This window comes from Taudactylus pleione, unplaced genomic scaffold (genome assembly GCF_031769625.1).
Source record: "Taudactylus pleione unplaced genomic scaffold, aTauple2 ptg000722l, whole genome shotgun sequence".
Lineage (NCBI taxonomy): Eukaryota > Metazoa > Chordata > Amphibia > Anura > Myobatrachidae > Taudactylus > Taudactylus pleione.
The window spans coordinates 712,814-784,902 of record NW_028285124.1 but is presented as its reverse complement, the minus strand read 5'-3'; the positions used below and the strand labels follow the sequence as shown (position 1 = coordinate 784,902).

At 40.9% G+C, this 72,089-nt stretch overlaps 1 protein-coding gene and 1 pseudogene across 1 annotated transcript; both read left to right on the top strand.

The window, feature by feature from the left end:
• Nucleotides 1-10,903: 10,903 nt before the first annotated feature.
• On the top strand, nt 10,904-12,822 carry LOC148477360 (serine/threonine-protein kinase SBK1-like; annotated as a pseudogene).
• A 19,431-nt stretch (nt 12,823-32,253) lies between these two features.
• LOC148477359 (serine/threonine-protein kinase SBK1-like) lies at nt 32,254-34,251 on the top strand. The gene is made up of 3 exons (XM_088456841.1): nt 32,254-32,416; nt 33,107-33,309; nt 33,418-34,251. Exons 1-3 carry the CDS (start codon nt 32,254-32,256, stop codon nt 34,249-34,251), a joined length of 1,200 nt encoding a protein of 399 aa, XP_088312967.1.
• Nucleotides 34,252-72,089: the final 37,838 nt, after the last annotated feature.

Sequence of the window (72,089 nt, the reverse complement as noted above, 5' to 3'; positions counted from 1 at the left end):
CAGTCAGACTAGCACCCTTATTACATTGGTTAGAGCATGGAGTCTGGCATAGTAATATACACACCAGTCAGACTAGCACCCTGATTACATTGGTTAGAGCGTGGAGTCTGGCATAGTAATATACACACCAGTCAGAGGCACAATATAAGTACAGTAAGTCCTGCTAATATATACATTGTGTAGTGCAGCTTTGGTACATTTTGGGGTGTGGGTCCCCCTGGATTGCTGTGGTTGATCTGCTTCAGGGCACCGCAGTATAACACAGTTTTCCTTCAACACATTTTATCGCTTCACTGTCTGTTTTTTATATATGTATTTCACTTTTTATTTTTATTCTTTATATGTAGCTGCAGCTGCTCTTAACAATTTCTTTTAAACTTCATTTTTCTTATTAGAGCTGTGCCATGGGGTGGCTTAGCTAGGCTAGTTTGGGGGTGTCCTGCGCTCTGGATTTGATCCCTAGTATGTTAGGGTCCTACCCTACAGAGGTTACCCGGATATGGTGGGTAGGCCCATAACCTTGGCCAAGATTATGCCAAAAACCTCTTTTTACTGCAAAAATTTATTTCTTTATTTATATATAACCAGTTAATTTGGAGTTGTGCACTTGTATTCCTTTTTGTGCATATATCAGTTGTATCCACAGGTAGCACCTCCAATTATATATATATATTATATGTGTTCAGGGTAGGCAGTTTGGGGCCCATTTTCTATAGCCTCTATTATTCTGTTAGTGTATACATTTGCAGGGGCTTATTTATGAACGAACCTGTAACTGCGTTCAAATGCAAAGGCACACTTGCATTCCGCCGACCACCCCTAAACAGTCACATCATGTCAATGGCTATGCTGTTGGTCTGCATGCTCACTGCGATCGCTTTCAGATCGTAGCGGCCGGTTTGCGATCCATATGCATTTGCAGAGCATAAATATTGGCCGGCTGCGTTACCCTATTTGGAATGCTTGATAATGAGGTTTTGCATCGTTTCCGCCTCCCACCTCATGTCATCCTATATACTCTCAATATAGTGGAGAGTTATCTAGAAGGACAAATTTACAATCCAACAGAAATTCCACCACTCACACAGGTGCTGTCAGTGTTACACTTTTGTGCTTCAGGATCCTTTTAATCAATGGTTGGTGTAGTGGCTGGTACCTCCCAGCTGTCTTTTAGCAGGACCTTGAGGCGCATAGCCTCAGCATTCATGTTTGCGGCTAAAACAATTTATAAACATGCCTTTGAATAAAGAGCCCTTAGTTGTGGCAAAGCAACAGTTTATGGCAATCGCTGGCTTTTCACATGTTATAGGGGTCATGGATGGCACCCATATAGCCCTTGTTCCTCTCAGAAGTTTAGAGCACATCTTCCAGAATAGGAAACATTACCATTCACTGAATGTGATGACTGTATGTGGTGTCTCCCTCCAGATTCTTTCCCTGATAGCAACTTCCCAGGAAGGTCACATGACTCATTAGTGATCTGGCAGAAAATAGCACAGAGGGAAGGTGGAGATGCGTAGTTGCTTGGTAAGTAGATACGTGGCTGCTGGGTAAGTATTCTGACCCTCATTACACGTAAGTAGTGCGTAACTATTCAGATAGCTAAACCAAATTCACAGACAATGAGATTTCTGGAACTGTCAACTTTTATGAATACAGACTGGAATGATTGTCTATATAATACAGCTGTGGTTCTGCTGAATAGATCACTGTCCTTGTGGTAGAAATAAACTAAGAGAATAAACAATGCGAGAGGTAAGAAGATATAATCATTGTAGGGTACTGGGACTCGCACAGCTGGTGTCAGCATCTCATACACAGACTTCTGCAGTAAGATAAAATTAAGAATTCAACCCTTTCACCTGTCACATGGTAAAGATTAGCTACTCTAGGCACAGGCAAAGTAATGCACAGCTGCACAGAGAAGACTTAACTAGCAGAGTGTAAAACATAAGCTTGTCACATAAATCACTGGCAAGACTATATGATACAGTAATAGAAATACTGCGGATACAGTACAGTAAGTATAGTATTAAAAATGTACACATCAATATCTTGATTGTGCTGACAAATGGCTGACCTGCTGTTTTTGATGTTTGTAGGAGGTAGTACCTACCCTTGTCGGCCATGGCTCCTCACTTCATTTACTTCCCCAAACTCTGGAGCACAAACCAATTATAATGCTGAACGTGCAGTGACCAGGCAGGTGGTGGAGAAATGCTTTGGCTTGATGAAAGCACGGTTTTGGTGTTTGGATCAGTCTGGTGGTGCACTTATGTATGTGCTGGAAATGGTGGCTGAGATTATTGCAATGTGCTGCATTTTCCACAACATAACTATATGGAGCCATGTGCCCTGTGACACAGCACATTTGGTTCCATAGGATGAAGAAGTGGATGGGGGGCACCAGTGTGACTATCCGGGAAAATGTTTGCCAGCAATATCTCAGGTGAGTTTGTCTGGAGTGTTAAAACATCAAAACATTCAGGGCTGCAGATTTTGCCCACTGTAATGGACATACACTATTACAGTGCACCATAAGCTTTATTATGTCCACACCGGTCACAAGCCAAAGTATACAAAAATATATATAAAATATGACCCTAATGTTATATTGTTATTGCATATATGATTTATATATTTTTAAAACTAGTATAAAAATAACTTTTTGTGGTCACAGGAAACCAACAACCTGAGGTCAGACACAGGACCACCTACATTGTTTAGTATAATATAAACATATTATACTTTACCTGCAAATAATATCGACCAACAATGCACATATAAAGATCTCTTTCATCGTCCATGCATGCAGGCCAATTTGGACGATATCGTCAACTTTGCCTGTTCAAAAATGTGGCAGGAGGACTCAATGAAAGATATCTTTGAATAATCTTTGAAAGATCTTTGGGCCTGTTTCAGACCCTTCGCTAGGGAGCGATCACTCGCAGCCGGGTGATTGTTGCAAGCTGTGTATGCGTATAAGTCGCAGTGCACATGCGCGAACCAGTCACTGCGATTGGGAATCATGTGCTCGTAGGACAAACACTGAGTGCTACTTTGAGTGACAGTGCCTTTTGTGGGTGGTAACTAGGGATGGTCCAGAAAAATATGGGAGTGGATGAACGACGCAGGCGTGTCTGACCATCAAAACGGCGTTCTTTGGGCGTGCAAAATTAGCATGGAAGTGTCATTGTACACGTCTCCTGGTTGTATATCAAACTGCAGTGAACGCAGTGCTTGCAGAGGGTTGTAAGGTCTACCTCAAGGGCTGCGCACAGCTCCGATGGCTCTCGATGTTACTGATTAACCAAACACTTCCTGGATATTACTTGTGCTAAGAAAGAAAAGTGTCATTACACCGGCGTGCGGTCACTCTGCCGTCTCTCTCTAAGACATATAGGGCATCCTTAAGCCTGGCCGTGCGATCCCAGAAATTTGCATACCCGGCCCCTGTCGCTGCGAAAGTGCGCTGCATTGCGAATGGGTCTGAATAAGCTCCTTTGAATGATATCTTTGAAGTCATTGGTGGTACAGATCGTACCGTGTGTATTCAGCTTAAGTGTGATTCACAATTATAAAACATTTTTAAAAAAAAATGTAAGTCAATGTCTCCAAATCACACTATTCAAGGAACAAGCTCAGGCCAGGCTTTCTGGATAGACCTAATTTAACAGAGTTTCCTTTAATATCTAATAAAGTGTAGTGTTGCTAAGCATGCATTTATGTGAGACCTAGGCTGTAAGTGTTGGCCCTGGACGGTGGTAGTATATGTGTAGTTTACCACTGTCTTCTTCTTCTTAGTAGGACCAATTCCAAGCTAAGTTGATGGCAATTGACACTTCAATTATTTCCTTTTCTAAAGATTACTTTTTATTATATGATAAATTTCACAAACCATACAAATTGCATTCAATATACATCTAATAATACATTTTAATTCAAGTTAGGACACACTTTAACAATAATTTGATTTTTTTTTTTTCGGGAACACAACGATCTCCAATGCAGGAACCTGTAAACTTTTGAAAAGGTAAGTAATTGCTAGCTACTAGTAATCACAATTAGAAATAACATGCAATTCCTTATAATTCCTAGCAAACTAATTAATAAAGTATTATTTTCTATGAATTTGGTTCAACTCCCTCTATATGTTGTTATAACTTTGCTAATACATTTATACTTTCACTGCTTTAGAAAAATTTCTATGTTTTTACTATTTAAATGTCTCAGAGACTCAAAGTTCAGCACTATAGGTTTTATTATAGTGCACTAATTGTTGCCCAGGATTTAAAGAGAAGCTTGGTGGATTTGTTGAAGGGTACACTATTTATGCAAGATCCTGCACTGCTCTTTTTAACAGTTCCAGTTACTTGTCTCCTGTACTATAGATCACACTGTACTCACTTGCTGAGATTGACAGTTTGCCTGGACACAATGTATTATTCAACACTAACAACTTTGATAACACCTTCACTGTAGCTTATAATTAACATAAAGAAACAGTCATTTGTAGCAATAAAGTTTGAAATTTCTCCTTGTTACTCTCCCTGAGTCTGGTGTGCACATACTGCTGCTGTCCTACAGGCACACGATCTTCTATGAAACCGACAGTCGCCAGTTTCAATCCCAACAGTGTAATCCCAGCAAGGGATTTAACATAGGCATCGAAATACAGATGCCTATGTTAATCCCGGTACCAGAACGCCGACAGGATGCCTGCCCAATTGTCATCTGCCGGGGGGGTAAGTATGCACTTAGCTGGGGGGGTAAGGTTTAGGGATCCCTGGGGGGCCTTATGGTGAGACCCTGGTGAAGGTTAGGGTTAGGCTAGAGGAATGGGGGGTGAGGTTTAGGCACTGGGAGGTTAGGGCTAGGCACCACCCCTGGAGGGTTAGGTCTGGGGTGCGGGGAGGGGGGTTAGGTTTAGGCACTAGTGGGGGGAGGTTAGGGTTAGGCACCCCTAAGGGGGAGGGTTAGTGTTAGGGGGGGAGAGGGTTAGGGATAGTTTACTCACCTCCGCTGTTAGGATCTCAACCATTGCACTGCTGTAATAATGTGAAATGACACAGGGAAAAAGTATTGAACACAAGAAAAAAGAAAGGTGCAAAAAGGCATGGAGAGCCAAGACACCAGCTGAAATCTATCAGTAAATAGAAAGAAATCCTGCCCATTGTCAGTGCAAATTAATATAAGCTGGTTCAGTCCCAACTGATGGCCAATTAAAAAGTGTCTAATTACCAAGGTGTCACACAAGAAACATCTCATGATGTGTAAAAGCAAAGAGTTCTCTCAAGACCTTTGCAACCTTACTGTTGGCATTGGTTATAGAAGGATTTATAAACTTCTGAATGTTCCAGTGAGCACTGTTGGGGTCATAATCTGGAAGTGGAAAGAACATCTTATAACCATAAACCGACCACGACCAGGTACTCCTCGCAAGATTTCTGACAGAGGAGTTAAAACAATAATCAGAAGAGTTGTCCAAGAGCCAAGGAACACTTGTGGAGAGCTTCAGAAAGACCTGGAATTAGCAGGTACAATTATTTCAAAGAAAACAATAAGTAATGCACTCAACCGCCATGGCCTGTATGCACGCTCACCACGCAAGACTCCATTGCTGAAGAAAAAGCATGTTGAAGCTCGTTTAAAGTTTGCTGCACAACATTTGGACAAGCTTGTGAAATGCTGGTAGAATATAGCCTGGTCAGATGAGACCAAAATTCAACTCTTTGGATGCCGTAATAGACACCATATTTGGAGGAGAAATGGCACTGCTCATTACCCCAAAAACACCATACCAACAGTGAAGTTTGGAGGTGGGAACATCATGGTATGGGGCTTTTTTTCAGCATATGGTACTGGCATACTTCATATGATTGAAGGAAGGATGAATGGAAAAATGTACTAAGACATTCTTGATAAAAAATCTGTTTCCATCTACCAGGATGCTGAAGCAAGTCAATGATCCAAAACACAAAGCCAAGGACACCCTCAACTGGTTTTAGAGAAATAAAATAAAGCTGCTAGAAAGGCCAAGCCAATCACCTGACTTGTATCCAATTGAAAATCTATGGAAAGAACTATAATTCAGAGTTTATAGAAGAGACTACGGAACCTTCAAGATTTGAAGACTGTTTTGTGTGGAAGAATGGGCCAAAATCACACTTGAGCAATGCATGCGACTAGTTTCTCCATACAGGAGGTGTCCTGTAGCTGTCATTACCAACAAAGGCTTTGTACAAATTATTAAATAAATGTCAGTAACCGTATTCAATACTTTATCCATGTGTCATTTCACATTATTACACGTAACTTAATTTATGGACATTTATGGTTTGATGTCTTTGCATGTGTGGATTATATGGGTTGTTGCTGAAATTCGGTGAAAATGTAATTACAATATCCCCATTACACATATATATATTTTACCCGCTGTAGATATTATTAATCAAAATGACTTTCAACATTGGGTAACGTGCATGCTATGAGGGTACACAATGTGGGGTACTCCTACGCAGCTTTCAGGTCCGTGGTATAGGTTGGCCCTGTTTAGAGTGTGGATTTGTAATTGCAGGTGTATTTACATTGCCGGCAATAACAACCATCGCTGAATCATGTCCTTAAACCATACCTAACATTAATAATACCACATAAAGTAATTTTCACTCATCAGGTTCCTCAGCTTCCTAAGACATAAACCAAAAGACAAGTAACCTGCAACCATAATAAGGCCAAAACCAAGCAATGAGCAACCATAAAAAGAAACCAGACCAATTCCATATGATATAAGCAGAATTGGCACCTATGTCAGGTTCACGTCCATAATGGTCTAATCTGTAGGGAGACTGAATTCTATTGCCCTATAATTAATATGTTAATTAGGAGATACAGCAGCTGGTTGGGAGTAACAGGAATTTCTATTCACCCACTTGGGTATAAATAAACACTATATACAATAGGTATAAATACTGTAATGGAAGGTGATTGACCAGGCTGTTATATCACACCCGGCATTGCAGAGTCAGCCCTGGGAATGTGAGGGCCCATTGTCCTGTTATTCATGTGCTAATGAGGAGATATTACAGCTGGGAGGGGTGTAACAGACGTTTCTATTCACCTGATCTGCTGTCCAAAAATACAAGCTCATTGTCTGGTCACTCACCTGTACATGGGAGAGGCTGAATATAATCAGACTGACTCCGGAGTGAGAGCCAGACTAGAGACCAGGTTATTATTTAATGAGAAGGGAAAAAACAATAATTCAGTTCATATACATGGTTTATAAAGGAGTTGATGAAGTAGCAACCCAGAGTAATTTGTCCCTAACATATAGTTAAACTAAATAAATATTTTAATTTCAAGGTGAAATATAACTGATCTCCAATTGACAAACCAGAAGCCGAGCACAATGGTGCTGATACAATTTGTTTTATCTTCTCTCAAACTTCTCATTAAAAAGACAACTTTACTAAATAAAACCAGTAAATGACCAGCAATATAATAACACACTAAGCTGGTCCTAACTATAGAAGTTCCTTATGTAAATGTTGCCTTTACTGATGTATGAGCACCGTTATTATGCCTATTATTGTATTATCTATTATTGTTCCTGTCGTGGCCATTAGGAGTTCAGTTGTTTTGAAGAGTATTTGGAGGCAATGTTCCCTTTAAAGCCACAAGTTCCAATGTTCTGGGAGTTTTTACCATTTATTTAAATTCTCTAGTCTGTGTTTAGTTACTGCGAGATCAAAGTCTCCCTGTTTTCCTTTTCTTTGTGTATGTTTAGTTCTTTTCCTCTTATACTACTGTAGATGCTGGTTGATATTTTACTCTCCTGATAGTGTTTTAGTTAAGTAATTCTGTCGGCCTTGGGTCGGGCCTCCAGCTGATCTCTACGCTATATTTAAGTCTAGGGTCATCGGATCCCTGTTGCATATGTTGTACTTATAGTAGTCCATGGTTAGTCTTTAACTTTCTTCTTGGAGTGTAGGTGACATTAATTTGTGGATAAAGTGGAAGAAATTTCTCACAAAAAGTACTCTTTGATGTTTCCCTATTACCTAATTCTGCCACATTCCAAAGTTATAGACCCTGATAGACTCTCTCCTATAGTAGATGCCCCAGTTTGCAACTTGTATGTTCCATATATATATAGAAACCCTTTTTTCAGCATCTGCTTTCTGAGCTATATGTACAGACTGATTCAAATCATTTAGCTCACATTCATACATTTTATAGATTAGACAATAAATCTGGTAGATTGCTATTTGCTCTCCTGAGAGGTGATAGGGGACCATTGAGTATAGGGCTTCTCAAGAAAACTGATGGCACCTGAGTTTCTGGAGGGAAGAAAAACAATTTTAGGTCTTTACTCCGAAGATATTTTCAATACTGGGGGTTCTAGGTCTCCAGACATTTACCATAATAGTTCTATATAGATATATATTGGATTGGTTGTTGGACAGGGAGATTTATACAAACAAACTGATTTAGCTAACTCTTCCACCCATAGTCCCCGTTGGCTTTTCTACATCTACCAAAATACAATAATGCTTCAGGGGTTTTATCTAATATGCTGATTATGGACATTTGCCACTCTTGGCTGGTGATCAATAAATGTTTCAGCTGAAATTATTTATCTACTCCTTTGACCACTTTCTGGAGCAACCCATTATTTGTCCCTGGCCTTCAAAACTATTTATTTTTGGAATGGCGACATAAAGGCATTCAGGTTTTTCTAATTGTCTTTGACCCAGGGAGGTCTTGATGTCTATTTCGGCACTGCGGAAAAAATATAATCTTCCACACACCCAATCTAACATGTACTTACAAGCCAGGCAGTACATTCAGTCTCTTCCAGCTGCTGCAGCTCCCCCTCTGTTACAGATAAATTAATGGCCCTACTTCAGTTTCTTAACATTCAGCTCTATAAAACTTGATATTTATCATTAGATTTGATACATCATTCAGCCAACAAACCGCCGATAAAACCAGCTTCTAAATGTCAACTTAATTTGGGTATTACATTATCTCATCAGCAACTAACGTCACATTTTGAAAAAATAATGAAAATTCTGCATTTGACAAAGCTCCAGGAATTGCACTTCAAAATTATACATTAGGGCTATCTTGTCTCAGGGGCAGAGGAGGCACATGGTGGGGTATGAGACGGGGTTTTACAAAATATGTCATTGTCCACAGGCTATATTTTTCATACATTTTGGGAATGTAGAAAAGTTGGTAAATTCTGTGACAAAAAACTTTCATTCCCGTTTTCATCACCCACCTCCACTCATGATCCCCTAGCAATGCTTTGTTCCAATTGTGAAAATTAAGTCTTGGGTCCTATGGGTAAAATGCTTGTTCCTTTGCTTATGCTTATATTGTCAATTGCCAAAAAGATCAATCCTGGACAGAGGCTGCTCCTCCTTTCCTTGGTACACTAAAATCTATCCTACTCCAGATTTCGTATTTTAACTGCAGAGCTCCCCGGCCTAATATAGAGACAGGAATCAATTTTCTTTTAATAAAAAGTGGTGTATTTACATTGAGACACTGGTTACCTCTACTCACATTAACATTATGAGTTATTTGAGACAACCACATTGTAGCTCTAAGGACAAATTTTTTTAAATTTGCATTTTTTTTTAAAATTCAGTATGTTTAAGGACATTTGATTTGTTAAAAGGTTGTTCAGGGGTCTGTCGGGGAGCAAACAACGTGTTTTGGAGAGCATCAAATTGTTTTGTATTTTATCTTTTTTCTTTATTTCTTTTACTTTTTCATTTAAATTCCTTTTTCTTACTGTATATGTTAAAATTGTACCTGTCTGTCAATGCTTTTTACATTATCCCTCATACTGTAAACCATGTATGTTATTCTTTATTTGTATGAGTTAGATTTGTTTGCTTAGTTGGTCAATTTTCTTAAGTATAACCATACATTTACTTGTGTGTACTGTTTGATTTTAAACTGCATTTTGAGCTGGTTCATGATTGTTCAAATGTTTCTAATTGTCAATAAATAAAAAAAAAAATTTCTAATTGTCATAAATAAAAAAAAAAATTCTGAATGACAATGTTACTGTTTTATGCTTTATAGCAGATATAATAATAATGTCCCTAGAACACACCTGAGTGACAGTGAGTTGGGGAGATACAGTGTTTGGGTTACTATCACCCTTTGTGATGCACCTGGGCTGTAGCACAGCTGGGAGTCTCTCACACATTCTAATAGCTATCTGTGCAAATGCAAATCCTAAAGAACAATCCAGAGTTATTTACACAACATATGCAAATTAACATCCAGCCAATCAGGAGGCTTTAGCACCTACCTGCCCCACCCCACCTCCCTCAAGTTAACTAGATGTCTCCTCTATGCTCCCAGAGACTCAAACTGACTCTTATTGCAGAATAGATTGGACATTACCAGCATCATTTTGTGAGAACCTTCCAGCAGATCCCAATGTGAGCTGAGATCCCACCAACCACACTCAGGACTGAAGTGCACACCCCCCCCCCCCCCGAGGTGAGATCCTATAGACAGTGTAGAACTGATTACATTTCTGTGAGTTGTCTGTTCAAATGTTGATTATATCACTCAGATCTGTAATCTGTATACTATATACTAATTTACTAGTGATACTACTCATTGTATTGGTGATATCATAGCTGTATATTGTAAAATGATAAATACTATGTATCTGCCAATAAATACTTAGAATTAGACAATCTATGGGTAATACTGAGCTATACAGCAACTGAGACACTAGAAGTATAAGTGTGTGAGGAGCATGAGATCATTTTACACCTTGTCACCAGGTATCTGGGCCAATAGATTGGGGCCATAACTAAATGACTAATGATAATAGATCAGTGTCTCTAACTTTACCCAGGATACAATGGCCACCAGTACACGTGACGTGAAGCTTGTCCTGGAGGAAATGGTCTCCTTTGCTTCCAAGGGCCTCCAAGAGATCAAACTACAGGACATCTATCAAGTCATGAAGGAGCTGGGAGGAGGAGGTTATGCCTCAGTTTTCATGGTAAAGGACAGAAAAACAGGTCAGTGTGGTCAGTAATTCAGTATCTTCCCCTATGTGATCATTTCCCAGGATGGTCTATCAATTATTATACAACATTATAAGCTATGCACAATTAGAGTCTTCTACAGCCATCAAACCTTTAAACATTCTCTGAAACCCTACTCCCACCTATACTACTCACACTATTGCCCCCTCACACCTACCTTACACCCACCTATACTACTCACACTATTGCCCCCTCACACATACCCTACCCCAACCTATACTATCCACATTCTTGGTCCTTCACATTTACCCTAATTTCAGCTATAGTACTCATACTAATGCCTCCTCACACTAATGCCATCTCAAACCTACACACTCCCATCTATACTACTCACACTAATGTCCACTTACATATACTCCTCTCACTCTCACCTAACCTACCCACATGTGTACTACCCACACAAATGCCCCATCATACTTACCAACTCCCATGTATGCCCCTCACTACTATCCCAATCTCCACTCTATGCCACACTCATTTATCTTGCTTTAGCTGTGCCTTCTTCCAATCAGACAAATCTTTGTGCCCTGACATCTACTTGGCCTAATTTGTATACAAAGTTAATTATGATTCTTTATCATCACAGATATCAGGATGGCACTAAAGGTCATGGACAAAAAAAGACAACTGAGAGAAGATTCCTCATGGAGTTTAGTATGTCCTTTCTCCTCTCGTCTCATCCCAATATCATTGGCATCAATGGGATTGCATTCAAGACTCGTGACCACTTTGTGTTTGCCCAGGAACTGGCACCAGTGGGTGATCTGTTCTCTCTCATTCTGCCCCATGTAAGTAGAGGACCTTGTACTGATTTTACATTAACTTGGTGCTTTAGAAACAATCATGAATTAATATACATTTATATGATGCTAAACAGTGTATTTACTACTTTCAGACTGGGCTTCCAGAAGATGCGGTGAAGAGATGTGCAGTACAGATCTCCAGTGCACTAGAATTTATAGAAAGCAAAGGACTGGTGCATCTGGACATCAAACCAGAGAATATTTTGGTGTTTGATCAGGAATGCCATTGTGTTAAGATAACTGATTTTGGTCTTGCACGTGTCAAGGGAAGAGTCATTCATACCAGGTCTGGTAGTGTCTCCTACATGGCCCCGGAGATGTGCCAACTTGCTGACAAGGATAGTTTGCTTGTAGACTCCACCCTTGATGTGTGGGCTTTTGGTGTAGTCCCTTACTGCTTGCTCACGGGAGAGTTTCCCTGGCAGGTGGCACTACCCAGAGACAGAGAGTACAGTAGATTTACTGAATGGCAAACCCACACTCCATCCGATGACCCTCCCTCACCATGGAACAAGATGCCTGCTGGAATATGGAGGATGTTTAGTCATCTTTTAGACATAGACTGTAATCAGAGAAGCAAAGCCACTGAAGTCTTGATGTTCATGGAGGAGAGCTGGAAATCAGAAAGAAGCTACAATAATATAGATGATGCTAAAGACACTTCTCCTATGGAATCAGAGCTCTCATGTGTTCAAGAGATGTCCAGTTCCAGCAAAGACGTGTATAACATAGCAACAGACACATCACACAGCAGTAAGTCAATCCTTTCTGTTATCAGCCCCATGTCATCCCATTTGTCTACTGGTAGTGCTGGGTTACAGTGTAAGGAGGCACCAGACCCCCGGCAGGAACATGCACCAACTCCAGTAATACTTATGGAGGACGACATATTCCTTCATGTTGGGGCAGAGGTGGAAATTGGCTGAAAACACTCATCTGTATTTTTCTGTCATGGCTCTAAGAGGACATCATACTCACTCTCTTCCCATTTACCAGGTAACTCATTGTTTTAGGGAATAATGGGTCTTTTGGGCTCAGGGGGTTGGGTCACTGGGTATTTGCAGAGTCCTCATTTCTGGAGATATGATATATAAGGGCTGTCCAACTTGTTTGTCTTAGTATAATCTATGTTTTATCTAATAGGAAAGAATGGCTCTAAGTAAATACCATTATACCACCAGTGAGATACATCACTAATTCTGCAAGTGAACTTTATATTGTGGAATAATAAAATCTGTTGCTACATTATGCTTTATGTAATAGCCCATGAGATACAAACACAGGTGTGATTCTGGGAAGTTAGCCTGTACTTTAAAACTTTAGTGTATTGATTTTCCAAAATACATAATCTATTCACAGTATATTTCCACACTTTTTTATTCATATACTACACTAACACATTTTTTTCTGTTTCCCGAGGTGACAAGTTTGGGGTGTTACAAAGAAGATGAACAGAGCCCCATCTGGTGCATATAGGTGTACCGAGTATAAATATCTGCAGATACCCCTCCCATGCACTGGGTGGTGCTCTTTGTAATTGTCCTTTGATGATGAGATTTCCCAGAAGTTCTATTATAAACCAGCAAAAGATCATCATGATACATGGGGGAGATTTATCAAAGCTTGGGGAGAGATAAAGTAAATAGTTTTTTTCAGAAAAGTGGTATCCACACAGACCCTTATTTAAATATTGTCTTTCCCCAATTTTAGTATTCCACTACAATAGATAGTTGCTATAGGGGAGGAGCACCCAGAAATAAAGATGATGAAAATTAAAGCAAAAAGACAAAGTATTCCTGTACAGGGGCCCTCACAGACTAAACACATTCCATATTGTATCCAATAGTGACCCTAAGAAATTATAAAACATGACTTTTATTGAATCATAAGAAATAAAACAGCTAAATATTTATTGGTTTTTATATTATAATAAAATTCATGAATGTACTCCTGGCTGATAATTATTATTTACAGTCCTTGTTGATATATAAAATCCAATATGTTCTATAACTCCAAATGCTATTCACAATGTAATTATGCTGTAAATCCACTATTATTTGGTGAGTGGTTTCATATATTACTCCCCGATTAGGAGCCTGTTCATTTTCCATATGAGACATAATAATCATAGTATATCTTATTCTCATATACGCACAAATAGCATTTAAGATAAATAATGTTGCAGTTAGGAGTTGTTTGGTTGGTACTTTATCTCTCTCTCAGGCTTGATAATTGACCCCTTGGTGTACTGTTACCAGTGTATTATTACTGTATTGTTTGTTTCTATGAGGCCACATGGGGTCACATACAGAGATAATTAGCAAATTGTACATGTATTGCAGGCTGCATACACATTTAATGTACATACACGTGATTCTAACTCATTCACATCTCATTCTTTTCTCTGTGACTGCTGAGTGGGCATTACTGGGTGTCACCTGCACAGAAACAGGGCGTTCATACATAAGAGAGATAGACGGTGTGTAATGGGCATTACAGGGTGTCACCTCCACAGACTCAGGGCATATATACATAAGAGAGATAGACGGTGTGTAATGGGTGTTACTGGGTGTCACCTGCACAGAAACAGGGTGTTCATACATAAGAGAGAGAGTCGGTGTGTAATGGGCATTACTCGGTGTCACCTGCACAGAAACAGGGCATTTATACATAAGAGAGATAGACGGTGTGTAATGGGCATTACTGGGTGTCAACTGCACAGAAACAGGGTGTTCATACATAAGAAAGAGAGACGGTGTGTAATGGGCATTACTTGGTGTCACCTGCACAGAAACAGGGCGTTCATACATGAGAGAGATAGATGGTGTGTAATGGGTGTTACTGGGTGTCACCTGCACAGAAACCAGGCGTTCATAGATAAGAGATAGACGGTGTGTAATTGGCATTACTGGGTGTCACCTGCACAGAAACAGGGTGTTCTTACATAAGAGAGATAGACGGTGTATAATGGGCGTTACTGGGTGTCACCTCTACAGAAACAGGGTGTTTATACATAAGAGAGATAGATGGCGTGTAATGGGCATTACTGGGTGTCACCTGCACAGAAATAGAGCGTACAAACATAAGAGAGATAGACGGTGTGTAATGGGTATTATTGGGTGTCACCTGCACAGAAACAGAGCATTCATACATAAGAGAGATAGACGGTGTGTAATGGGCATTACTGGGTGTCACCTGCACAGAAACAGGACGTTCATACATAATAGAGATATACAGTGTGTAATGGGCGTTACTGGGTGTCTCCTGCACAGAAACAGGGCGTCCATACATAAGAGAGATAGATGGTGTGTAATGGGCATTACTGGGTGTCACCGGCACAGAAATAGAGCGTACACACATAAGAGAGATAGACGGTGTGTAATGGGTGTTATTGGGTGTCACCTGCACAGAAACAGGGCATTCATACATAAGAGAGATAGACGGTGTGTAATGGGCATTACTGGGTGTCACCTGCACAGAAACAGGGTGTTCATACATAAGAGAGATAGACGGTGTGTAATGGGCATTACTGGGTGTCACCTGCACAGAAACAGGGCATCCATACAAAAGAGTGATAGACGGTGTGTAATGGGCATTACTGGGTGTCACCTGCACAGAAACAGGATGTTCATACATAAGAGAGATAGACGGTGTGTAATGGGCATTACTGGGTGTTACCTGCACAGAAACAGGGCGTTCATACATAATAGAGATATACAGTGTGTAATGGGCATTACTGGGTGTCACCTGCACAGAAACAGGGCTTTCATACATAAGAGAGAGAGACAGTGATTAGTGGGCGTTACTGGGTGTCACCTGTACAGAAACAGGGTGTTCATACATAAGAGAGATAGACGGTGTATAATGGGCGTTACTGGGTGTCACCTGCACAGAAACAGGGTGTTCATATATTACACAGAGAGACGGTGTGTAATGGGCGTTACTGGGTGTCACCTGCACAGAAACAGGGTGTTCATACATAAGAGAGATAGATGGTGTGTAATGGTGGTTACTGGGTGTCTCCTGCACAGAAACAGGGCGTCCATACATGAGAGAGATAAACGGTGTGTAATGGGCATTACTGGGTGTCACCTGCACAGAAACAGGGCATTCATACATAAGAGAGATAGACGGTGTGTAATGGGCGTTACTGGGTGTAACCTGCACATCAAAAGGATGTTCATACATAAGAGAGATAAACAGTGTGTAATTGGCAATACTGGGTGTCACCTGCACAGAAATAGGGTGTTCATGCATAAGAGAGAGAGACGGTGTATAGTGGGCGTTACTGGGTGTCACCTGCACAGAAACAGGGCGTTCATACATAAGAGAGATAGATGGTGTGTAATGGGCGTTACTGGGTGTTACCTGCACAGAAACAGGGCGTTCATACATAATAGAGATAGACGGTGTGTAATGGGCACTACTGGGTGTCACCTACACAGAAACAGGGTGTTCTTACATAAGAGAGATAGACGGTGTGCAATGGGTGTTACTGGGTGTCACCTGCACAGAAACAGGGTGTTCATACATAAGAGAGAGAGATGGTGTGTAATGGGCATTACTGGGTGTCACCTGCACAGAAACAGGGCGTTCATACATAAGAGAGATAGATGGTATGTAAAGGGCATTACTGGGTGTCACCTGCACAGAAACAGGACGTTCATACATAAGAGAGATAGACGGTGTGTAATGGGCATTACCGGGTGTCACCTGCACAGAAACAGGACGTTCATACATAAGAGAGAGAGATGGTGTGTAATGGGCATTACTGGGTGTCACCTGCACAGAAACAGGGCGTTCATAGATAAGATGAATAGACTTTGTGTAATGGGCGTTACTGGGTGTCACCTGCATAGAAACAGGGTGTTGATACATAAGAGAGAAAGATGGTGTGTAATGGGCATTACTGGGTGTCACCGGCACAGAAACAGGGCGTTCATACATAAGAGAGATAGACTGTGTGTAATGGGCATGTATCCAGATCTGTCAGATTCGGTCCCATCTGGGGGCGTGGCTTGGAGCAGCATGGTGTAGGGAGTCACCTGCCTGCTCTCCTGCTGACATACTTAATTGACATGTGGCAAGTAGCTAATATTTATTTATTTTATTAATTTTTTATTATATTGTTACAAAATTACTGTCTAGTACTTACTGCAAAAATGTTACATTATCTCTGAAATATTTCTTAACCAAAATATCCAGATTCGCTATTATAAGTTTATGTTGTCAGCCATAGGAAATGAAAGAGTCGCACAATAAGAACTTCCCATTGCTGCACTTCAGTAACTGTGATGATGTTAATAGTGAGGCAGGGCCATAACTAGGGTTGTGTGACCAGTGCCATGGCACAGGGCACCGTAGGGCAGTGGGCACTGTTTGGGTCTGTCAATTTTCCTGTTTTTTATCATTCTTACTTGTAGTTTCCTCTTCTTTCATCTCCAGCATCTCCTGACATCTCCTATCTCTTCCCTGGCCCTTCCCCAAGTGGTGTAGGCCTGTTTTCAGGTGCATTATCTTATGTCCCTATTTAAAAAATGCAGGGGGGGGCGCCACTGCTCTCTCTGGCACAGGGCACCAAAAAGTCTAGTTACGGCTCTGTAGTCAGGCACCTATTATTTTATTACACACCTGTGGATTAGTGGGTTGGCTGTGGTCTTTGGGCTCTCCTCAACCACAGTCCTGTCCTGGGGAGGGTCAGTGCTGGCACCTGGTTCTGGTCCTGCATTGCTTTGTCTTGTTTGTGCTGAGGCTCTTATTTCACTTGTAGTGGAGAGTTATCTAGAAGCACAAATTTAAAATCCAACAGCAATTCCACCACTCACACAGTTGCTGTCAGTGTTACACTTTTGTGCTTCAGGATCCTTTCAAACAGTGGTTGGTGTAGTGGCTGGTATCTCCCAGCTGTCTTTTAGCAGGACCCTGAGGTGTGTAGCCTCAGCATTCATGTTTGCTGCTAAAACAATTTATAAACATGCCTTTGAATGAAGAGTCCCTAGTTGTGGCAAAGCAATAGTTTATGGCAATCGCTGGCTTTCCACATGTTATAGGGGTCATGGATGGCACCCATATAGCCCTTGTTCCTCTCAGAAGTTTACAGTACATCTTCCAGAATAGGAAACATTACCAGTCGCTGAATGTGATGACTGTATGTGGTGTCTCCCTCCAGATTCTTTCCCTGATAGCAACTTCCCATGTCACATGACTCATTAGTGATCTGGCAGAAAATAGCACAGAGGGAAGGTGGAGATGCGTAGTTGCTTGGTAAGTAAATACGTGGCTGCTGGGTAAGTTTTCTGACCCTCATTACACGTAAGTAGTGTGTAACTATTCAGATAGCTAAACCAAATTCACAGACAATGAGATTTCTGGAACTGTCAACTTTTATGAATACAGACTGGAATGATTGTCTATATAATACAGCTGTGGTTCTGCAGAATAGATCACTGTCCTTGTGGTAGAAATAAACTAAGAGAATAAACAATGCGAGAGGTAAGAAGATATAATCATTGTAGGGTACTGGGACTCGCACAGCTGGTGTCAGCATCTCATACACAGACTTCTGCAGTAAGATAAAATTAAGAATTCAACCCTTTCAGCTGTCACATGGTAAAGATTAGCTACTCTAGGCACAGGCAAAGTAATGCAGATCTGCACAGAGAAGACTTAACTAGCAGAGTGTAAAACATAAGCTTGTCACATAAATCACTGGCAAGACTATATGATACAGTAATATAAATGCTGCGGATACAGTACAGTAAGTATTTATGTGTACATTTTTAATACTGGTGGTGCACTTATGTATGTGCTGGAAATGGTGGCTGAGATTATTGCAATGTGCTGCATTTTCCACAACATAACTATATGGAGCCATGTGCCCTGTGACACAACACATTTGGTTCCATAGGATGAAGACGTGGATGGGGGGCACAGCTACATAACACACCAGTGTGACTATCCGGGAGTATGTTTGTCAGCAATATCTCAGGTGAGTTTGTCTGGAGTGTTAAAACTAGGGGTGTGCACTTGCCACTTTTCATGTTTTGGATCTGGATCTTTCTTCGTGTTTTGGATCTGGATTGGTTTTGCCAATACCACCCTTCCGTGTTTTGGGTTCTGGGTTTTGTGTTTTGGATCTGTATTTTTTTATAAAAAAGCATAAAAACAGCTAAAATCAAAGTATTTGTGGGTTTTTCTCCTTCTATGCTATTACTAACCTCAATAACCTTAATTTCCACTCATTTCCAGTCTATTCTGAACACCTCACACCTCACAATAATGTTTTTATGTCCAAAAGGTTGCCCCGAGGTACCTGGATGACTATGCTAAGAGATACGAGTGGGCGGCACAAACACGTGGCCCATCTAGGAGTCACACTGCAGTGGCAGACAGGATGGCAGTTTGAAAAACTAGGCCCTAAACAGTACATAATGCAATGTAAAAAAAGAGGTGCAAGATGGAATTGTCCTCCCACCCACCCTTATGTTGTATAAACAGGACATGCACACTTTAACAAACCAATCATTTCAGCGCCAGGGTCTGCCACACAACTGTGGCTGAAATGATAGGTTCGTTTGGGCCCCCACAAAACAAGCTGGCAATTTATCTGTCCCTGCACAAACAGGCTCTACGGAGGCAAGATGTCATCCTCATCCTCCTCATCCACTGATTTCTCATCCTCTTCAGTGTTGTGTACATCCTCACCCTCACTGAATATTAAGTCCCAGCTGGAATCCACCATCACAGTTCCCTCTTTACGTTCTGGAGGCTGGTCTCTCTGGAAGAGTTGATAATTCATTTTTATGAACATCATCTTCTCCACATTTTGTGGAAGCAACCTCCTATGCCTTTCACTGACAAGGTTCCCGGCTGCACTAAACACTCTTTCGGAGTACACACTGGAGGGGGGGCAACTCAGGTAAAATAGAGTCAGTTTGTACAGGGGCCTCCAAATTGCCTCTTTTTCCTGCAGTACAGGTACGGACTGTCTGACATGCCTACTTGGATGCTGTCACCGATTTAATCCTCCGCCATTCTGTCAATGGTGACAGCATCATATGCAGTAACAGTAGACATGTCAGAAATTGTTGCCAGGTCCTTCAGTCCGGACCAGATGTCCAAACTTGGTCCTGCCTGCCCAGCGGGTTGCTTAGGATCCCTAAGTTTTTCCTGGCAGTCCCAGTTGCGGGAGAAAATGAAGAAGGAGCTGTTGACGTGTCACGTTCCGCTTCAGCTGACAGTGTTTTCACCAGCAGGTCTTTGCACCTCTGCAGGCTTGTGTCGGCCGGAAAGAGAGACACCACATAGGATTTAAACCTAGGATCGAGCACGGTGGCCAAAATGTAGTGGTCTGATTTCAACAGATTGACCACCCTGGAATCCTGGCAAAGCGAATGAAGGGCTTCATCCACAAGTCCCACATGCTGAGCGGAATTGTTCCATATTAGCTCCTCCTTCACTTTCTCCAGCTGCTTCTGCAAAAGCCTGATCAGGGGAATGACCGGACTCAAGCTGACACTGTCTGAACTGACTTCAAGTGTGGCAATTTCAAAGGGCTGGAGAACCTTGCACAACACGGAAATCATTCTCCACTGCGCTTGAGTCAGGTGCATACCCCCTCCTTTGCCTATGTCATAGGTGGATGTATAGGCTTGAATGGCCTTTTGCTGCTCCTCCATCCTCTGAAGCATATAGAGGGTTGAGTTCCACCGCGTCACAACCTCTTGCTTCAGGTGATGGCGGGGCAGGTTCAAGAGTGTTTGCTAGCACTCCAGTCTTCGGCATGCAGTCACTGAATGGCGAAAGTGGCCGGAAATTTTTCGGGCCACCCAAAGCGTCTCCTGCATGCCCCTGTCGCTTTTCAGAAAATTCTGCACCACTAAGTTTATTGTGTGAGCAAAACATGGGACATGCTAGAATTTGTCCAGATGTAATGCCCGCACAATATTGGTGGCGTTGTCAGATATCACAAATCCCCAGGAGAGTCTAAGTGGGGTAAGCCACTGGGCGATGATTTCCCTCAGTTTCTCTAAGAGGTTGTCGGTGGTGTGCCTCTTACTGAAACCGATGATACACAGCGTAGCCTGCCTTGGAATGAGCTGGCATTTATGAGATGCTGCTACTGGTGACGCTGCTGTTGTTGCTGCGTAAGGTGATACATCTACCCAGTGGGCTGTCACAGTCATATAGTCCTTAGTATGCCCTGTTCCACTGGCCCACATGTCCGTGGTTAAGTGGACATTGGGTACAACTGCATTTTTCAGGACACTGAGGACACTTTTCTGACGTTTCTGTACAGTCTCGGTATCGCCTGCCTAGTGAAGTGGAATCTAGATGGGATTTGGAACCAGGGACACACTACCTCCATCAATTGTCTAAATCCCATTGCACTAATGGCGGATACCGGATGCACGTCTAACACCAACGTAGCAGTCAAGGCCTCAGTTATACGTTTTGCTTCAGGATGACTGCTGTCGTACTTCATCCTCCTCGCTAAGGACTGTTGGAGGGTCAATTGTTTAGTGAAAGTAGTGGTGTTCCTACTTCCTCTCTGGGATGATGAACGACTCCCAGCAGCAATGGCAGCAGTAGGCGTAGCAATGCAGGCTCCTCCGGAGGAATCCCTGATAGGAGAGTCAGTCATGCCAGTGACATGGCCTGCAGGACTACTTCCGATCCTGATTAAGGAGGAAATTGACGAGGAGAAAGTTGACGGTGTGGTTTGCAGGCGCTTGGATACAACAGGACAATGGGATTTAGGTGTCCCTGGACTGCTTACGGTCTTAGCCAAAGTTTCTGAACTTGACAGTAACTTTTTATGAATGTGCTGCAGGTGCCGTATAAAGGAGGATATTCCTAGGTGGTTAACATCCCTACCCCTACTTATTTCACCATTACATATGGTACATATGGCAAGACAGTTGTTGTCTGGATTTGGATAGAAATATTGCCAGACCAAAGAGGTGGAATGTTTGGTCTTCTGCCCAGGCATGACCGTCATGGGCTTTTTCATCCCACGGACAACAACTGTCTCCCCCGGAGCCTGATTTAAACAAACCACATCACCATCAGAATCCTCCTCGCCAACTGCCTCCTCAGCGCCAGCTACACCAGTATCCTCATCCTGTTGAACTTCAACAGTGACATCTTCAATTTGCATATCAGCAAGTGGACTGTGGATGCTCCTTTCAGCGCTTGCAGGGAGAGAGCAAATGGTGGAAAGAGCCACCTCTTCCCGTCCAGTGCTGGGAAGGTCAGGCATCGCAACCGCCACCACACTTTGACTCTCCTTGGGGATTTGTGATATCTTCTTAGAACGCACAGTTCTTCACTGTGCTTTTGCCAGCTTAACTCATTTGATTTTTTTAGCGGGAGGAGGGCTTCCATCGTCATGTGAAGCTGAACCACTAGTCATGAACATAGGGAAAGACCTTAGCCGTTCCTTGCCACTCCGTGTCGTAAATGGCATATTGGCAAGTTTACGTTTCTCCTCAGATGATTTAAATGTTTTTTTTAAGGTCATTTTCCTGAACTTTGTCATTTGGGATTGTAGGTGCCCTCTATTATGACATTGGGCATCGGCCTTGGCAGACAACGTTGATGGCATGTTATCGTCTATGTCATGACTAGGGGTAGCAGCTTCAGCACTAGGAGGAAGTGGTTCTTGATCTTTCCCTATTTTATTTTTATCGGAGAAAGTTTGGTCCTCCATTTATGTCAGCCGGCTCTTTACTTATGGGACACAGGCGCACGCTTGGCGCTGCTCCTTTGTTGATGCACATGCAGCTACAGTACACACAATTCACAAAGACAGAAAAAAAAGAAGAGTTTTTTTATTTTTTGTGGAGCGCACTTTGAGGGTTACACCACCCTTTAACACACAGACGCACGCTTGGCGCTGCTGCTTTGAGGATGCACGTACAGTGCAGAAAATTCACAAACACAGAAGAAATTTTTTTATTTTTTTTGAAGCGCACTTTGGGGGTTACAGCACCCTTTAACGGACAAGCCAGTTGGCCTTTTACTTATGGGACACAAGCGCACGCTTAGCGCTTCTCCTTTGTTGATGCACGTGCAGCCACAGTGGACACAATTCACAAACACAGAAAATTATTTTTTATTTTGTTTGGAGTGCACTTTGGGGGTTACACCACCCTTTAACAGATGAGCCAGCCGCCCCTTTACTTATGACACAGGTGCACGCGTGGTGCTACTTTGTTGATGCACATGCGGCTACTGTGCACACAATTCACAAACACAGAAAGAAAAATATATTATTTGGAGTGCACTTTGCGGGGTTACAGTATCTTTTAACGGATGATCCAGCCGGCCCTTTACTCATGACACAGGCGCACGCTTGGTGCTACTTTGTTGATGCAAATGCGGCTACTGCGCATACAATTCACAAACACAGAAAAAATATTTATTTTTTTGCACTTGGGGGGAGCACCCCTGAAGGACAGAGCACCCCCTGGACAACACTACAGCACCCCTTTAGGACTGGGACACTGCACAGGACTTTGGAGTGGACACAGCCCCTATGGACAACTGACTGCACAACACAGTCCAGCCAGCCCCTATGGACTTTGGAGGAGTGGACACAGCCCCTATGGACAACAGCAGCACAACACTACACTGCACTACACTACACTACACTACACAGCCCAGCCAGCCCTAACTCCCACCCTCCCTCTTCACTGTCCATAGCCGAGTGAGAAAATGCCGCCAACGTGGGTACCTTATATAGAATCCAAAACCCGCGAGACCCGGAAGGCGGGATGATGACGTTTTGCCTCGATTTCAGATCCGAGTCAGGCAGGAAAAGTCGAGCCTGACTCGGATCGGCCTCGGATTGGGGGGGTTCGGATTTCAGAAATCTGAACCCGCTCACCACTAGTTAAAACATCAAAACATACAGGACTGCAGATTTTGCCCACTGTAATGGACTTACACTATTACAGTGCACCATAAGCTTTATTATGTCCACACCGGTCACAAGCCAAAGTATAAAAAATATATATAAAATATGACCCTAAAGTTGTATTGTTATTGCACATATGATTTATATATTTTTAAAACTAGTACAACAAAAACTTTTTGTGTTCACAGGAAACCAACAATCTGAGGTCAGACACAGGACCACCTACATTGTTTAGTATAATATAAACATATTATACTTTACCTGTAAATAATATCGACCAACAATACACATATAAAGATCTCTTTCATCGTCCATGCACGCAGGCCTATTTGGACAATATTGTCAACTTTGCCTGTTCAAAAATGTGGCAGGATGACTCACTGATAGATATCTTTGAATAATCTTTGAAAGATCTTTGGGTCTGTTTCAGAGCCATTTGCTAGGGAGCGATCACTCGCAGCCGGGTGATTGTTGCAAGCTGTGTATGCGTATAAGTCGCAGTGCACGTGCGTGAACCAGTCACTGCAATTGGGAATCATGTGCTCATAGCACAAACACTGAGCGCTACTTTGAGTGACAGTGCCTTTTGTGGGTGGTAACTGGGGATGGTCCAGAAAAATAGGGGAGTGGATGAACGAACGCAGGTGTGTCTGACCATCCAAATGGTGTTCTTTTGGGGTGCAAAATTTGCATGGAAGTGTCATTGTACACGTCTCCTGGTTGTATATCAAACTGCAGTGAACGCAGTGCTTGCGGTGGGTTGTAGGGTCTACCTCAAGGGCTGCGCACAGCTCCGATGGCTCTCGATGTTACGGATTAATCAAACACTTCCTGGAGATGACGTGTGCTAAGAAAGAAAAGTGTCATTACACCGGTGTGCGGTCACTCTGCCGTCTCTCTCTAAGACATATAGGGCGTCCTTAAGCCTGGCCGTGCGATCCCAGAAATTTGCATACCTGGCCCCTGTCACAGCGAAAGTGCGCTGCATTGCGAATGGGTCTGAATAAGCTCCTTTGAATGATATCTTTCAAGTCATAGGTGGTACAGATCGTACCGTGTGTGTATTCAGCTTAAGTGTGATTCACAGTTATAAAACATTTTTAACAAAAATCACACTAGACCAGACTTTCTGGATAGACCTAATTTAACAGAGTTTCCTTTAATATCTAATAAAGTGTTGTGTCGCTAAGCATGCATTTATGTGAGAGCTAGACTGTAAGTGTGGGCCCTGGATGGTGGTTTAGTATATGTGTAGTATACCACTGTCTTCTTTTTCTTAGTAAGAACCAAAGTGACCAATTCCAAGCTAAGTTGATGGAAATTGACACTTCAATTATTTCCTTTTCTAAAGATTACTTATTTATTATATGATAAATTTCACAAACCATACAAATTGCATTCAATATACATCTAACAATACATTTTAATTCAAGTTAGGACACACTATAACAATAATTAGATTTTTTTTTTTGGGAACTCAATGATCTCCAACGCAGGAACCTGTAAACTTTTGAAAAGGTAAGTAATTCCTAGCTACTAGTAATCACAATTAGAAATAACATGCAATTCCTTATAAATCCTAGCAAATTAATTAATAAAGTATTATTTTCTATGAATTTGGTTCAACTCCCTCTATATGTTATTATAACTTTGCTAATACATTTATACTTGCACTGCTTTAGAAAAATTCCTATGTTTTTACTATTTAAATATCTCAGAGACTCAAAGTTCAGCACTATAGGTTTTATTATAGTGCACTAATTGTTGCCCGGGATTTAAAGAGAAGCTTGGTGGATTTTTTGAAGGGTACACTATTTATGCAAGATCCTGCACTGCTCTTTTTAACAGTTCCAGTTAGTTGTCTCTTGTACTATAGATCACACTGTACTCCTCTCTGAACTCACTTGCTGAGATTGACAGTTTGCCTGGACACAATGTATTATTCAACACTAACAACTTTGATAACACCTTCACTGTAGCTGATAATTAACATAAAGAAACAGTCATTTGTAGCAATAAAGTTTGAAATTTCTCCTTGTTACTCTCCCTGAGTCTGGTGTGCACATACTGCTGCTGTCCTACAGGCACACGATCTTCTATGAAACTGACAGTCGCCGGTTTCAATCCCAACAGTGTAATCCCAGCAAGTGATTTAACATAGGCATCGAAATACAGATGCCTATGTTAATCCCGATGCCATAATGCCGACCGGATGCCAGCCCAATTGTCCTCTGCCGGGGGGGTAAGTATGCACTTAGCTGGGGGTGTTAGGTTTAGGGACCCCTAGGGGACCTGGTGAAGGTTAGGGCTAGGCTAGGGGAATGGGGGGTTAGGTTTAGACACTGGGAGGTTAGGGCTAGGCACCACCCCTGGAAGGTTAGGTCTGGGGTGCGGGGAGGGGGGTTAGGTTTAGGCACTAGTGGGGGGAGGTTAGGGTTAGGCACCCTAAGGGAGGGTTAGTGTTAGGGGGGAGAGGGTTAGGGATAGTTTACTCACCTCCGCTGTCAGGATCTCAACCATTGCACTGCTGTAATAATGTGAAATAACACAGGTAAAAAGTATTGAACACATGAAAAAAGAGAGGTGCAAAAAGGCATGGAGAGCCAAGACACCAGCTGAAATCTATCAGTAAATAGAAAGAAATCCTGCCCCTTGTCAGTGCAAATTAATATAAGCTGGTTCAGTCCCAACTGATGGCCAATTAAAAAGTGTCTCATTACCAAGGTGTCACACAAGAAACATCTCATGATGTGTAAAAGCAAAGATTTCTCTCAAGACCTTTGCAACCTTATTGTTGCAAAACATACTGCTGGCATTGGTTATAGAAGGATTTATAAATTTTTGAATGTTCCAGTGAGCAATGTTGGGGTCATAATCTGGAAGTGGAAAGAACATCTTATAACCATAGACCGACCACGACCAGGTGCTCCTCGCAAGATTTCTGACAGAGGAGTTAAAAGAATAATCAGAATAGTTGTCCAAGAGCCAAGGAACACTTGTGGAGAGCTTCAGAAAGACCTGGAATTAGCATTTACAATTATTTCAAAGAAAACAATAAGTAATGCATTCAACCGCCATGGCCTGTATGCACGCTCACCACGCAAGACTCCATTACTGAAGAAAAAGCATGTTGAAGCTCGTTTAAAGTTTGCTGCACAACATTTGGACAAGCTTGTGAAATGCTGGTAGAATATAGTCTGGTCAGATAAGACCAAAATTTAACTCTTTGGATGCCATAATAGACACCATGTTTGGAGGAGAAATGGCACTGCTCATTACCCCAAAAACACCATACCAACAGTGAAGTTTGGAGGTGGGAACATCATGGTATGGGGCTTTTTTTCAGCATATGGTGTCGGTATACTTCATATGATTGAAGGAAGGATGAATGGAAAAATGTACTAAGACATTCTTGATAAAAAATCTGCTGCCATCTACCAGGATGCTGAAGATAAAATGAGGGTGGACATTTCAGCAAGACAATGATCCCAAACACAAAGCCAAGGACACTCTCTATTAGTTTCAGAGAAATAAAATAAAGCTGCTAGAATGGCCCAGCCAATCACCTGACTTCTATCCAATTGAAAATCTATGGAAAGAACTAAATATCAGAGTTTATAGAAGAGGCCATGGAACCTTCAAGATTTGAAGACTGTTTGTGTGGAAGAATGGGCCAAAATCACACCTGACCAATGCGTGCGACTAGTTTCTCCATACAGGAGCTGTCCTGTAGCTGTCATTACCAACAAAGGCTTTGTACAAAGTATTAAATAAATGTCAGTAACCATGTTCAATACTTTATCCATGTGTCATTTCACATTATTACACGTAACTTAATTTATGGACATCTATGGTTTGATGTCTTTCCATGTGTGGATTGCATGGGTTGTTGCTGACATTCGGTGAAAATGTCATTACAATATCCCCATTACACATATATATTTTACCCGCTGTAGATATTATTAATCAAAATGACTTTCAGCATTGGGTAACATGCATACTATGAGGGTACACAACATGGGGTACTCCTACGGCAGCTTTCAGGTCCGTTGTATAGGTTGGCCCTGTTTAGAGTGTGGATTTGTAATTGCTGGTGTATTTACGTTGCCGGCAATAACAACCATCGCTGAATCATGTCCTTAAACCATACCTGACATAAATAATACCACATGAAGTAATTTTCACTCATCAGGTTCCTAAGATATAAACCAAAAGACAAGTAACCTGCAACCATAATAAGGCCAAAACGAAGAAATGAGCAACCATAAAAAGAGACCAGACCAATTCCACATGATATAAGCAGTATTGGCACCTATGTCAGGTTCACGTCCATAATGGTCTAATCTGTAGGGAGACTGAATTCTATTGTCCTATAATTAATATGGTAATTAGGAGATACAGCAGCTGGTTGGGAGTAACAGGAATTTCTATTCACCCACTTGGGTAACAATAAACACTATATACAATAGGTATAAATACTGTAATGGACGGTGAGTGACCAGGCTGTTATATCACACCCGGCATTGCAGAGTCAGCCCTGGGAATGTGAGGGCCCATTGTCCTGTTATTCATGTGCTAATGAGGAGATACTACAGCTGGGAGGGGTGTAACAGACGTTACTAATCACCTGATCTGTTGTCTGTAAATACAAAGCACAAACCCTCCATTTTCTGGTCACCCACCTGTACATGGGAAAGGCTGAATCAGACTGACTCCGGAGTGAGAGCCAGACTAGAGACCAGGTTATTATTTAATGAGAAGGGAAAAACCATTAATTCAGTTCATATACATGGTTTATAAAGGAGATGATGAAGTAGAAATCCAGAGTAATTTGTCCCTAACATATAGTTAAACTAAATAAATATTTTAATTTCAAGGTGAAATATAACTGATCTCCAATTGACAAACCAGAAGCCGAGCACAATGGTGCTGATACAATTTGTTTTATCTTCTCTCAAACTTCTCATTAAAAAGACAACTTTACTAAATAAAACCAGTAAATGACCAGCAATATAATAACACACTAAGCTGGTCCTAACTATAGAAGTTCCTTATGTAAATGTTGCCCTTACTGATGTATGAGACCGTTATTATGTCTATTATTGTATTATCCATTATTGTTCCTGTGGCCATTAGGAGTTCAGTTGTTTTGAAGAGTATTTGGAGGCGACGTTCCCTTAAAGCCACAAGTTCCAATGTTCTGGGGGGTTTTACCATTTATTTCAATTCTCTAGTCTGTATTTAGTTACTGCGGGATCAAAGTCTCCCTGTTTTCCTTTTCTTTGTGTATGTTTAGTTCTTTTCCTCTTATACTACTGTAGATACTACTTTGATGGTTTACTCTCCTGATACTGTTTTAGTTAAGGAATTCTGTCGGCCTTGAGTCGGGCTTCCAGCTGATCTCTACGCTATATTTAAGTCTAGGGTCATCGGATCCCTGTTGCATATGTTGTACTTATAGTAGTCCATGGTTAGTCTTTAACTTTCTTCTTGGAGTGTAGGTGACATAAATTTGTGGCTAAAGTGGAAGAAGAAATTGCTCATAACAAGTATTTTGTGATGTTTCCCTATTACTGGAAACCCCCCTAATTCTGTCACATTCCAAAGTTATAGACCCTGATAGACTCTCTCCTATAGTAGATGCCCCAGTTTTGAGGGGTCTCGTTATGTGTTTTGCAACTTGTATGTTCCAAATATATATAGAAAACCCTTTTTCAGCATCTGCTTTCTGGGCTATATGTACAGACTGATTCAAATCATTTAGCTCACATTCATACATTCTATAGATTAGACAATAAATCTGGTAGATTGCTATAAGCACTCCTTAGAGGTGATAGGGGACCACTGACTATAGGGGATCTCAAGAAAACTGATGGCACCTGAGTTTCTGTTGGGAAGAATGTTCTAGAGGTTTTCAAAACAATTTGAGGTCTTTACTCCGAAGATGTTTTCAATACTGGGGGTTCCAGAACTCCAGACATTTACCAAAATAGTTATATATAGATATATATTGGATTGGTTGTTGGATAAGGAGATTTATACAGACAAACTGATTGAGCTAACTCTTCCACCCATACTCCCCATTTGCTCTTCTACATCTACCAAAATCCAATAATGCTTCAGGGGTTTTATCTAATATGCTGTTTATGGACACTTACCACTCTTGGCTGTTGATCAATAAATGTTTCAGCTGAAATGTTTTATCTACACCTTTGACCACTTTCTGGAGCAACCCATTATTTGTCCCTGGTCTTGAAAACTATTTATTTTTAGAATGGCGACATAAAGGCATTTAGGCTTTTCTGATTGTCGTTGACCCAGGAAGGTCTTGATGTCTATTTTGGCACTACGGAAAAAATTTCATCTTCCACTCACCCAATCTAACATGTACCTACAAGCCAGGCAGTACATTCAGTCTCTTCCAGCTGCTGTGCCCTCCTCCTCTGTTACAGATAAATTAATGGCCCTACTTCAGTTTCTTGGTATTCAGCTCTATAAAACTTGATATATATCATTAGATTTGATACATCATTCAACCAACAAACCAGGGAGCAAATCAGATTCAAAATGTCAGCATAATTTGGGCATTACATTATCTCATCAGCAACTAATGTCACATTTTGAAAAAATAATGAAAATTCTGCATTTGACAAAACTGCAGGAATTGCACATCAAACTATACATTAGGGCTATCTTGTCTCAGGGGCAGATGAGTCACATGGTGGAGGATGAGACAGGGTTTTACAAAAAATTTCATTGTCCATAGGCTATATTTTTCATAAATTTTGGGAATGTAGAAAAGTTGGTAAATTCTGGGATAAAAAACTTTCATTCCCGTTTTCATCACCCACCTCCACTCATGATCCCCTAGCAATGCTTTGTTGCAATTGTGAAAATTAAGTCTTGGGTCCTAAGGGTAAAATGCTTATTCCTTTGCTTACGCTTATGTTGTCAATTGCCAAGAAGATCAATCCTGGACAGTGACTACTCCTCCTTTCCTTCGTACACTAAAATCTATCCTACTCCAGATTTTGAATTTTGACCCCAGAGCTACCCGGCCTGATACAGAGACGGGAATCACTTAAATATATAAAAAGTGTTGTATTTACATTGATGCACTGGTTACCTCTACTCACTTTAACATTATGAGTTATTTGAGACAACCACATTGCAGCTCTATAGACAATATTTTTTAAATTTGCATTTCTAAAAAAATTTCTGTATGTTTAAGGACATATGATTTGTTAAAAGGTTGTTGAGGGGTCTGTCGGGAGCAAACAACGTGTTTTGGAGAGCATCATATTGTTTTAAAATCTATATTTTATTTTTCTCTTTTTTTTTCTTTTATTTTTACATTTAAATTCCTTTTTCTTATATGTTATAATTGTACCTGTCTGTCAATGCTTTTTATATTATCCCTCATACTGTAAACCATGTATGTTATTCTTTATATGTATGAGTTAGCTTCGTTTGCTTAGTTGGTCAATTTTCTTAAGTATAACTGTACATTTACTTGTGTGTACTTGTTGATTTTAAACTGCATATTGTACTGGTTCATGATTCTTCAAATGCTTCTAATTCTCAATGTCTTCATAAATAAAAGAAAAAATTTGGAAAAACAAACATTCTGAATGACAATGTTACTGTTTTATAGCAGATATATTGAAACTGTCCCTAGAACACACCTGAGTGACAGTGAGTTGGGGAGATACAGTGTTTGGGTTACTATCACCCTTTGTGATGCACCTGGGCTGTAGCACAGCTGGGAGTCTCTCACACATTCTTATATCAATCTGTGCAAATGCAAATCCTAAAGAACAATGCAGTTATTTACACCACATATGCAAATTATCAGCCAGCCACTCAGGAGGCTTTAGCACCTACCTGCCCCACCCCACCTCCCTCACATAAACCAGATGTCTCCTCTCTGCTCTCAGAGACTCAGATTCTTATTGCAGAATAGATTGGACGTTACCAGCATCATTTTGTAAGAACCTTCCAGCAGATCCCAACGTGAGCTGAGATCCCACCAACCACACTCAGGACTGAAGTGCACACTCCCCCGAGGTGAGATTCCTATATACAGTGTATAACTGATTATATTACTGTTATTTGTCCATTGAAATGTTGAATATATCACTTAGACTTATAATCTATGTAACTAATATACTGATTTACTAGTAATAATACTCATTGTATTGGTGATATCATAGCTGTATATTGTAAAATGATGAATACTATGTATCTGCCAATAAATACTTAGAATTAGACAACTGTGTGTAAAACTGAGTTATACAGCACCTGATACACTAGAAGTGTAAGTGTGTGAGGAGAATGAGAACATTTTACACCTTGTCACCAGGTCTCTGGGCAATAGATTGGGGCCATAACTGACTAATGTTAATATATCAGTGTCTCTGACTTTCCCCAGGATACAATGGCCACCAGTACACGTGACGTGGAGCTTGTTCTGGAGGAAATGGTCTCTTTTGCTTCCAAGGGCCTCCAGGAGATACAACTACAGGACATCTACCTTGTCATGAAGGAGCTGGGGGGAGGAGGTTATGCCTCAGTTTTCATGGTAAAGGACAGAAAAACAGGTCAGTATGGTCAGTAAATCAGTATCTGCCCTATGTGATCATTTCCCAGGATGGTCTATCAGTTATTATACAACATTATATACTATGCACAATTAGAGTCTCCCACAGCCATCAAAATTTTAAACATTCTCTGAAACCCTACTCCCACCTAAACTACTCACACTATTGTCCCCTCATACCTACCCTACCCCCACTTATACTATCCACACTCATGTCCTTCACATCTACCCTATTTTCAACTATACTACTCACACTGATGCCTCCTCACATCTGCTATACTCCAACCTATAAACTCACACTAATGCCCCTCCAACATACACTAATCACACTAATACCCCTTCACACCTACCTTATTCCCACCTATACCATTCACACTTATGCCCCCTCAAACCTACACATTCCCATCTATACTACTCACACTAATATCCACTCTCATATACCTTTCTCACTCACACCTACCCTACCCACATGTGTACTACCCAGAAAAATGCCCCATCATACTTACCCAACTCCCATGTATACTACTCACATTAATGTCCCCACACTAGTATCCCAATATCCACTCTATGCCACACTCATTTATCTCTCTTTAGCTGTCCCCTCTTCCAATCAGACACATCTTTGTGCCCTCACATCTTTTACTTGGCCTAATTTGTATACAAATCTAATTATGATTCTTTATCATCACAGATATCAGGATGGCACTAAAGGTCATGGACAAAAAAAGGACAACTGAGAGAAGATTCCTCATGGAGTTCAGTATGTCTTTTCTACTTTCATCTCATCCCAATATCATTGGCATCAGTGGGATTGCGTTCAAGACCGGTGACCACTTTGCATTTTCCCAAGAACTGGCACCAGTGGGTGATTTGTTCTCTCTCATTCTGCCCCATGTAAGTAGAGGTCCTTGTACTGATTTTACATTAACTTGGTGCTTTAGAAACATTTATATTTTGTAAGACATTAATATGATGCTAAATCAGGGTATTTACTACTTTCAGACTGGACTTCCAAAAGACTCGGTGAAGAGATGTGCAGTACAGATCTCCAGTGCACTGGAATTTATAGAAAGCAAAGGACTGGTGCATCTGGACATCAAACCAGAGAATATTTTGGTGTTTGATCAGGAATGCCATTGTGTTAAGATAACTGACTTTGGTCTTGCACGTATCAAGGGAAGATTCATTCATACCAGGTCCGGTAGTGTCTCCTACATGGCCCCGGAGATGTGCCAACTTGCTGACAAGGATAGTTTGCTTGTAGACTCCACCCTTGATGTGTGGGCTTTTGGTGTAGTTCTTTACTGCTTGCTCACAGGAGAGTTTCCCTGGCAGGTGGCACTACCCAGAGACAGAGAGTACAGTAGATTTGCTGAATGGCAAACCCACACTCCATCTGATGACCCTCCCTCACCATGGAACAAGATGCCTGCTGGAATATGGAGGATGTTTTGTCATCTTTTAGCCATAGACTGTAATCAGAGAAGCAAAGCCACTGAAGTCTTGATGTTCATGAAGGAGAGCTGGAAATCAGAAAGGAGCTACAATAATATGGATGATGCTAAAGATACTTCTCCTGTGGAATCAGAGCTCTCATGTGTTCAAGAGATCTCCAGTTCCAGCAAAGAAGTGTCTAACACAGCAACAGACACATCACACAGCAGTAAGTCCGTCCTTTCTGTTATCAGCTCCATGTCATCCCATTTGTCTACTGGTAGTGCTGGGTTACAGTGTAAGGAGGCAACAGACCCCCGGCAGGAACATGCACCAACTCCAGTGATACTTATGGAGGATGACATATTCCTTCATGTTGGGGCAGAGGTGGAAATTGGCTGAAAACACTCATCTGTATTTTTCTGTCATGGCTCTAAGAGGACATCACACTCACTCTCTTCCCATTTACCAGGTAAGTCATTGTTTTAGAGAATAATGGGTCTTTTGGGCTCTGGGAATTGGGTCACTGGGTATTTGCAGAGTCCTTATTTCTGGAGATATGATATAAAAGGGCTGTCCAACTTGTTTGTCTTACTATAATCTATGTTTTATCTAATAGGAAAGGATGGCTCTAAGTAAATACCATTATACCACCAGTGAGATACATCACTAATTCTGCAAGAGTACTTTATGTTCTGGAATAATAAAATCTGTTGCTACATTATGCTTTATGTAATAGCCCATGAGATACAAACACAGGTGTGATTCTGGGAAGTTAGCCTGTACTTTAAAACTTTAGTGTACTAATTTTCCAAAATACATAATCTATTCACAGTATATTTCCACACTTTTATTCATATACTACACTAACACATTTTTTTCTGTTTCCCGAGGTGACAAGTTTGGGGTGTTACAAAGAAGATGAACAGAGCCCCATCTGGTGCATATAGGTGTACCGAGTATAAATATCTGCAGGTACCCCTCCCATGCACTGGGTGGTGCTCTTTGTAATTGTCCTTTGATGATGAGATTTCCCAGAAGCTCCATACAAACCAGTAGATCATCATGATGATACATGGGGGAGATTTATCAAAGCTTGGGGAGAGATAAAGTAAATCGTTTTTTTTTTTCCAGAAAAGTGGTATCCGCAAAGACCCTTATCTCAATATTGTCTTTCCCCAATTTTAGTATTCCACTAGAATAAATAGTTGCTATAGGGGATGGGCACCCAGGAATAAAGATAATCACAATTAAAGCAAAAAGACAAAGTATTCCTGTACAGGGGCACTCACAGACTAAACACATTCCATGTTGTATCCAATAGTGACCCTAAGAAATTATAAAACATGACTTTTATTGAATAAAAAGAAATAAAACAGCAAAATATTTATTGGTTTTTATATTATAATAAAATTCATGAATGTACTCCTGGTTGCTAAGTATTATTTACAGTCCTTGTTGATACATAAAATCCAATATGTTCTCTACCTCCAAATGCTATTCACAATGTAATTATGCTGTTAATAAACTAAAATTTGGTGAATGGTTTCATGTATTACTCCCCGATCAGGAGCCTGTACATTTTCCATATGAGACGTAATAATCATGGTATAACTAATTCTCATATACATAAAAATTGCATTTAAGATAAATAATGTGTTTGTATCACACGTCATTTAGGCCGGCTTCCATATCATTTATTCATACACTATTGTGTGACTGCGTACTTTCTCTCACCAGGGGTTAGGTGTATATATTTTAAAACCTCCCTCCAGGGGTTTCCGTTCATACGTTGTAGGTTATTATTATATCACCATAATTGATTGCATTTATATTTGGTTTGTATTTTGGGCTCTATATGTATCTTTAAGTAACATTCCAAACTGACACTCTAATTGTATCATTGGGAATCAGCTAAGCTATAACTGTAGGACTTTTAAATCTCCACTGATTCTATTAGAAAGCTGTCAGTATACATACTTATAGCCCCTTATTTGGGCATCGATAGCCGTATCATCAGCATATTTCCCATCAGATATGTGCAGTACAGATATCCCAGATATTGATCTGTGCTTATCATTCACACCATACAATATTTCATTATCTTTACATATATCTGAGTAATGTGCGGCACTTTTCACACTCAGTTTACAGAATTCATAACAACAACAAGAGTACGGCGGGGTTAGGTGGAAACACACATTTAAAATACATGAGGCATACTGATGGTGCTGTCCTGATGCGCGTTTCACTATGTCAGCTTACTCATAGGAGATAAAGTACCACACAATCAGCTCCTTACTGTCATTTTTGAAACACAGCGTACAACATGGCAGTTAGGAGTTGTCTGGTTGCTACTTTATCTCTCTCCCAGGCTACTGTTAATAGTGTATTATTACTGTATTGTTTGTTTCTTTGAGGCCACATGAGGTCATATCCAGACATATTTAGCAAACTGCGCATGTACTGTGGGCTGCATACTCATCTTATGTATATACAAGTGATTCTAACTCATTCACATCTCATTCTTTTCTATGTGACTGCTGAGTGGGCGTTACTGTGTGTCACCTGCATAGAAACAGGGTGTTCATACATAAGAGAGAGAGACAGTGATTAGTGGGCGTTACTGGGTGTCACCTGCACAGAAACAGGGCGTTCATACATGAGAGAGAGCCAGTGTGTAATGAGCGTTACTGGGTGTCACCTGCACAGAAACAGGGCGTTCATACATAAGAGAGATAGATGGTGTGTAATGGGCATTACTGGGTGTCACCTGCACAGAATCACGGCGTTCATACATAAGAGAGATAGACGGTGTGTAGTGGGCATTACAGGGTGTCACCTGAACAGAAACAGGGAATTCATACATAAGAGAGATAGACGGTGTGTAATGGGCGTTACTGGGTGTTACCTGCACAGAAACACGGCGTTCATACATAAGAGAGATAGACAGTGTGTAATGGGCGTTACTAGGTGTCACCTGCACAGAAACAGGGCGTTCATACATAAGAGAGATAGACGGTCTGTAATGGGCATTACTAGGTGTCACCTGCATAGAAACAGGGCGTTCATACATAAGAGAGATAGACGGTGTGTAATGGGTGTTACTGGGTGTCACATGCACAGAAACACGGCGTTCATACATAAGAGAGATAGACGGTGTGTAATGGGCGTTACTAGGTGTCACCTGCACAGAAACAGGGCGTTCATACATAAGAGAGATAGACGGTGTGTAATGGGCGTTACTGGGTGTCACCTGCACAGAAACAGGGCGTTCATACATAAGGGATATAGATGGTGTGTAATGGGCATTACTGGGTGCCACCTGCACAGAAACAGGGCGTTCATACATAAGAGAGATAGACGGTGTGTAATGGGCATTACTGGGTGTCACCTGCACAGAAACAGGGCGTTCATACATAAGAGAGATAGACATTGTGTAATGGGCATTACTGGGTGTCACCTGCACAGAAACAGGGCGTTCATACATAAGAGAGATAGATGGTGTGTAATGGGCTTTATCCCATCTGGGAGCGTGGCTTGGAGCAGCATGGAGTAGGGTGTCACGTGCCTGCTCTCCTGCTGAATATCCTGCAAATGATCCTGTAGCAGCGATGCCCCGGGCTCCATACTTCATTGAGGCTTTAGTGAATGTCCCCTGCTGTCACTGGGACAAGAAGTGGGGCATCTCTTTTGGTGTTTGCGCTGTTTGTTATTCACCAGCGCTTCTCCCCAGCTCTCACATGGGTGGCTGTGTTCTCTGGTGTCCCAGCTTGGCGGCAGTGGTGAGGTGCTCTTCCCCTCCTTTGGAGCCCTCTGGCTATGGCGTCCTGCACTCCTTTCCCCCAGTGGTGTGGTGGCTGGGTTTTATCTCCTCCTTATAGAGCAGTGTCCTGATCTTTCCATGCACATAACGCTGATGTCGGCCATCTTAGATTTCCTCACTGCTTACCTGCTGCTGTTCGAGGGTGCATGCCTAGTGTCTGGGGTGCCTTTCCCTCCTACTTACCTCTCATGTATTGGTGCCTGTCCAATTTTTGTAGATACCCCTCAACTCCTGTGGCCACTTATTAGTGGAATCTGGATGGGATTTACAATTCTCAAATGCAATCTGTCCAGAGTTGTTCCTGTTTCAATGCCTGCTCAGCTTAACCTCCTCCTGCTACACAGTTTGCTGTTTTATAATCCTATGTGGTTATTACTCCATTTTCAAGAACCCTGGTGCTTTTACTTCGCAATATGGGGAAGACGAGCCATGCCTTGACAGCTGCTTCTAAATTGGAATGTTTTGGAAGGTGTATAATGGCTTTGAAAAAGGCGTGTATAGGGTGGATCTACCATTCTACTTTCTCTCCCAATTCTAGAGGTGTCTCTATACTTGTTCACAAGCATCTTCACTTTAATCTCGAGACAGTTCAAATTGCCCTATCGGTAAGATATGTTTACCTAAGAGCATTTATTAACTCCCTGTTAGTTTATATATTTGCAGTCTATATCCCTCCATCCTTTTCTAATGAGGATTTAAGCAAAGCTGCTGCTTTTACTGCATTTTCTCCCTCTGCCCCTGTTATTTGTTTAGGAGATTTAACAATGTAATGGATTTATCACGAGACCGTTGAAATGAAAAAATTGATAACTGAATTGGGCTGGTTAGACCTATGGCGTTATCCCTTGGCCTCTGTCTTTTCCTGTCAGTCCTCCACTCACCACACCTTTTCACGTATTGATATCATTTTTGTTTGACCTATTTGGGTTCCCAGAGTTTCTGAAATCATTTATCTATCTAGGTGTGTCTCTGACCACTCTCCGTTGTGCATTACTATCAGTTCTTCCCTTTCTGAGGGTGACCGTTTTTGGAAGCTTAATCCATTTTGGTCAGATCTTCTGGGTGCTGGTTCTGAATTAGAGGCTGCTTGGGTCTCCTGTTTTGCATATAATGCCACATATACTGATGTCTCTCTCCTTTGTGACTCCTTTAAGGCATGTCTGAAGGGGACCTTTATTAAACATATTGTTAATATTAAATAATATCCTAGGAAATGGGACACTGACTTGGAAATGGTTTATTGAGATACTGAGGCCCAATTTCTTAGATTCAGGGAGATCTCAGATTGGGAGACTATGCTCCATGCCCAGCAGGAGTAGTCAGATCATTTGTTTGTTAAATCTAAGCATAGACTTTTATTTTCCCGTCATATGCAATACTCACAAGCTGATGTTGGGGGGAGCTATTTAGCTTTTTTCCAAAAGAGGATTGTTCTTTTAGGGAGGTCTTGTGTATCCTTGACTCCCCTGGAACATTACACTCCTCCGCTCTATTTATAGTGGCGGTACAGTATCCTTGCAATATTACTCCTCTCTTTATGCTACTAAGGTGTCATACTCTCCCTCCCAGCTTCGTGCTTACCTAGACTGTTTGTTTTCCTCATTTGGACGCTGATGTGAAGTTTTTAGAGATGCCTTTCGCAGAAGAGGAACTGAAGGCTGCAATTTCCTCTTTTCTACATTGTAAAACTCCTGGAGTTGATGGTGTCCTGATAGAAGTGTACCAGAAATGTAAAAGATTTTTTATCCCACATATCTTTGAAACTTTTGAAGCTCTCCTTACTGCAGGTTGTCTCCCCCAATCCATGTCAGAAGCCTTAGTTGTTGTAATCCCTAAGCCAGGGAAGGGACACCCTTTACCCAGAGTCTTATAGACTTATCTCCCTCCTTACTACCGATATAATATTATTGGCCAAGCTTTTAGCTATTCGTCTTAATTCTGTTACCAGCTCCATTATACATTCTGATCAAACCGGCTTTATGCCAGGTAGGTACACTACCCAAAATCTTAGATGTCTATCCTACCATATGCAGATGTCCCTGGAGCTGTGGTGTTTTCCCTAGATGCAGCCAAGGCCTTCAGCTCAGTGGAACTGGAATAGTTGCAGGAAGTCCTGGTTAGGTTTGGTTTCCATCCCCGTTATATTTCTTGGGTCCGTCTTTTGTATTCCTCCCCATCAGCCAGAGTGTCAGTGATTGGTTATATTTCCTCATCTTTTAAACTTTGATGTGGCACAAGTCAGTGGTGTCCTTTATCTCCTCACTGTTTGCATTGGCTATTGAGTCCCTGGCATGTCTCATTCACTTAGATTCAGCTACTCGCGGTCTGCGGGAAGGCTGTGTAATTGACAAGATAGCGCTCTCTGCAGACGATATGTTGTTCCTTGCAGATGCTGGTCCTTCATGACAACATTTGATGAGTGTCATTGAAGATTTTTGTTGTTTTTGGGGGTCTTAACTGCTGTCTGATCTTTTTCCCCTAAATGGTACCCTATCTATTTCCCCTACACTCTCTTGCCCCCTACAATGGACTCTAACCTTTAGGTATCTGGGTATCTTCATTACTTCTGATCTGGCTGATTTTGTGGAACTTAATGTGATGCCCATCACCTCAGCTTTCAAACAAAAATGTATTTGTGGAAGAAACTGCCGCTTACAGTCACAGGTCACATTCATTTATTTAAAATGGCTATTCAGCCTAAATATCTTTATGTACTACAGAATTCCCCTGTATTTATCCACAAAAAGATGTTTTCCCATATTAACTGTATTCTTTCCTCTTTTGTGTGGGGAGATAAAAAGCCTCGGATTGCACTTCAAATTCTATGCAGACCTAAATTTGCAGATGGCCTGGCTATTTCTAATTTAAGATTTTATTATATGGCCTCACAACATTCACATCTGGTTACCTGGTTGACAGATGATACTTATACGGCTTTGACAGGATTCCTTGGTGAGCAGATGGGGTCCCCTTTAGCTCCCTTACAGGTTTTGCTTTCTGGTAAAACTCCTGGTAGATCTCCTCCTTTGCTCCGACAGGCCTGACTGGTCTAGTGTTTTGCAAAAGGGTCTTTTGGGGATGAGAGTTTGGATCCTGATGTCCCATTTTGGTTTAATAGGGGTCTCTCTGAGCTGGGCATGCTGGGAATGGAGACCTTTTGGATTTCTCATAGTGTCAAAACACTTGGACATCTATTTGAAAACTGTGTCCTCCATTCCTTTGAACATTTGCATGTGGAGTTTTGGCTTCCTCATTCAATCTCCTATCAATATCTCCAGCTCCGTCATGCCCTACATGCCCAGTTTGGATCTGACCCATATTGTTATCATCTTCTCCTCTAGAATTGGCACTCCTTCAATTACCTTCTCATAAGACAGTCTCCTACCTCTACAGTGATCTCACCTGGTCATCTCCAGGATGAGCAATAGACTCAGATACTGGGCTCTATTAGGTAAACTTCCCCCTGTGCCCCTTTTCTGAAAATCCTTTACTTTATTATGCATAGGTCCTACCATTCCCATCTCTAATGTGTATATTGATACTAATGCCCCAACTAATTGTCCCAAATGTCATGCACCTGGCTTTGATTTTTGACATTTATTATGGGAATGCCTATGGTCAGTGATTTTTGGAAGTTAGTCTTGTCGGCTATTCAGTCTACACTTCCATCATTACCATCGTTAGACGCTAATCTTTATTTATTTGCTTTTGATTTGGAAGAATTGTTTAATGTTACCATTTATCATTATGTCGTAGGCCTATCTACCATGGCTAAAGTGATTGTCCTGGTGTGCTTTGGACCCTCCAGATACACACAAATGGTGAGCACTAGTGAATGATACAATTGACCATGAAAGATATGTCTATACTGGCCGTAGGGCATTCCTCAATATCATAAATTATAGGACTGATGGACTCTTTCTCCCTTGTGCCTTCATAGACCAGTTGGAGATCCCCCCTTGTAATGTGTCGTCTTTTCTTTGGAAAAAAATATTTTTCTCTCTTGTGCTCAGTTAAAACTTTCTTTTCTTTTGTTTGTTTGTTCTTACCTCCATGCGCTGGTTGGGTAAATGTACCTGCACTGGTCTTGGGCTTGGCTTATTCATGATATCCCTCTGAATGTACACTTTATTATTTTATTATGTATTTTTTGTCGGCACCACCTGTATCTTAACTGTATTTTTTTGTGTAGATTTTCTTTTATGTTTATATTTTGTGAAGAAATTTAAATACAAATTACTTGATTTAAAAAAAAAAAATTCGGTGTGATCTCCTGCACCTAGGATGGGTTGGGTGTAAGTGCTGATAATAGTTATGATGGCTGCTCTTGTGGACAGATGGCTGGGATAGTGTGAACACAGAATACGGCCGTATAGTCACATTAGGTCCCATCTCCTGCACCTAGGATGGGTTGGGTGTAAGTGCTGATAATAGTGATGACGGCTGCTCTCATGGACAGATGGCTGGGGTGGTGCTATCACAGATAGAAAACGGCCATATAGTTACATTAGGTTCCGTTTGCTGCATGAATCCAGAATAGGGGATCAGCATCAGGCTCTGAATCCAGGGGCAGAACTATGGGAGACAATGGAGGTGCCTGCCGCCGGGCTCCAGCACTGAAGGGGCACCTCCTCCACTGCCCACAATATATTCACCCCACTTAGGGCTGTAACTATGTACCCAGAATGTACCATCATGGCCACCCAATACGGGGCACCTCTTCCTGGCACCTGAGAAGCCACCATACACTAGTGGAGAGCTCCGTGTCACACTATTAGCTGCCACCTCCGTCTATCTATAGCCTGTCTCTACTCATTGGTGTTGCTGCTCCTCAGCAGCTTCTTATGTCAGTGTGACAGGTCTGGCACCCCCCCGTTACGAATTCCGATACCACAAGGACCCAGCTAGCAAGATCTTCCACCAATAACAACCGCCCATTGTTCCCTTAGAACTAGGATACATTCACCGGTACTTAGGCAGCCACCTGGACTTATGCTCGAGGTAGTAGCGGCTCACATGGAGATACAGGGAAATTCAATAGGTAAATAATGTACAGTTAGGACTGACACAGTTGATGATAAGGATATCGATGGTCCAGATATTGTGAGAGTACAGTTTGGTTTTTTGGACAATAGCTTGGGAGCCGATGGTGTGGCAGCTGTGCCGATGGTGCAGCAATGGTGCGGCAATTATGCCGATGGTGCAGCAATGGTGCCGATGTTGGGGCAGTTGCCATAGATAAGCAGTCTATGGTTTGATAATGGCTTTGAGAGCTGATGGTGCGGTAAGTGTGCTGATGTTGCAGCGATGGTGCCGATGTTGGGGCAATTGCCATGGATAAACAGTCTATGGTTTGATGATGGCTTTGAGAGCTGGTGGTGTGGCAGGTGTGCCGATATTGGGGCACTTGCCATAGGATGAACGTTGGCAGCACGGGAGCTGCTAGATGCGGCCAGGAAGCCGTTTGGAGATAGGTGGTAGCACGGAAGCTACTTGGAGAGGCCTGGAAGCCGTATGGTGAATGATGGCAGCATGGGAGCTGCTGGATATGGCTAGGAAGCCTTTTGGAGATTGGTGGTAGCATGGAAGCTACTTGGAGAGGTTAAGAAGCTGTATGGTGAATGATGGCAGCACGGGAGCTGCTAGATGCGGCCAGGTAGCCGATTGGAGATAGGTGGTTGCACGGAAGCTACTTGGAGCTGTTAGGAAGCCATGTAGGAGTTCAGTGAACCAGAGAACAGGAACAACCTGACTCTGCAGCCAGACTGAGGGAACTCACAGACACTCTATAGTTGGCCTGTGTCGCCCAGTTGACACAAGCAGCTGAGATGGTCTAGGCAGGGGCCTAAACAGCAGACAGGTGAATTCAGATGCTGCAGTAACATATATTGGAGGCAGTGAGGTGGAAACACTGCAGGTAACAAGATATATGCAGACAGACAGGACTGTGGTGTAATACTGCAGGGCTGAATGGAGACAGGATCCAGATTCAATAACCAAAGTACTCAGTAGACTGGCAAGCACTAGGAACTGAACACAGCAAACATACACTGGTAGCTGGCAATGAGATCAGGGCTGGGTGTATACTTATGAGATGCAGGATACAATCAGAGACCATTCCTGGAGAGTGATTCCTAATTAAAATGCATGTGTGTACCTGCTCTGCAAGGAGAGAGCTAGTTAATTAGTGAACACATGAAACAACACAAACACAGACAGACCTGAATGACAGGCAATGAATTGACACAGACAAGACAGGATTTCCAGCTTCTTGCAAAAAGCCAAAACAAGGATAGGACATGATGCAGAATCCCAGAAACAACTAAGACTGGGAATTGCCACCAAGATGATTTGCTAACCGCAAATCCTAACAGTACCCCCCCCCCTTGAGGGTGGACTCCAGACACCCCAATGTCACTAAGGGGAGCATGAATCTTGGTGTGATAGAAAATGATTAATGTCTTTTTCAATGTCTATTTTTCTTCCCCACCTGTTTAGGCTTAACAATGGGGAGCATAAAGATGATACTATCGTCCACAGAAAGTTCCTCCAAGAATCTTTCGTCTGCTACTGGATCGCAGTCAGAACTAGAGCCATCATCTACAGGCTGAGCCATACACTTTTTATTAAAAATGGCTTGATTCACAGATAGAGAAGCTAATGACGTCCTCATTTCCAAATTCATTGGAGATCCTATCCCTGGGTAAGTTAGCAAGCATCCAGAATGGAGATATGTAGGTTGAGTCTCCTGTAGAGACTAGGAGATACTACAATCTTGAGGAGGTCGAGATTTGCTGGCTGATTTAGCAGATCTTGATTTGGGTAGTCTTTTGGAGGTACAGGTAGAACTTCCAGAAGGTTCAGCAATCACAATGTCTGGACCCCCAAACCTCCTAAGGACAGCCCAGATAAATAAATCAAGATCATGGAGAACGGAGTCATTTGATCTAATGTAGGGTTCAGCCCATCCCTTAGCTTCTCCTTTAAATGCCAAAAGCAGGAACATAATTTTTCATGTTGAGAAAGACCTGGACGAAGCACCTGCAATTCAAGCATTAAGTCAAGAAATTGTTCCAATTCCCCATTGAAGATCAGGCAATCAGGTTCCTGGTCTGGCTTCACCGATTGAAGATCCCCAGCTTGAATAGATTCATCGGGCTCTCCTCTTGGGAATGGAACATCAGACTTCTCTTTTGGGGTTGGTAAATCGAACTCCCCTCTTGGTGTTGATACTTCACACCTCTCCTCTGAGGTTGGTACACCAAACTCCTCTCTTGGGAGTGATACAACAGAGACCTCTTCTGTGGGTGGTACAGCAGGCACCTTTTCTGAGGTCGATACTTCAGATTCCCCTGCTGGTGTCGGTACTTCACAACTCTCCTCTGAGGTTGGTACATCAAACTCCTCTCCTGGGAGCGGTACTACAGAGACCTCTTCTGAGAGCGGTACATCAAGCACCTTTTCTGAAGTCGATACATAAGACTCCCCTCCTGGGGTCTAGATGACTGAAACATTGGGAACCCCTTCAGGAGTAGGTACATCGGACACCTCACTTGAGGTTAGAACATTGAAGTCCCCTCCTGGGGTCTGGATGACTGGAACATTGGTAATTGCTTCAGGAGTTGGAACATTGGACTCCTCACTTGAGGTCGGCACATCAGACTCTCTTACTGGAGTCAGTACTTCTGACACCTCTTCTGGGGCTGGCATATTGAAGTCCTCTCCTGAGTTCTGGACGACTGAGACATCTGAACCGGAGCAGGCAGAATCCAGGCTGACCCCGGAACAGGCAGAATCCAGGATGGAACAGGCAGAATCTGGACTGGGACCGGAACAGGCAGAATCCGGACTGGGACCGGAACAGGCAGAATCCGGACAGGGACCGGAACAGGCAGAATCCGGACTGGGACCGGAACAGGCAGAATCCGGACTGGGACCGGAACAGGCAGAATAGACCCCTCCTGGAGTAGGAAGATCAGGTGTCTCTCTGGCTATGTGAGGTTTATCGACTTTATTGTTGGAAGTTCTTCCTGCAAAAGAACCAACTGAACCCTTACTAGTACAATGAGAGTCTTTGTTTGAATGGTTCCCAAACTTGAGACTCGGCCCCTTAGTAATGGGACCCCAATTATAAATAACTGGCTTCTTTTGGGGAACCGCGGCACCTTTGTCGGGAATTATGGAGTCTGCGGCATTGATAAGCTTAGAAGGTGAATGGTTAACTTGAAGCCTAGGACTTTGAGGCTGGTCATTTCTTCTTGGCTTACATAAAGAACAGTCTGCAATAAAATGATCAGCGCTCCCACAGTATAAACAGAGACAATTTTCCTTACGCCTTTTTAGCGCTCGGCCTCAGGGAGCCTAGGTCGTAAGTAGCTCCGATATCCACCTTCCCTCTGCATAGAGGATGGCTTAGCAGGGGAAAGGGAAGTGGAGTCTGTCACCTCTTTTGTTTCTGCTGGGAAGGATGGAATATGTTCAAAGTCTGGTAAATTCCCAAACATTTTTTGTACTAACATATTGGTACTAAACAATATTTTTTGTAACTGTTCAGTCTTTAGATGAAATTCCTGTAAGAATTCCGGATATATCAAATCAGATGACTGAGGTGTTATAGAACAGTTTACTGTTGGGGCGCCATCCAACTTTTCCTCCCTAGATTGATTCTTGAAATAGCAAGATGCGACCGAGACGGAATCTGGGAGGCTTGAAATGTTTGCTGCTGCAGCACATCCACACTAGATGATAAACAAGGAAGGCTTGTAGCAGCAGCGTTTGCATGCTCTCGAGGTTCAGAATTTTGTTTGATCATTCCATATCAGGATTTGACAGGATAGAGACCATATTGAAGACACTCCAGTAGTGTCTGTAATTTGTTGGCCTGCTATAATGTTACGAATTCTGCTGCCTACTCCATGTGACACCGCAAGAACCCAGCTAGCGAGATCTTCCACCAATAACAACTGCCCGTTGTTCCCTTAGAACCAGGATACATTCACCGGTACTTAGGCGGCCGCCTGGACTTATGCTCGAGGTAGTAGCGGCTCACATGGAGATACAGGGGAATTCAATAGGTAAAGAATGTACAGTTAGGACTGACACAGTTGATGATGATAAGGATATCGATGATCCAGATGTTGTGAGAGTACAGTTTGGTTTTTTGGACAATAGCTTGGGAGCCGATGGTGTGGCAGCTGTGCCGATGGTGCAGCAATGGTGCGGCAATTATGCCGATGGTGTGGCTATAGCCGTAGATAAACAGTTTAGGGTTAGTAAATGGCTCTGAGTGGCGATGGTGCAGCAACTGTGCCGATGTTGGGGCAGTTGCCGTAGATAAGCAGTCTATGGTTTGATAATGGCTTTGAGAGCCAATGGTGTGGCAAGTGTGCCAATGTTGCAGCGATGGTTCCGATGTTGGGGCAATTGCCATGGATAAAACAGTCTATGGTTTGATGATGGCTTTGAGAGCCGATGGTGCGGCAGGTGTGCCGATGTTGCAGCGATGGTGCCGATGTTGGGGCAATTGCCGTAGGATGAATGTTGGCAGCACGGTAGCTGCTGGATACGGCTAGGAAGCCATTTGGAGATTGGTGGTAGCACAGAACCTACTTGGAGTGGCCTGGAAGCCGTATGGTGAACGATGGCAGCACGGGAACTGCTGGATATGGCTAGGAAGCCGTTTGGAGATAGGTTGTAGCACGGAAGCTACTTGGAGCAGCTAAGAAGCCGTATGGTGAATGTTGGCAGCACGGGAGCTGCTAGATGCGGCCAGGAAGCCGTTTGGAGTTAGGTGGTAGCACAGAAGCTACTTGGAGTGGTTAGGAAGCCATGTGGGAGTTCAGTGAACAGGAACAACCTGACTCTGCAGCCAGGCTGAGGGAACTCACAGGCACTCTATAGTCGGCCTGTGTCACCCGGTTGACACAAGCAGCTGAGATGGTCTAGGCAGGGGCCTAAACAGCAGACAGGTGGATTCAGATGCTGCAGTAACACATAATGGATCCAGATTCAATAACCAAAGTACTCAGTAGACCGGCAAGCACTAGGAACTGAACACAGCAAGCATACACTGGTAGTGGCACAGTATAGCTGGCAATGAGATCAGGGCTGGGTGTATACTTATGAGATGTAGGATCCAATCAGAGACCATTCCTGGAGAGTGATTCCTAATTAAGAGGCATGTGTGTACCTGCTCTGCAAGGAGAGAGCTAGTTAATTAGTGAGCACATGAAACACAAACACAGACAGACCTGAATGACAGGCAATGAATTGACACAGACAAGACAGGATTTCCAGCTTTTTGCAAAAAGCCAGAACAAGGATAGGACATGATGTAGAATCCCAGTAACAACTAAGATTGGGAATTGCCACCAAGATGATTTGCTAACCGCAAATCCTAACACCTCCTCACCCACAACTCACTGTCTCACTCCTCCATGGCATGCCTATAGTCTGTGTGCAACTGTTGGTGTATCTGTTTGCAAAATGCTATGTTGCAGTGTCTGCGCCCGTGACAGGGGGGGGGGTCACCAATATATAACTTGCATCTGGGATGAACTTACGCCACTGCCTGAATCTCTTGTATCAGTATCAAAGCTGGATCACCCTGATATGGTTTGTGTGTCTGTGTCTAATACAACTATTTTATTAATTTCTAGGACTGAATAAAGAATATAATTGTCTACAATAATTTTTCTGTTGAAACATTTTCAATTGATAACAGAAACCTCTGAAATAGTCAATCTATTCCACCAATTATGTGTTTTCTGTGTCCCAGTCATTACTGTAGGAGTTATTATTGCTGGGTTAAAACAACTTAAGAAATTGGGGAAAAAAAAGCAGCATCAAAAAATGTATAAAAGGTAAAATAAAACATATTTTAAAAACCTGACCAGCAATATCCTCCTCGGGGACTGGAAGCTGATCCATCTTTGTCTTGTACTAAATCCTCTTACACATCATCAATGGGTAATGCTTACTAATTATTCCACCAATGGATGAAGATCTATGGGGTGTTTTATGAGCTATGGGGGATCCGTGTGTAGTGCTCACCCCCCAATATCATATCCACAGGGCTCTATGTTTGTGGTGATATATTTGAATAAGCAGCCACAGTGGTGAACTGATCAGTCCTGGGTGCAGGGTGTGGGGCCCCATGTGTACTGCCCAACCTGTACCTATGCCACATATGATAGATACACAACAGCTGAACAATTTCTCTATAATTAATTACATTAACTACTATATTTGGAATCTCCATGCTACCATCATAATACAGCCGGACTACCTCGTGCCATAGCTGCCGGGCATTCTTGTTCCACTGAGATATATATATTTGTAGAGGATTTATAGAATGGCGCTATGGTTCAAGTCTCAAATAGTATTGCACTGCAGTGCAACATATATTTATATAAAGTCCAGTTGGTGCTAACAGATGTAACACTCTAATCCTTCTGGTGAAGGTGGCAGCAGTCTTCCCATGTTCCCGAATGGCAATCAGGATAAATGTGATCTGGAAGTGAGGTTTGGAAAGAACATGCACCTGATAGTGTAGTAATTTATAAAAAATTAGCACGTGCTCAAATATAAGTGTGCGTACCAGAAAATAAAACTTTTTCGCTTAACATATGAATGAGTTGCTCAGCTCTAATCTTAAATTCTGGGGCTGATTCTGAGCTGACTCATTCATATGTTCCACAGCTATATACACTCTAGAACTGTTGTTCCAGAAATGGAAGAAGCAATACTGGCTGTTATTCACTTAAGCTGACCTACTCTACTTACATGTGAACTATTGGGGCCATTATGGGATGTTGAAGGAGTCACCAAGACACATAGCACTATATGCAGTGATTCAAGTATCATTCTGGTATGCATTTTATACATTACGCTATTTATTTTCAAACAAAATACTACACTATATGTGTTTTTTCTGGCTCTGTTTGAGACCATCCTATTTAAGGTTTCTGGACACCTTGGAGTTCCGGGTCCATCTCACCACATGGAGTCCCAGTAAAAGAACCACAGATAAGCGAAAAAGTTTTATTTTCTGGTACGCACACTTATATTTGAGCACGTGTAATTTTTTATAAATTACTACACTATCAGGGGCATGTTCTTTCCAAACCTCACATATATAATATAAAAACAGAAAACCCAGCACTCACCATGTTTAAACACCCACAATGATGTATAAATAAGTAAATAAATAATGGGGATTTGGTTCATGGATTGATCAATGCATTTAAGCCCGCAGCCCACATCATGGGACCCCACTTTCTGCAGGTCCTACACCATCCGTCACACCGATGGAAACCCGGTAGCTGCCATCACACAGTTTAGACTGAAAAAATGCCACCCGGTTTAAAGCTCTCCTGCCAGCTAATGGCTTTTAAAGGTAAGGCAGTCACCTGACATAGCTTCTATCACACTACCAAAAAGACAGCTGACACAGGTTAATATAAATGAGTTTGTACATGTGTGACGGATGGTGTAGGACCTGCAGAAAATGGGGTCCCGTGATGTGGGCTGCGGGCTTAAATGCATTGATCAATCCATGAACCAAATCCCCATTATTTATTTACTTATTTATACATCATTGTGGGTGTTTAAACATAGTGAGTGCTGGGTTTTCTGTTTTTATTTATTTAAGCAATGTGGTCACAGGCCACTTGCACCCCAGTCCTGGGAATGGCGAGTGCAGGTCTGCACCCCAAATCTAGGAGTGGCGAGTGCAGTGGATTTCTGACTTTGTTTATGCGGTTAATTTTTATTAACCTTTTGTGATCATAGCTTTCTCATGCACCCCATGTGCAAACTCGTTTATATTAACCTGTGTCAGCTGTCTTTTTGGTAGTGTGATAGAAGCTATGTCAGGTGACTGCCTTACCTTTAAAAGCCAGTAGCTGGCAGGTGAGCTTTAAACCGGGTGGCATTTTTTCATTCTAAACTGTGTGATGGCAGCTACCGGGTTTCCATCGGTGTGACGGATGGTGTAGGACCTGCAGAAGTGGGGTCCCGTGATGTGGGCTGCGGGCTTAAATGCATTGATCAATCCATGAACCAAATCCCCATTATTTATTTACTTATCTATACATCATTGTGGGTGTTTAAACATGGTGAGTGCTGGGTTTTCTGTTTTTATTTATTTAAGCAATGTGGTCACAGGCCACTTGCACCCCAGTCCTGGGAATGGCGAGTGCAGGTCTGCACCCCAAATCTAGGAGTGGCGAGTGCAGTGGATTTCTGACTTTATATATATATATATATATATATATATATATATATATACATATATATATTCCTCACGCTGCATCAAGGAGTGATAGATAATGATCAATAATTAATACAGCAGATTACTGAGCTCAGGTTCCTATGTATTGTCTGATGCACAGTGTGATGCTAAATTCTGATGTCTGACTACCTGCACGTGTCCGTGATGAGATGGTTGAGGCCAGATGGCCAGGCCTCACCAGGTGATCAGATTATTTGATCTCATTGGATCTTGGAGCATTAGAGGGTGGTTACTAGTCCCTGAGTAACCTGAGTGACCTTTTTTTCACCACTTTTAGGGATTATCTCTTATGTCAGACCTGTTATGTCCACCTGTTACTGACTCCACCCACTGTGCAGTGTGGGGGGGGTAACTCACTGTCTCCACCCAGCTCCTATATCAGCACTTGGAACAGGTAACTTCCACCCAGACCCCTACCATCGGCACTGGGAACCGCTTAGTTGTGGGTATGTGTGTGGGCACTGCTGCAACACTTTCTGGGAAGTGTCAACTAATTCCCATTGGTCCCCAGGAAGGGGCACTTATCCCTGCAGCCTAGCACTATGTCCTGGCTTCAGCTGCTGCTTACACTCCCCCACTGCAGTACAAACCATTGCAGTCTCTACACTTGGTCCGGGCTGCGGTGCACTTGGGGCCTCATTTAGAGATCGTTGTTATTGGAATCGGAAACCTGACCAAATGGAGATTTTATGAAAGAAAAACATAATGTAGGTGTTGCGCTAATAAATTAATTAGGTGACAAATTAGCAACTGGCCATGGCAGAAACTAGAGTCAAGACACCAAATGTATAATGAGAAATAGTTCTTTATAAAGTGCAACAATATAATACAGTAATACAAAAATAAATACTAAAAACTACTTCTTTGCGAGAAGTCTATACAGATTAGTCTGATTAGTATAGAAAATAAACTGCTAAAAATTGCCGATGTACAGATTCCCTATTTAGGAATCATCTGTATATAGAACAGTCTGTCCAAAGAACAAAACAATCTCACCGGACATTTATCCCCAAGTCAGAGTCTTAATTCGCCTTGTCTGACCTCCTGGTCTTATGGCATTATTGCGTATAATAGACTCTAAAAACTGTAGAATGGAGCCGCTGATTTCATGACCTCCAGGTCCTATAGCAAAAGGGCACTCACTGGACTAATCTGTATAGACTTCTTGCAAAGAAGTAGTTTTTAGTATGTATTTTTGTATTACTGTATTATATTGTTGCACTTTATAAAGAACTATTTCTCAATATACATTTGGTGTCTTGACTCTAGTTTCTGCCATGTCCAGTTGCTGTGCATAAAAACTAAGAAGAAACGTTACATACGGCGCATAGTGATATAGGCGATCACAATCAAATTTATAACATACTGTATATCAGTGTTTGCTTTCTGTTGAAATACAGGAGGCTTGTATATAATAAACAAAAAATGGTTTTATTCACTTAAATACCTAAACAATATAAAGTCAATAAATCTCCCAAAACTGCAATCGTCCCCTTGTTTTGATGTTCTACGAGGACCCCAAATCCAGTTGTGTATCTCAAGAAACAAAAATACATATCATAGGACAATATTGCTGCACTTTAACACACATGACTGACAATATTTTAGTCTCTTACCAGAGAGAGTGGTCGGTATCAATTAGTAGACATATACGTCTTTGGAAGGGAGAGGGTTTCACCCAAACACAGAGTCAGACAATCCTGACCACGATTCCTCCTCCACACAGACACTTCTCCAATGTGTGAATATAAAATATAAAACGGAGAAAATACAACAAATAGTGTAATACAGTATTTATTCAGACAACAGAAATACAAAATAATATATGCATATAAATATGGACAATGAATTGTATTGGACTCTCACCCGATAAAATGGGTTACTGAAAGAAACATAGACAGAAGAGCAGTGCTAAAGTAGCCAACCAGGAGCCACCATCTTAGATTAGTCCCGAAACATTTTAGAAAAGTTCCTCCTCTCTGACGCATTTCAATACAAAAATTTATCTTCCTCAAGGCATGACCAGGACATCCCATTGGACAGGTATTTACACCCCCAACCTAGATAATATAGGTAAAGCCTATTTCCAGACATGGCTCAACTAAAAACTAAACATTCACATAAAAAATTTGAAACTCCACTCCGTGTAATCCATTGTAGCTTTTCCCATTCCCCCTTATAATCCACCGTCAGTGATTGGTAATGGATAAGTCCTGCTTAAATCATCATCACCAATGGCTTTTCAGGTCTTACCGGTAGTGACATATATGTCCCATGTATCCGTCCAACTAAATGTCTCCCTGTCTCTAGTAAAAAAAAAAAAAAAAATGGGTATAGTCTCAGTGCGCAAGTACCTGCTGCCTACCTACCTCTCAGTATATTCTGAGTAGCACCACACTTAACATGTAAACAAAAAAAAAACACTCTGGGTATAGGATGGTGCTGGTAAATATAGATTGCATCAAAAATTGTTCCACAATGTGAAAGGAAAGATGCAATACTTAGGGGCCTATTTATCATACCTAAACTTTCTCTGGAGGTAATTAGGTTTAGAAATGGCATGTAGTTCTACCTAATTACCGGAGGAATTCATCATCTCCTCTCCATAGCTATCTATTCCGAAAAGCTGTAATTTTTGCGATGACAGCTTTTCAGGAAATAGTTCTCTATCTACACTAACTTACCACAGCTGGAATCCGTGCTGCGCATGCGCTGTTACATTCGTAAAGCCAGCGCATGCGCAGCACTGCCTACAGTTGCGGTAATTTTGTGTGTGTCCCCCCCCGCTCACCTCCCCACGTCCCCGCACTTACCTGGCCGCTGTAGCGCCTCCGGAGGCTGGTCTGACAAGTGTTCTCCCAGCTGACCACAGTAGTTAGAAAAAAAACATTTTTTTTTTCTAAACTTTATTGTGTTCTGCTAGAAGAACACTTGTCAGACCAGGATCTGGAGCCAGAGGACAGACCAGAGTGCCGAGGAAGATGCCGGGGGACCTGTCCACGCTGACACAGTTATGTGTCACCTGCTATTCGCCACCTCACAGTGGCGAATAGTAACTCAATCAAGTTCTGAAAATACATAATTTTCGGAATTTGTTGAATACCATAATTTCCATATCCCCATACTAATGTATTAATGTACCCATACTAATGTACCTATACTAATGTACCCATACTAATGTACCTATACTAATGTACTAATGTATGGGGAGTGTGGAAATTAACACAGGGGGACTTAGCACATGAGATATCAGTGATATCTCCTGTGCTAAGTGTCATCATGAATACTAAAATAACGTTAATTAAGGAAAATGGCCTTAAAAACAGTATTTTAGTGTTAATGAATAGGCCCCTTTCTCCTTAAAAAGAAATTCCAAAAGTATATATCAGCGCTGATCCTCTGGTGTTATGGGACGATTTCAGTTTTTCCAAAGTTTAATTTACAATAACATAAGAAAAGAAAATTCTTTGTCACATACTTATCATTTATGAATTAATTTATTAGGTAAGTAGTAGATTTGCAACTAAAATAGGAAGTGTGGCGTACCCCACTCACAATATAGTGGAGGAATAATCTGCACATCAAGGTTTCTTTATACAATATTATGGCGGGATAACCAGTAGATTCTGGTTTATATGCACATTAAATTTAGCATGCAATGTACATGTGAGGCACCTTCAAAGGTAAGCGCACCTTTCTCACATGGAATGGTACTTTTATCCTCCTATCAGGGCCTCTTTCACTAGGAATCCTAATATGAAAATGGGCGCCAAGCATATAAAAAATGTATTTATCTATTTATTAATTACTGATAAAAAATGCTCATACGTAAACATGCACTTATGAATAAATATCAACTTATATATGGAGTATAACATGAGAATTCTCAAATAAAAAATGTGCATACTACATAAAAAGAAACACACAACATAAGAAAAAATACAACATACAATAAAACAAATATAGAAGGGTGCTGATGTAGGTGCTCTCATGCCTATAATAAGTATACATCAATATTGCAATATGTGTATACAACAGTAATACAGTCTAAATGCTGAGAATTGGATCTGATATGATCTGTCTCCAGTCCAAACTCTTTCAGTGTTATGAATCAATATTATCCAAAGTTCATATGTATGGAAAAAGATCCTTTCTAGCTTCAAACTTAGAAAAAGCAGCTTCAATATTAAATCAGTGTTAGTAGAGTGCACAAAGACTGTTAGTATCCCGCTATGGTAGCTTCCCGCTGAGTGACTCCGTCAATGTGAGACAGTTTTCCAAATGGTTTCCTGTAGTATTGATGGAGAGGAGCGTCTCACTAAACTTACTGCTAAGTATACTCCCATCCTTGTCCTTCCACCACCTCTGGCATTTACGGCTCACTCCTTCCCTCTGCCAGTCAAACGCTCTCTGTGAGTTTGCGGCATGAGGCTATGGGAAGTCACATGATGGGGGATCCCTGATGATGTCAGGAACACCCTCCTATTGATCCATGTCAGTAACTCCTGTGTACTAATACGTTTCCCCCATAGGCTTCATCAGAGGGAAGAAAAAAAAAAGTGGTTTGTGCAAAAGAAAGAGAAGAAAATGTCACGTTCATCATGCAATATAGGGCCGTATTCAATTTGGCTGCGAAAAGTTGGAATCGATGATAATTTATCGGCAATGATGTAATTTTCACATATTTGAATTGTCCACCAAATTCAATTTCAAAGACATTTTGCCGGTGTGAAAAGTCTTTGAAAAAAAATGGGGATAAGTTTTCACCATGTTTTACATGGCGAAAGAAAAATGCAGAATTGGGGTTTAGGGGTGCAGGGTTAAAAAAATAGCCTGCACCCCTGGGAATAGCCCCTAAAAATGAACTGTGTCAAAAAAAGTTTAAAAAAATAGGGACACCCCAAAAAATTTTAATTTTGGGTTTAAAAAAAAAAAAAGTTTTTAAATAATGAAATTAATTCAGAGGGGGTTCCCAAGTATGCGGCAGGTGTTTAAAAGAATGCAGGTGGTAGCGGCAGGTGCATTTTTGAAGAATTCTCAAAATGCACTTTAGGGACTTAAAAATATGCTTTCACCCATTTTCATGTACCCCAAATTTGATGGGCATAGTTCATTCTTGCCCCGCAAAAAAACCTAAGTGCTATTCTTCATCACTTCTTCAAAGGCAGAAAAAAACACCTGCCGTGGCTATTTAAAAATCCCGACAATATGTAGAAGGCCACATCGGGGGTACCTATAGTAATTACCCATGTCAGGACATATTTTGGGGTGTGCCAGGATCAATTCCCAAAAATTCAGAGAACATTTTGCTAGTCAGTTTTTCGCCGGGTCCCGATTCCGCACCTTTTAAATTGAATACGGGGATAAGCGGGCACGCGCCCGATACTTTATCCCCACTCAAACCTCCGATGTGGAGCGAAAAGTCCAGTACAGACTTTTCACTCCCATATTGAATATGCCCCATAGTGACAATGCCGACCAGATCAAGAAGATTGTGAAAAAACATTGGCCACTCCTGTTGAAGGATGAGAAACTGAAGAACTAATCAGCAGTTGGACAGTGCTTGCAAGTCCTGGAGCCGCATTGCCACAGTAACGGGTTTCAACAATATATAATCATGGAAAGAAGGCATCTTCGCATAATTTCTCCTACATTATGAAATTAATAAACAATGTTTTAGTCTCCAAAAATCAGTCATAAATAAAGTGCTAATAGTGATGTATATAAAGTGCAGGTGCAAGATAATAATATACAAAGGTTATCTGTGACCGGATGATTTCTACTCACAACCCAATCACTGTTTAGACTTGATCGCCACTGGATCTTGGGGTATCAGGGATTCCCTCTTGCCATCAGTAACTGCCTGTTCACTGGCTCCGACCACTGCACAGTGGGCATGTAATGTTGTTGCCACCACCAAACTTCTACCATCGGAGTTTGGAGCCATTTACATAAAACCAGGCACCTGGAACCACTTCTGCTGTGTATGCATCTACTAGCTGCGGCCACACCCCCTGATTGGTGTTGGCTGATTCCCCCTGATTCCTCACAATGGACCAGGCTCTGCACGGTATCTGGCAGAGGGATTGAGCTTGGAGACATTGGGCTCAGTCCAGAACAGCCGGAGAACGGATTAGCGTTTGGTGCAATTCTGTTGTCGCAGGATTCAGATGTAGTTGTTGTAAAGGCAAAGATGTTTATTGCCCAAGTAGTCTTAAAAAAGATGCTTCCCCTCAGCTTAAGGGGGTTTAACATAACATGTAGTTGTTCACTTTGTATAGAGGGCAAATGGGTATGATACGGACAATATGAATGTATCATTTTAGTGCTTCATGTGCGGAATAAATGATCCTTTTGTAACATTTACAGGATTCAATGCCTTCACTGTATTATTCATCTTTCATTCAGTAACTTCCAATTGAAACATTTGTATCTTATTTTTCTGATACAAAGAAACATAAATCTCAAAAACAAATGTATTCAGTCTCTGAGTCTAAGTAATTAGCTGCATATTAGAACATCAGAGAAACAAAAGTCAAAAATTCATCATCCGGAGTAGTTTAAGAGTCAAAAAAAGGACTGACTGTTTATACAATGTATAGCAACTGAGCATGTATTATTCTTTACTCAGATAGAATGTCGTCTTGTGGTTTCTGGATCTCCGTGCCTCACTTTCGGTGACAGTCACGATAATACATAGATAAATCAGGTGATTAAGTATTTAAACTTTCCAGGATTACACTGTTCTATGCTGCAGTGTTTGCTGCTTATCAAGCCGCTATTCATGGTCACACAAGCTCACAACTCTATATCACGCTGATACCGTCTTAAGGTTCAATTATAACAGTCACATGTTCTATTGTTAGTAGCCCCATGTAATGCTATTCAGTCTCTTCACACTACCAGAGCCGCAACCGCGGTCCATCTAATGATACATCTAATGTCGGCTCTGTTACTGTCTGGATAATGCAGTTACAGCACAATTACATGTATTCTGGGCAAAGTATATAGATCAAACAGCCAAATGCCGATGTGCGTTTCGCTGTAGTTTTTTCAATTAGTCAACCCGACTGCTGTCCTTCCCGGAAAATGGACAAAAACTGTTTGAAAAGATTGTTTAGATCAAACATTTAACAAACTTGTCTGACGACCAGTTAACAGAAAAAAGAAGAAAAGAGCACTGAAATCAACAATGGTATTTATTAACAAATATTAATATATAAGATCTTCAATGTAGATAATTACATACATATATAACAATTGCCGGCCAGCAATATTTTAATACAATTTATTTAATGGTTTCCAACACACATATATATATATATATATCACACAAAAAATAAAAATAACTCAAAAAGGTTAAGTAAAAAATGAATATTGAAAAACCTCCCTTATGAGGAATATTAAACAGATAGTAAAATTAAGTCTCTCTAGTTATAGACAGAACAATAATATATTTTCCGGATTCTCACCAATAGAATTGTATCATATGTAAACAACAATTGCAAAGATGCTTTGTTACTCAGTAAGGATTCCTTCTCACTCTAAAATCCATTGAAACAGAGCTTTAAAATCCCAATCTAGTGCAGAATTTTCTTAGTAACACTTGTTCTTCATTTTGGATAATTAAAACTGCTTCACCTGTAGTTAGCTTAAAACAGCTTCTTGATTTTTATATATATATAGTGTTTGTGATGTTGCTGTTATTTGAATTCACAAATTTGCCATGTTCATTATAAAAAGATGATCAGTAATCCTGTTAGTAAGATATATTAAATTGTTTAGCTGTAGATTTTCCATGAGACACTATTTCTCACTGCTCCTACAATTTACAGCTTTTAAGAAATGTCCCCCATGGCCATGTGGTTAAAAGGAAATGAGAAAAAAATAGTATATTCCTTTACCAGGGTGATGAGCCCGCAGGTATAGATGATGCACCTGACGATCTGCCCGATGCCAAGATCTGTGACTGTATCGCTCGTCTCCAGGGATAGTACTTCACCCGTTCCCTCCGAGCATGTGTTTAGCAGACAGAGATCCTCTGTTAACGTCACCTGGCAGTCTGACAGTGAGCCCGCAATAACCCTCGGGGCTAGTTCACTCATCTCCAGGAATAAGAGATATAAGTCTCTGTTGAGCACATAGAAGGTCAGCATGAATCAGTATTGGCTGTCACTACTCAAAACACGTTTCTCTGCCTCTAGCTTCAGCGGCCTCCTCAGTCAGCATGTCTCCGCTTTGTGCGGGACCCTCCTTTTATCTACCAGTCAGAATATGCACATGTGCAGCTTCCCTCATTTATCAGGACTCAATTACATCTCCATATGCCTTGGCATGTATTTTAGACAAGTTAATGTATAACCTAATGTTTTAAGTTACTTATAGTTCTTAATAATCTATTGTCAGAAGACTCAGAAAACTGTCATTTTTAATCCAGCATACAATATATTCGTATGCATATAATCCACATCCTAAAGGTTGATTATTAAAAAAAAATTATACAATACATAAAAATACATAGAAAATACAATACTTAAATATTAGAAATATATAGATCAGTAAATAAAAACATAATATTAGAGATAAAAATAATATAATAAATTAATAATACATTTAATCCAAATATATATATATATATATATATATATATAGTTATCTAAAAAAGGAGAGCAAAAGATGCCATAAAAAATATATATACATTAAAATATAATGAGAAGATTCACTATATATTATAAATTAATAAGTGTGCAGAACAGGGGGGTTGTGAAAGGCAGCTTGATAGTAGAACTCTTTTATATATTCAATATGCCTAAGTCCAGTTTAAATGTAACCCAAGCGATACAATAAATGGTGTGCCATAATTCTCCACCATTGACTTTGCTGTTATGTTTATATACCTAATAAATCTACAGCTACTTACATGGAAGGGAGTAGATGAGATGATAAGAGGGGGGGATCTATACTAAGGAGCTACATAACTCCTAATTGGTCTGTGTAGTGCAAAGGGTACTTTGATCCTAACCAGTCAATCAGAAGATTGTTAGCATAAAACTATTAGACATTATTAAGTTCGATGGTGTCATTGAGACCTTCTGGAAACAGTGTTTCCAGTTGGTAGATCCAGAAGGCTTCTCGCTTGCAGAGCCGACTAAATCTGTCTCCCCCTCTTGCTGTAGACTTAATTTGTTCGATTCCTATAATATTGACATCTTTGTTGGAGTTAACCTTACAATGTACAAAGTGACTCGAAAGAGGATGTGTTTTGATTCCTTTACATATATTCCTCCAATGTTCCATAAACCTGGTATTGAGTTTGCGAGTGGTTCTCCCCACGTATTGTTTTCCACAACTGCACTGCATAACGTATATAACATAGGAAGATTGACAATTTATAAATTCCTTAATTGGGAATTTTTTATTGTTCGTATGTGATATACATTCAGTTGTTTTATGTTTTGTATGTCTACAGGTATTGCATAAATTTTTCCCACATTTGAGGAAACCTTTTGGTTTTGTGGGTAACCAGGTATTACTGCTCTGTAGGCTTTGTTGTGGTGCTACAGACAAGACTAGATTGTAGGTTGTTCGATTTCCTAAAAATCACCTTGCCTCCAAAATCTACCTGTCCCTTTAGAATAGTATCCATCTGTAAAATCGATGAATACTTTCTTATAGCACATCTAATTTGTTGTTCACAGTTATTGAATTTGGTAGTGAATAAAGATTATCTATCACCTACTAAAGTCTGTCTTTGATGGTCACGTTGTTTTTGTTCCTCTCTACTCTCTATATTTAATAATACTTTTCTATCAATAGACTTAACCTCCCCCAATGCTTTTTGTAAGATGTTAGTCAGGTAACCTTGTTCGCTAAAGGAATTGAACAAATATCTTGCTTGTCTATCGAATGCCTCCTCTGTAGAGCAATTTCTTTTAATCCTCATAAATTGCCCTTTTGGGATATTTCTTTTCCATAGTTTTGCATGAGAGCTTCCATAGTTTAGGTATCTATTTTGACCTACTGGTTTTATATAGGTCTCTGTTACTAGCTTACCCTCATTGATTTTGAGGGCAATATCCAGGAAACTAATCTCTTTGGTGCTAACCGAATAAGTGAATTTTAAACCAAATAAATTTTGATTTAAAGTGTCAATAAAAGATTCCAATAGTGATATCTCCCCATCCCAAATAATGAATAAATAATTTTTTAAATCTTCCACAGTATACCAGGCTCATTTTGAACTCCCCGCACCACACCAGCTCCTCCTCTAGGAGGCCCATGTAGAGGTTAGCGAAGCTCGGAGCATACCTGGTACCCATGGCTGTACCTCTAGTTTGTAAATAAATATTGGAATTAAATAAAAACTAATTATGTGTTAAAATAAATTCAATAGAATGTAAGACAAAATCACGTAAGGAGTCCAAAATGCTATCATCATGTCTAAGATAGTATTCAACTGCTTCTATTCCCTTTTTATGGGGAATATTTGAATATAATGCTTCTACATCACATGTTAATAGAATATAAATTTCTTTCCATATTATATTATTTATCTTATTCAGAAAGTATTTAGTATCTTTTATATATGATTTCAGACTCCTTACGTGACTCTGCAAATAATAATCAACAAATGATGACAAATTATTAGTTAGTGACCCAACACCAGAAATAATTGGACGTCCTGGGGGTGTAGTCAGTGATTTATGAATCTTAGGTAAAAAATAAAATGTGGGTGTTGTGGGATGTGTATTAAATAAAAATTTGGATGTTTCCCTGGATATTACGCCATTCATCAAAGCCACATCTAGGAGGTTCTTCAGTTTCAGTTGATACATGGAGGTGGGATTGTGATCCATCTTTTTATAAAATGTTGTATCTTGAAGCTATCTATTAGCTTCTATTAAGTAGTCAGCTGTATTCATTATCACAATCCCACCTCCCTTATCTGCTGGTTTTATTATTATTTCTTTATCTGAATATAAAGTTTTCAAAGCTCTTCTTTCACTCCTTTTTAGATTATCCTTCACATTGCTTTTTTCTGCCATTTCGCATATTTTTCTAAACTCATTTAATGTGCTGCTGTAAAATGCTTCAACAAAGGGGCCTCTGTATTGAGAGGGGTAAAACTCAGATTTATTTTTAAACCTGTTATTTTTTACAACAAATATCTTTACTTCCTTTTGTGTATCTGCCATATCTTAATTTTGTAAGGATTCCAGTATCTCTATCATAATTTCATTATTTTCATCTTGAAGTACTGGGTTTCCTTCTAATTTGGATTGTTTTAGGGCTTTAAGGGAAAAGTATCTCTTTCTACTAAGAGTCCTTACATATTTATTTAAATCTATGAATAGAGTAAACAAATTAGGTTTTGTCATTGGAGCAAAAGTTAAACCTTTTTCTAGGAGTTTTTTCTCATCATCATTGAATTTTCTATCCGATAGATTGAAGATCCCTTTTCCTTTAACATTTTTTATCTTATGCATACATTCTTTGTTGGATTTTCTTCTGCCTCCCCTTGAACCTCTAGCCCTTGTTATCTTATTCTTTTTATGGGGCCCCTTGGGCTCTCCCTTATTCCAAATCTTGTGTAATGGCGTTTCTCTAAAAAATGTTTCCTATTAAAAGGGGAACCATTTTCATCATCAGTTTCGGACCTATTTATTCTTGTTCTATATTTCCAGTCTGGGGTGTATTGTTCACCATCAGAGTGTTGGTCCAATACTTCATATTTATTCCTGTGTATAAACCCCCAATCCTTTGACTCCCTTTCTCTGTTGTAATTTCTTCTGCCCCTCTGATTAAAATTTCCTTTGACAAATTTATTTCTATTATAGTATGATCTCTGAGAGAATTGCACAGACTTTTTATCCTCCCTAGGGGTATTTTGTATATTTCTGTATTTTCTATGATATTGTCTCTCTTCACCCTTTTGGTAATCAGTTACATCTCTATTCATTTTATGTTCCTTTCTCATAATTAAGGTTTGTTCGAATTCTTCAATTTTTTGATTTACTTTTGCATCTCTTATTTTAAATTCTGGATTATTGTCATGCATTTTTAATTGAGTCTGTATTTTCTCTATTTCATTGGTTATGTCTTTAACTTTTTCTTCCCTAAATCTAATTAATAACCTCATCAAGTTTTTTGAACATGCATCAAGGATTAAATCATCTGTGAATTTTTTATCATCACCAAAGGTCGGATTTTTTAATATTCTCAGACCCCTGGGTATCAAGTCACCATCCAAATACTTTTGCAAAGTGACCTGGTCTCTCTCTATCTCCATAAATTGGGGCAAACCTGGTTACTAAAATTTATATAGCAGTTCTCGCCATTGAAGCCATTCATTTGTATGTCATTGGGAGCCATTCATTGTCTGAGAGAGGCACAGGCTCACCTCTCTCAGTCAATTAACTTTCCCCACTGGATTTCTATAGAGAAATGCCTACTTGGACAAGAGGACCTGTCCAGGGATTGAAGGTGAGCATGTGTGAATGTGTATGTGTGTAAAAACGTTATTTTCATGGTGTGTTTCTTTTGAAATTACTTTTGCAGGTGACCTAGAGGTACCAGAGGGCCCTTAATGCCCCACATGCTGGTACTAGTGGTTCTCCAAGTACCAGAATGCAGGAAAGGCTTGCTGGGATCTGTAGTTAAACTGTAAAAGACATTGTTACAACTATTTCTATTTTTACACTAAACTTTACATTATCACCCCAACCAGCCAGGGTTGCTGGGGATAGCCCCGGGCTATCAGCCCAGGCCTGGGGTGCCCTGGAGGGGGAGACCTCTTTATTGGGGGTTCCCACCTCCCCAGGGATCCCAGGTTTGGGCTGACAAGAGGTCAGGTTTAATGCTTTGGCCAGGGAACCTGGTAAAAGGATTTTCCTGGCTGTGGCATTACACCCATGCTAGAAAGAGTCCGATGCTGGTTATGGAACATACAGGGGACCCCTACTCATTTTGTCTCCTATAACTCCAAAACCAGGACAGAGCCTGCCTAGCCCAGTGCTGGTTGTGCTAAATACAGGGGACCCCTACATTTTTTTTCATAACTAGGACTGGCTCTGAAAAGTCCGGGGCTGGCTGTACTTTTAGGAGGGGGACCCCACATAATTTTTTTTAATTGTACCTTGACAAGCAATTTTTTTAACATTGATGCATGCACGAATCTGTGACTGCTGCATCACTTCTGGAATCGAGCCCCAGAATCCCATGTGAAAGACGATCCAGTGTATATGTACAGTGTGAGGAGGGGAACTATTTGGCTGATCTCTGCAAGTGCAGAGATCAGCTTCAGCAGAGGGGACTGATGATCAGTCCCCCCTGACACATGCTCTGCTGCACTCTGCATAAGGGGGTGTATACATCTGGGGGTTGGATGGGGGTAACTGGGGGGATCTAGCATCTGTGGGGATGGATTTTATATATATATATATATATATATAGCAATATCAGCAGGCGGCACTCAGGACAGCTTTCATAAACAGATATACAGACCTGCAAAATTGCATCAACGTTTCAGAACTTTAATGAGTTTTTTCATCCAGATATAAAAGACAATACATGCATGGCTTACCTTATAAGCTCTACGCAACAAGTGAGTAGATGCCCCCGGCCCATCACAGACGCTGCTGGAGATGATGTCATTAAACTAACAAGTGAGCCCTTCACCTAATTACAGAACATGCAAAAAGCCTCAAATAACATAAGGATGAAAAAAAACAAGTAAAAAGTATATCATACTATGCAGGATGAATAGGGCAGAGGAGGGCACCGGACGCAGCTGTTATTTTGGTAACATGGGAGTGCCAGTCGACTTTGCATCTTTATATTTCTGGAAGAGCCGCAATCCTGCAACTTCGCACCAGAGACGAGGCACCCGTTACCATTTGTTATTGATTACAAGCCGCACACCAGGATTTACAAATTATTTTTTTCTTGTTGATATTTTGTATTTTTTTCTTTCTTTGGAGTCTTTATCACGCTTCTGCACACAACTGAGGATCCTCACTTGGCTTTGGATTGATCGTTTACAATGGATCAAGCAAAAGGTATTTCCACTTTTGTACACCCACAAATTTGTGACACCTTTATCTATTCAGAAGCTGAAGCTGAACAAATCTTGCATGCAGAACAACCAGCTGAACATGTAACAGTTTCCAATGAGGATCTATATAAAGAATGGATAAAACTAAAACCACGGGAGACGGATTATCGTTACCATTGCATCACGTTTTCGGATTACTATAAATCCAAGAAAATTCCACGAGGTTTTCGTATTATAAATATTGCAACCATCGGACGCCATGAACTTAATTTCTGCAAAAAATGGGTCGCCATTCTTAATAAATGCTCACTGGACCTTATGCTAATTGTCATAGAGGAAGCTACAAAGAACTTAATTGGACTAAAACTAATCTGTCTTAATTTGAAACAAAGTATAAAATCACATTGTCTGAAAACAGTAATAGCAATTGGCTGGATAAATTAAATAATCAATTGGATCATTACACCAAAGATCTCATAAAATTTAAAAGAAACAAAATGAATAAGGTTAACAGAGTTAACATGAAGTCTACAACTGTCTTACAGGCACCAGATATCAGGAGAGACGACAGCAGAAAATGCACAGTTATAGGAATTATATGACTAACATGAAGTTCTCTGCTGATTCCAATACTACAGTTAGTGATGGGGATATCAACTCCTGCACAACAACTACAATACCCTTTAGGTGTAACAAGGGCACTGGCCTCCAGATTAAGATAAATTGTACAAGGAAGTCTCAACAGAACAAGAGGGAGAGGAGGAAGGAGACCCCCGATACAACCGAAAATTTGATCTTTAATCTATCAAATAGAACAGAAGCAGAGAAATCAGTGTTAAACAGAGGTCTCTTCTTTGTCCCGACAGTGACATATATTCCTTTCAATGGCAAGTTGAGAACTTTAAACTTAACAAACCATTACGCATCAAAGAATTTTTCTTTAACCAACAATCACCATCTAGGCAACAGATGGACATAATTCCACCAAAACTTAAGGCGATCCAACCGTCTTCTAGGTTTGATCCGTTGTCAAACAATCCGACATTGGCTACCTTCACGAGATTACTGGGAGATAGTGCACAAACAAAGTATTTCAACTCCTCCTAAATTTTCCAATCTGACCCAGGAGGAAAGAGCGGCGATTCATTCTCTTAGCAAAGCAGAAGACATTATCATAAAACCTTCTGGTAAAGGAGGCTCGATAGTGATCCAGAACATCACAGATTACCAAGAGGAGATTTATCATCAAATTAGTAACACTGCAACGTATACACAATTTAGAGGTGATCCAACATTGACTTACAAAAAATAATTGGAACTCTTAGTAACAACAGCAGTTAAAGAAGGTCTATTACCATCTGAATCTGTGAACATCCAATTATTCCAGTGCTCTATACGGTACCTAAGGTACATAGGCCCTGATTCAGAGCCGGACGCTCTGACAGAGCGCTCGCTCTGAATCAGGGCCGGGCTTCTTTTTTTTTTTGGGAACGGCCTCTTGGCTGCTCGCATAGCTGTGGGTGACCACCCACAGCTATAGCGAGTGGCCATGATGATGGTCACGATGGTCAAGACCATTGGGCTTGTGACGAGACCTCTATGGTAGGGTCTCATGGCCGCAAGCCCCAGAGAGCTTCTAGCTCAAATTGAGCCAGAATCTCTCCCACTGACATCACTTGTGATGTCAGTGGGGCCACCCCCAAATGGTAGGCGTTCTCATGGGAATGCCTCCATATGGGCAGCCACCCCCTGGCCCGCCCTCCAAAAGGAGTGAGCTGTCACTCAACATCGACAGCTCACCCCCTTTGGTGCGAGACCCGGAGTGACGGATTACCAGTAGCTAGCCGGTTTTCGTGCATGCCCACTACGGAGCCGGCTCCGTTGTTTGCATGCGCTGTGGGCCACCATTGACCCGGTTGCAAGCGCTCAGCTGAATCAGGCCCATAAATCTCTAACACAGCCCCCTGGCAGACCTATCATCTGTGCCAGGGGGTCATTATTTCAACCAATTTCCATCTATTTAAACCACTACAGGAATGTGTACAACACCAACCCACCTTTTTAAAGGCTATAAGTACCTTGTTATATAAATTGGAACATCTACCTCCATTACCACCTGACATCCTCCTGTGTACAGTAGATGTCAAAAATATTTATACCTGTATTCCACAACAGGCCGGCATTCAAGCTGTGTGAGAACTAATTACCAATAATCCTATGTACACAGGACAAGACGTGGGTTTGTTCCTGCAATTGTTGGAACTAACCCTCACCAAAAATTATTTCTACTTCGACGGTAATTTTTTTCTTCAAACAGCGGGGTGTGCAATGGGTTCAGCTGTCGCACCATCCTTCACGAATAGTTTCATGTTTACAGTTGAACAGGAAGTGTTTTTTGCCAACAGCGATATCAATAAAAATCTGTTTCTGTTTTTACGCTATATTGACAATTTGTTGATATTTTGGTCAGGTCCCAGAGACGAATTTCAGATCTTGATAGTTAACCATAATAGCAAAGAACACCCATTTAAATTTACATTTGAGATCAGCAACAGCAACATGAATTATCTAGATGTGTCCATAACCATCAAACAACGCAAAGAACAGACCACACTTTACAAAAAACCTACAGATAAAAATAATCTATTGCATAGTAGAAGCTGTCATCCGAATAGCTTAAAACACAGTTTACCGTATTCTCAATATATGAGGATTTGCTGCATCACTTCAGATAGAACACAAGCAATTTCTTTATGTAAATGAAGCAACAGCCAAATTTCAACAACATGGCTATAACCTTATCACTCTTAGTGAACAGAAAGACAAAGCATTGTCTATTCCCAGAGAAAATCCTCTCAGATCCACTATTAAAGTCAAGAAAATTAATAGAATAACTTAGGTGAATCTATTTAACAGTGCTAGTGACATTGTGTCCAAATAAACTAAACAATTGTGGACGCTAATTACTAGTGACAACTCTTTGAAAGGTTTACACAACCATTCAATTATGCACAGTTACCAGAGTGGGAGATCTCCTGGTCGAAACAGATGTTGCTAGTAGCAACAAACCAGTTACTAGTTTCCTTCATAGTAAAAGGGGTTGTTTCAAATGTGTTAACTGCACAACGTTCAATTATATGATTAGCGGAGATACATTGTCACATCCCCACTCTGGTATGGTCATGAAAATTTGAAATTACGTTTCATGTACCAGCAGGTGTGTTGTGCACCTTATCAATTGTCCTCGTAGCAAATGCTACGTTGGAAAAACAGAAAGAATGTTCAAAAAGAGGATAGCACTCCATAGAAGTGCCATCCGATCAGTTTGGTTAAAGTTGTTCTGACCAACTCGTGGCCAAACATTTTTTGGAAGCGAACCATAGTCTGGTATCAGTGCGCTACAGGATCATCAATCATGTCCCTCCCCTTAAAAGAGGGGGTGATCATGCCAAGCTACTTCTGCCAAAAGAATCCCAGTGGATCTTTAGGCTGGAGACATTGTTTCCAAAGGGGTTAAATGAACAGCTTGGATTAAATAGTTTCCAGTAATTCAGATGTTTTAAATTATTGGCAGAATTTGTCCCTTCATGTATATGTTTTTTTTTACATATTTGTCATTTTGTTGGAAATGTTTCACTTTTCTGTCTGACTTTTGCTAATTATATTCATCATGCATAGTGTGATATATTTTTTACTTGTTTTCTTCATCCTTAGGTTGTTTGATGCTTTATGCGTGTTCTGTAATTAGGTGAAGGGCTCCCCTGTAAGTTTAATTACGTCATCTCCAGCAGCGTCTGCGATGGGCCGGGGGCATATCCTCACTCATAGAGCTTATAAGGTAAGCCATGCATGTATTGTCTTTTATATCCTGACGAAAGAACTCATTAAAGTTCTAAAACATTGACGCAATTTTGCGGGTCTGTTTAAGTAAGACGTCCCGAATGCCGCCTGCTGATATTGCTACATATTTGGCCCTCACATCCGTGAGAGGTAAAGAAGAGGGCACTGGACGCAGCTGTCCTTTTGGTAACACGGGAGTGGCAGTCAACTTTGCATCTTTATATAATATATATATGATGTGGGAGGGGGGTAAAATAATAAAAAAAAACATTCTGGTCATAGGGGAGGAGGAGGGGGTATATTTCACAAAGGGGGAGGGTTAGTTTAGAAAACAATAATACCCACACACCCAATTAGTAGTAAAAATATCCTTATTAGGATTTCTGATCCCCCTGGGGAGTCCATTGCTTATAGGGGGTAGGAAGTTATTTATATATAAAAAAGGTCTGTTAGAGAGCGCTTAAGTAACTATTACAGTTTTTACTATAGAATTAAGAAAAGGTCGTTCTGGGTAAACACTTCAAAATACTACTATTGAAGTATAAAAACATTCACATATAAAAACCTAGTAGTTTTTGTGGACAAAAAACTGTTGACACCCTTATAAAAACATAATACAATTTATTACAATAAAAAACATTTTTTACAGTACCAATACAATTTTAGACGGTGCTGATTAGGTTCCACATTTGAACATGGATGATTCACCCTTAGGTTTAAAGCATGTATTTGTATTGATGTAGTCACCGAATTAGGATCAAAAATAGTTACCCTACGCGTTTCGTCTCCTTGGAGACTTCTTCAGGGGTTAATTTTAAAAATGAAACATAAAAAATCCATAAGAAGGGTGTCACACAAATTATTGCATACATGGAATGTACAACCTTATTTAAAATATTATGCAAATAGTAGGAACGCGTAGGGTAACTGTGTTTTTGATCCTAATTCGGTGACTACACCACTACAAATACATGCTTTAAACCTAAGGGTGAATCGTCCATGTTCAAATGTGGAACCTAATCAGCACCATCTAAATTGTATTGGTACTGTAAAAAATGTTTTTTATTGAAATAAATTGTATTATGGTGTTATAAGGGTGTCAACAGCTTTTTGTCCACAAAAACTACTAGGTTTATATATGTGAATGTTTTTATACTTCAATAGTAGTATTTTGAAGTGTTTACCCAGAACGGTCTTTTCTGAATTCTCCAGTAAAAACTGTAAAAGTTACTTAAGCGCTCTCTAACAGACCTTTTTCTATCTCTATTATAAAGTCCCACTAATAGGGGACTCTGTATGAGTAGCTGCTAGGTTTAGTTCTCTGTATAGGCGCAGGATAAGGGTGGTTTGTATAACCATTATATATATATATATATATATATATATATATAGACCAGAGTTCCCAAGTCTTGCACACTCAAACAGGTTTTTTCATGGGTGCCTGGTCCAAATAGATAGATAGATAGAAATGTCCATATCAATACACGACCAGCACACCAAAATAGATGCAAAAAAAGTAAAAGTCTTTATATATCACCACAGCATATTCTCAATACAGCGTCAGTTCACAGTAAAGTGCAACAGTGCACAAAAGCTTAAATATGATACTCATCAAAGACCCAACGCTGCAGCATGGTGTGTAGCCCGGCCCGACAGCTGTTTCGGCACCCTCAGGTACCTTCCTCACGGGGCATAACCACACAATTGCCAGCCTATGTTCTTATACCCTCTGTGTAACACACCTGAATTCCATAATGATGATGTCCCATAACACTCACCTGTGTAGCCTGCACTCACTGGAACCTCCACATGTCAGAGCGACGCGTCCAACGGGGAACCGGAAGTGACGCGTGCGCTCCAACGGAGCTTGCGTTCCACAGCCCAGAAGTCATATTCCGGTTTTGCTGTAAATCTCTGATATTAAGGTGCATTATAAAAGATAATCTCAGGCTAATCTAATATTAAGAACTATAGTCAGAGTGAATTGACAGCATCATATAGTACAGGCTATGTCTCACAGAGGGCAAGAAACATACAAAAATTACAAATATAAAAAAGACACAAACATAGAAAAAGAAGACGTTATTAAGTGCAATACTATTATAAGAAACAACTGAGGTTTAGCTCTTCATTAAGCCCCGTAGGTGACATGGAGCGTAAATCATAAATCCAGCGACATTCATTCTGAAGCAGTTTTTTACCACGTTCTCCGCCTCTAACAGAAGGAGGTATATGATCGATTGGCATCACTTTGAAATCCAAGAGACTATGACCCATGTCCACAAAATGCCTAGCAACAGGAGGAGTATTACCATCTACCACTGTCAACGCTTTGCGTATAGATGAACGGTGTAATGCAATCCGTTCTTTAAGCATACGAACAGTCTTGCCCACATAGATATGATTGCATGGACATTTGATTATGTATACAACAAATTTTCTTTCACAATTTAATCGATGGTGAATTTTAAACACTCGCTTAGTTAACGGATCCTCAAATTGATCACCGATGATTAAAAATCTGCAATTGATGCATCCAGAGCAGCGAAACACACCGTTCTTCAAAGATAACCAGGTTTTTGATGTTTTCATTCCAACATTCGTTTTAGTAACCATATCTTTGATATTACTGCTACGTCTGTAGCTAATCAGTGGTAAATCTTTACAGCTCTTTTTTAATGCTGGGTCTGTTTGCACAATATGCCAATGGCAAAAAATAGCACTCTTAATTATCTGTGAACTGACAGAAAAAGTGGTGTTAAATACCAATCGTTCCGGATTCGCTACCCAAGCAGTATTTTTATCCTCCAATAATGTGGTCCTGTCAAGTTGCAGGCATTTTTCCATTGCTTGTCTGATCTCTTTTTGGTCATAGCCTCTCTCAATAAACTTATTAGACATCTGTTGAAGAGCCTTCGGTAATTCATTAGTATCTGAAGTTATGCGTGTTACACGTAATAGTTGTGAAAAAGGTAGACCTTTTTAAAGGGGTCTTGGATGAAAACTATCCGCTGCCAGAAGGGTATTCTTATCTGTTGTCTTTGTGTATACAGATGTCTTAATTTTGTCACCAGTGAAATCAATCGTTACATCTAGATAGTTAATCGATGTTGCACTAAAACTACAGGTAAACCTAATCGTACTTTCAATGGAGTTAAGATAATTAGTAAACTCAAGAAGATAGTGTTCACCACCAGACCATACCATGAAAACATCGTCGATATAAC

What these genes read in the sequence shown, in the direction of transcription:
- LOC148477359 (XM_088456841.1), top strand. Translation starts at nt 32,254, where the DNA reads ATGGCCACCAGTACACGTGACGTGGAGCTTGTTCTGGAGGAAATGGTC. An exon ending in GGTAAAGGACAGAAAAACAG is followed by an intron (nt 32,417 to 33,106) that starts GTCAGTATGGTC and finishes TTATCATCACAG; the next exon opens with ATATCAGGATGGCACTAAAG. An exon ending in TCTCTCTCATTCTGCCCCAT is followed by an intron (nt 33,310 to 33,417) that starts GTAAGTAGAGGT and finishes TACTACTTTCAG; the next exon opens with ACTGGACTTCCAAAAGACTC.